We start from the raw sequence: 70,577 nt of genomic DNA, 5'->3' as shown, positions 1-70,577 counted from the left end.
GTTGTTTCAAAAATCTAGGCTCTGTGGGGAAACTGACTTTTGTTCACTTTTAGAATGAGGGAGGAGCAGTAGAAATTATCACCCATGAACTCTATCAAATATCCTGCATCACAGGAATGGATCTGGTCTTCCCTGGAGACGTGGACTGACCCTAATTTCAGGACACCTCAGGAACTCAATAAAACTTGGAACAGTATGTTACAATTTATAGAGGCATAGCTAACTCAACAACTGAAAAGAATAACAATGATTGCCCCTTGCTTACAAAAGATTTCTTCTGTTCAAGCATTCTTTGGACTCTTATCACATGTAAAAGCAACCCCATGATCGAAAAGACCGTGAGATTCGTGCCAGATGCTGGATGAGGATGCGAGATTATCAACTCCTTCCACCGTCCTCTTGTTTACCTGGCTGCTCAGTGAGATTGAATCTCCCTACTGAGTCAGAACTGGTGCTGATGAGGATTATCAGAGCCAGGGTGGGAAGCCAGGCAGAAAACAAATCTAAGAATCACAGGTAGGGGCTTGGGATGGGAAAAGCCAATAGGACTCAAGCCAAATGAACAGTCAGGAATCAGGTGCATATCAGGAGTCAGGATTAAGTATGTAGGTAAAAAACCAAGCCAGCAGTTAGGAATCTGGAAACCCACAGGCATAGGGTCAGGCAATACAAGTCAAAGGACCAGAAACCAAGTAAAAAGTTGTGACAGCAGATTAAGGGGCATCATCACAATGGCCCTTAATCTGGAGCTGTGGCACCTGCTATTTCAGGGAAGAAGGCTCTTACCCCAGTTCTGTGAGAGCAATCCAAGACGTGACCATTCTGGGTTGTATAGGTGGAAGCAGAGGACCCATGTGAAAAGGAACGGAGTCAAATGACAGAAGTATAGTGTTTGGAATCATACTGAAAGACACATCGTGACACCTCTGTGCACTGCCTGATGAAGGTCTGAACTTGAAGGCAGTAATTAGCCACCTATGTTGTATCAGGATTTGGCAGCATACTGGCCAGGAATAGCCATTAGGGGTCAGGGAAGAAGTGGAAATTGAGAAATTTCACATTGACACTTTCCCAACTCCCGGTCAGTTCTGTTTTCCCATTTCCTGGCGACCTCCCCTGCTGGTTTTCAAGTACCAAGCAATTCCACACTGCCCATCTGTGGTCCAAATCCTTCCTTGGAGGTATGGCACTCAGATTTCTCCATTTCCTCAAAGTGTTCCAAGTTTTTAAAAAAATGCTTTTTTAAAACAAAATTTGGAAGGCATATCACAGATGCTAAAAGGAAAGCAGGTGTAAAGTAACTCTAACTGAGGTACAAATGATGAATATGCTTAGCACTCCTAAAGGTATGATAATTTGAGGGAAGAACTAATTAATACAAAAGAACCTCTACAGCTCTGTCCCTAGCACTCTAGATGAATAGGGGTTTTAAAAGACCCTGCCTCTCTTCTTTTTTTCTTTTTCTTTTTTTTTTTTTTTGCGGTATGCGGGTCTCTCAGTGTTGTGGCCTCTCCCGTTGCGGAGCACAGGCTCCAGACGCGCAGGCCCCAGACGCGCAGGTTCAGCGGCCATGGCTCACGGGCCCAGCCGCGGCATGTGGGATCTTCCCGGACCGGGGCACAAACCCGTGTCCCCTGCATCGGCAGGCGGACTCTCAACCACTGTGCCACCAGGGAAGCCCCCTGCCTCTCTTCTTAAAAAATTACTTAAGCATATGACTTGAATTACAGCTTTTTTAAAATGTTGGTTTTCCTTCACAATAAAAAAAAAAACCTTATTAATCAAGACTTCTAAGAACTCTGTTTAAAAGTGATAACTGATTCATCTCCCTTATCTCACTTTTTAATCAGATATCGTTGTAGGAATAAACACAATTTGAATTTTAATGATTTTCCAAAAACAATACTTGACCATATTAAAAAGTTCAGACATTTCTGTTTTTTATGACAAGAGAGAAACTCTTACTCTGTGCGCTGCACGGTGGGAAGAACGTCAACTCAGTATTGTCTTGGCAATCCATCCTCAACCCTGGTCTCCGTCTCCTCACAGAGATAATAATATATGCTTTGCAGCGTTCTTGTGAAGATTCAAAATAATGTATGTGAAAGATCTAATACAGAACCTGGCACATCGCTGGTGTTGGATGAATAGTAGCAATGGTTAATATTAGCTCAGTTATTTAAGGAGTGCCCAATCATCTTTCACTGTAAACACATTTCTACCTAGTGAAAAGGAGAGAGCATGTAGGAGGAAAAGCATTCAGTTGTAGCAGGAGAAATTCCTGTAAGATCCAGAAAACTGGGTACCAATCCCAGCTTTGTCACCAGTTATCTGTGTAAGTCTTTGCAAGACACTGAACTTCTCTGGGCAAGGGATTTGAACTACATCATAACTTTGGTCACTTCCAGATCTAGGGGGTCTCTAACACTAACTGATTACCTTCCCAGGCAGAGAGAAGGCTGGCAAAATTTTTCCCTGTCTGGGGACAGCATATCCCTAGATGATCAGATGTTGGCCCAAGGGACCTCTGCGTCCACTCTTCCAACTACAGTTCCCAACCTTGTCTCTCATCCTCGGACCTTTATCCTCAAACGCACAAATAGTTTTAGATTCCTAAGACCAGATGTAAACCTTTCCACTGATACATGTTCACCCTGAGATTTAGGATAATTTGCTTAAGTTACCTGGGCCTCAGTTTTCTCTTCTGCAAAAGTAGAAGAGTGATATACACCTCATCGAGTTTTGGGGAGGATTAGATGAGATACCGTATATGAAAATGATTTATAGGCTGTACAGTTTTGTGCAAAGTCAATACGGCAACTATGATTATTGGTGGTTTAACACCTTTGGAAGCATTTTATGGAAAGCACCCCAAGAACCTGGAATCTGAGTCAGAACACTTGTGAGTCATCCACCTGGGCTGCTGTCCTTCTGGGGTTTTATAGACCCCAAAGAATCCAGCAGAATGGCATTGAATTTTGCCGTAATCAGATATTGACTTTGGTTTTCCTAATCAAGAAAAGAGGTTTGGGGCTTCCCTGGTGGCACAGTGGTTAAGAATCTGCCTGCCAATGCAGGGCACACGGGTTCGAGCCCTGGCCCGGGAAGATCCTACATGCTGCAGAGCAGCTAGGCCCGTGAGCCACAACTACTGAGCCTGTGCTCTAGAGCCCACGAGCCAAACTGCTGACCCCGCATGCCACAACTACTGGATCCCGTGCACCTAGGGCCCGTGCTCCACAACAAGAGAAGCCACTGAAACAACAAAGAGCTGCAACTAGAGGAAGCCCGTACACAGCAACAAAGACCCAGCGCAGCCAAAAATAAATAAATAAATTCAAAAAAAAAAAAGAAAAGAGGTTTGTTTAAACTTTCACTTACAGGCAAGTGGCAGGATCTTGTTTTAATGGTCTGGAAAAGTTTTCGCCCCATTAGCAATTTCCTACCCATGTCACCTGGGATTTTCCTATTTCAAGAGGCAATTGCGGAATTTCAGGAGAGCCGCCTGTTACTAATTGTAACAAATCAATCAAACTCTGGAAAGAACTGCAGCTCTGTCCCTACAGAGATCCACTCTGTAGCTTTGCTGGGCTTACTGTCAACAGAATACCAGGCTCCTATGATCATACGAGGCTGCAAGAAATGTAAGGCAGTCTAAGAAGAAGCTGAGCATGTTTCTGGGTTCCTCCCAAGTGTCCTGAAATGCCCCTGTTTGCAGGGCTGAGCAATGCTGTAGAATCTCTTCCAGTATTTTCTCTTCCATACTGAAGTCTAAAAGCAATTTGTTGTTAAAAGGTTTTAAGCAGTTACCTCAGAACATAGTCCCAAGTGTTGAGTTTTCTAAGCAGTCAGCTACATGGAAACTTATATCAGCATTAGTCTCTCTTCCTGAGTTGATACCATCCACATGTACAGGTCACATGTCCCTGGACAGGGCTGGTACCACAAACAGAAGAGTAAGCAGGTACTCACATAGTATAATTTGAGATGTGTCACAGCCCCCTTCCAAAAATATCTTCCCCACCAAATGCCACATAGACTAGAATTCCCAGCATTGAACTCACTGCTGCTAGACTGCTCCATCTTCCACCCCATCCTCGCTCCAATGTCTGCACATATGAATCACATCCGTCTCTCCAGGCCTAGCTTAGTATCACTCTTTCGTGACACCTTCTATGAACCTCCACTTGGAAGTGATGTCTCATTCCTCTGAACATTTACAAAGTTTAATTTGTACCTCTTTTATGATGTACAGCTGACCCTTGAACAACATGGGTTTGAACTGCATGGGTCCACTTGTATGTGAATTTTTTTCAATAGTAAATACTACAGTACTACACGATCCACAGTTGGTTGAATACATGAATGTGGAACTGTGGATATAAGGAATTGTGTATGTGGAGGGCTGACTATAAATTATAAGTGGATTTTTTTGCTGTGCAGAGAGCCTACAACCCTAATCCCCAGTTGTTCAAGGGTCAAATGGTTTTTTTCTACTTTATTTTATTTATTTATTTATTTTGGCTGCACCACCATGGCTTGCAGGATCTTAATTCCCCAATCAGAGATCAAACCTGGGTCACCTGCAGTGGAAGTGCAGAGTCCTAACCACTGGACCACCAGGGAAGTCCCCAAATGTATATCACTTTATGTTTAAACACATGTACTATCCCCACCAGGCATATCTTGAGAGTCAACCCCTGAGCAAGGTCTTACTTATCTTTGTACCACTATCCCATCCCCAGAGTAAAGAACCAACATCTGACCAGCGGGTGCCATGTGGGAGAATGGACAGTAAGATGCACCTTCACCTGGGCTGAAATTTTGCTACTCACTAGCTCTGTATCCCTCAGAGCTAGAAGTTACTTTACTTCTCAGGGCCTTATTTCCTTCCTGAAAATAAGGCCATTTGAGAGTCACACAATTCCAGCACTCTTCCGGCCATCATTATCAATCTACTGGATGATCTTGTAGCTCACATTGATTCAGCAAAGGCCCAACATTACTAACACTCACTTTTTTGAAGTGGTTTGATAATATATAGACTGCATTGGGGTTTTAAAAAGAAAAAAAGGTAAGGGAATAGTAGGATGAGGCCAAAGCAAAAGTACAGTCCTATTTAGGTACAAAGGTGGGGAATGAATTCAGCTTTGAGTTTCTAGCAACCAAAGCAAGAAGGTATTAAAGTAAAAGATTTTAGTTGTTCAGGAAGGTGCAGCTCTTCCTGATATTAAGATCCACGAGAAAAAAAAAATCCACGAGTAATTGATGTTGTAGACTTTGTCCTCAAAACAACCCAACAATGAGTTGTGTAAGGAGTTTAATAGAACTGTTTTCTGTTGCACTGTTTCCTACCAAGACTGTTCCAGTTATCTCTTGCCGCACAACAACCTCAAAATAGTGACTTAAAACGATAGTGATCATTTATTACTATCTCACTGGGGACTGACTGGAGTCGGCTAAGCAGTTCTCTAAGCTGGGGGCTGGAATAGCTGGTCCTCTTCAGATAGCTGTAGGTGGTCTCTCCACGTGACTTCAGGATGGTAGCATGAGAGCAGCCAGAATCCTTACGTGGGAGCTCAGGCTGAGAAGGAGAGAGCCAGGCAGGGTGTATCGCCTATCATAAACCAGCCTCAAAAGTCATGTAGTATCAGTTCTTCCACATTCTATTTGCCAGAAGCAAGTCACCAAAGCTGGCCCACATTCAAGGGAAGGGTAATTCGTATCCATGTTCTTGGAGGAATGTCCAAGAATATGAAAACATGTTTTAAAACCACCATAAATGACAAAATAGAAATTTGTAATTCGATAAATGCTATTCTTTTGAAAGCCAAAGAATAGTCAGACTTGACCCAGGGATAAAGTCTAGAATATGTAGAGTGGTGCTGCCCAAGATGGTAGCCCCTGGCCTAAATGGCTATTTAAATAAATAAATAAATTGATTGAATTATTTAGTTATTTTAGTGAGTCATTAAGTTTATTTTGAATTTTTTGATTTTCTCAAAAAATACATCTGGAAGTTGAAATAGAAAGAAAGCAAAAACTGAGCAGCAAAGCGTTTAAGAAGTGCTAAAATCATTTCTGAAATCAGATACTCAAAACATTTGGTGTAATTTTACTCTTGTCAATTTTAGCCATGATTAGTGAAAAACAAATTATTTGTAAATGCTGATTGTAGTACTTCTTTAAGAGGATTATTATAAGGATTAATTGAGATAGAGCAGAGCCTGGCACATTGTAAATTCTTTTTTTTTTTGTCAGTTTTAATTTTATGTTGCTCCCCTTAGGGTACTTTTTTAAATCGAAGTATAGTTGATTTTCTTTTATTTATTTATTTATTTTGACCACACCGCGCGGTTTGCAGGAACTTAGTTCCCCAACCAGGGATTGAACCCACACCCTCAGCAGTGAAAGCACGCAGAGTCCTAACCAGTGGACTGCCAGGGAATTCCCAAAGTATAGTTGATTTTAAATTTAAATTAATTGAAATTAAATTAAAAATTTTAAATGCCATTCTTCAGTCTTGACAGCCGTATTTTAAATTTTAATAGCCACACGTGGCTAGTGACTATTACATTGTACAGCACAATGATAGAACATTTCCATCATTGCAGAAAGTTCTATTGGACAGTGTTGATCTAGAATAATGAAAGAACTGTATATTCTTTAGCTGTGGATCAGAACTGCTCACCCATCTAATTAAGCTCTTGGTAGGCACTGGGCAACAGAAATGTCCAAATTTTAACATTTGACAAGAGTATGAGCTGCATGAAATCTGTAATGCTAATGAAGGAGAGTCCCATACACCTTAACAATCAACAGGGCAGGAGATATTTCACTTCCTTTAAAGTAAATAAAGACTCCTAACCAAGACCCAAATAGCTGGCTACCCCAACCTCCATGTGGGGATTTTCAGTGAAGGATCTACCAGCAAGACTAAAATTTTCCTCAAGATGGTTTCTAAAAACTGTTTCCTAAAAATAGTTGAGGGAAAGAAAGTAAAAATCAAAGTTACAAAGTTAATTACCTCACTGTTTCATTCAACCAGAATTTACTGAACAGGCATGGATGCTACACCTTGTATCTGAAAACATTTTCAAAATAGATTTCGCCAATCGCCTGGGCCCCAGAAACAAATATCAGTAATGCAGCCAAGAAATATCTACTTTTAAGTAGCATAATTTTCTAGTGAAACCACCGGAGAAAAATGGTTGCAAAATGACCCTTAAGTAGCTGAGAAAGTTAGCTGGCAATATACAAACATTAGATATAAGGCATTTAGATTGAATATACTCTCTGCCAAAAGTGATAATTTGGGATTTAGAAAAGTTGAATTCAAGCCACTCTGTTTTCCAGTAAGATAGAGAGGCCATTTCTGGTTAGTGACAATAAAATTATATCACCAGCATAGAGAATAGTTATTTTTATACTTTTCATAATAGGGGTATAGGCAGCTAGGACATGCACAAATTGTTTCAAATCATTAAGAAACAAATTAAAAAGAAAGGTTGGAGGAAGCAGAAGCAGAACACAGTCTCATTTTCTAAAGACTGAAATTATTATCTGATCTGTTAGGAGACTGTTCTCATGACTATTTGCTGTGGTCAAAAGTTCAGGTTGAACATGAACATTAGTTATCAGATCTTGCATCCCAGCTGTGTTGAATGTCTTCTGTTTCGCCTTCTCCATCCCCTCTCCACACTTCTCCCCACTGCTCTGTGCTGCCAGAAGGCTGAACTGTATGGGCTGCATCAACAAGCTCCCTTTCCCTCTCACTTCTAGAGGAGTTCAGCCAATGGGAGGCACTGGCAGGAGATGAGAGGATGAGAAGATAGAAAGGTTAGCCTTATCTGTCCCCCTAGCTTCTTCCCTGCCTGGCCACCATGGGTTGGTTTCATTCCTGAAACAAAGGCTATATCTAATGTCAGGCACCCCTCTCCATATAGCTGTACTCTTCGAATTCCAGTAAGCCCTCACTTCCTTTGATCATTCAGGCTTGTGAGTTGCAATGTTTCCAAGGTACTATATCAATCTTTGTAGGTTTTCCTCAACCTTGCCCATACCTTTGTATATAGGTCCTTTCTTAACTTCTCTTTAGTTATTCAGTTTGTATGGACATCTCTTTCCTTACAAGCCCTGACTGATACACCAGTCCATTACTAGTTTTTATGGACAAAGACCAAAACAAGATCAATTACATTTATAAGCCATCTTTTCTTTTTTTTTTTCTTTTTTTTTTTTTATTTAGCGGTACACGGGCCTCTCACTGTTGTGGCCTCTCCCATTGCGGAGCACAGGCTCCGGACGCGCAGGCTCAGCGGCCATGGGTCACTGGCCCAGCTGCTCTGCGGCATGTGGGATCCTCCCGGACCGGGGCACAAACCCGTGTCCCCTACATCGGCAGGTGGACTCTCAAGCACTGCACCACCAGGGAAGCCCTATAAGCCATCTTAAATCTATTCTTGACAGATTTTTCCAACACATGATAGCATGGTTAATAATGGAATATTTTACCTAAGCCCAACCTGTTCTTCATAGAAAATATTAGAAAAAATCCAGAACTATAATTTATGAAAGACAAAACGAGCACAACATTTATACGAAAAGCCCACCAAAATAATTGCTCTATGATTTGATAGAGAAATACTGTCTTTTTTAAAAAAAGCCGGGGAAGGAAGACTTCAACCAGATAAAATTAATGAGAGTAAACAAATTAGCTCCCAATCAAAGCAGAATTTGAGCAGTTCTGGTAGTGAAAAGTCTTCAGAAAACACTTTGTAATTAAAGTACTACATGAGGAAGTATAACCAGAATCTAATTGGAAGAGACTTGCTCTCCCAAAGATTAGTGCAATCATTCTTGAGTTAAAGGCCTTGCAGCTGCCCTACCCAGCACCACCATGGTGCAGTGAATGAACAAAATCCTCACAATCAGGCAGAACTGCTTTCAAACCTTTCCAAGTCAAATCATTTATAAAGTAGGGAAAACAGTATCTCCATTGTAGGGTAGTTGGGACGATCATATAGAAAAATACATATTAAATACCTAGCACAGCGTCTGATGCATTAAAGTTGCTCAACAAATGGAAATTCAAAAACAAAACCAACAAAAGGAAACCAAAGACTTATAACCCAAGATCACCCTGAAAATCAGCAAGTGGATCAGGAAAAAAAAAATTAAAAATGGGAAGAAATAGGTTGTTGATAATGTATCCACCCACCCACCCCCAGTCTCCCGTGTACCATGAATATTTTGAGGACCTTTGTAATGGATGAACTCCCTTCTCAAAGGGACTGTAGGGAATAGTCACCTAAGGACTATTCTCATTCCCTGTCCTGAAAGAGCTTCTACCTTTTTTCTTCTTCCACCATTTTATGTTTTGAGGTTAACTAACTTGTTTTTTCCCAGTGTACCACAGTGATCATTTCTTGCTATCACAAACTATCCTGGAGGCCAGCAGAGTTCAAATGGGTACTAGACTGAAGTAGGCAACTCACTAGTAGTTGTGGTGCCCTTCCAATTGCCCAGGAGTTCCTCTGGTACCTTGTTTTAGAAATGTCCTAAATGTAGCACCCAACTGGGTTCTCTTCTTCAGTTTTTGAGACCATACCATCTGAGTGATGAAACATTGCCTTTGCCTGGGTTGACAACATCCTTGACCCAAAAGAAAGATCATCATTTTCTCACAAAAAGCATATCTTCCTTTGTATGCCTTGGGTTATGTCAGAGACAGGTTACTGACTCTACTTCTGGATGGAATTCATATTTTAAGAGCAATTTGTAAGACAAAGAGGTACTTCAGCAGGACCCTAGGAAATGGGAGTAAGAACAGATTATTTTGACAAGTGAGAGAGGAAGAGTATTCCAAAGACTGAGCCAGTGCACAATGTGTTACAAAAATCAATGAAAGCACATATGAAAGAACCCTGAAGACAGATCAATTCAGAAATTCTGTCCTATCACTGGAGTTGGCTTACAGATCCCTAACCCTGCAATCATAGACCCAATTTTCCCAGTTTTCCTAACCCTGGAGTTGCTGTTCCATGATCCCAAGGCCAAGGTCCCAGTGAATTCCTCAGTGAAATGCTGCATGGTGAACAAAGTGAACTCAAGTAGAAAGGAATCAACATATAATGAACACCTACCATGTGCCAGGCATTGCATAGCATATTTTTAAACATATTATCTCAGTTAATCCTGATAGTAATAGCATAAAATAGACAATATAATCCTATTTCACAGGTACAGAAACAAAGACTCTGAGAAGTTAGGTAACTTGCCCGAAGTTCAGTTTTAGAACCGCAATTGCACCAACTCTCCCTGTTTCAGAACCCATTCTCATTTCTCTATTCTACCACATGTTCATCAAGGACTTCATCCATTATTCAGCATCTTTACATACAGGTGAGAACATAATGTGTTACATACCTATAACACATTATCTTCATTCCATCATCAGTTCTTCAACTTGTACACAAAGCTATCGAGAGAGCATCAACGACTTTCAGAAATCCATGTAACACAATGTCACCCTCCTTTTCTACAATTTACTAGATATAACTGGACGCTTAGTAACAGACACCTGTACTGGCCATCTATTGCTGCATAATAAACCATCCCTTGGGGCTTCCCTGGTGGCGCAGTGGTTGAGAGTCCGCCTGCCGATGCAGGGGACACGGGTTCGTGCCCCAGTCCGGCAAGATCCCACATGCCGCGGAGCGGCTGGGCCCGTGAGCCATGGCCACTGAGCCTGCGCGTCCAGAGCCTGTGCTCCGCAACAGGAGAGGCCACAAGAGTGAGAGGCCCGTGTACCACAAAAAAAAAAAAAAAAAAAAAAAAAACCACACATCCCAAAATTAGTGGCTTAAAACAACAATTTATTATATCACAAGATTCTGTGAATATTGGGACCATTCTTTATTGGTCTTGCCTGGACCCACTGATGAAGCCACATTTAGCTGATGGATTGGTTGGGTACAGGGTTAAATTGGGACAATTTGAGGCAACAGGGCCACTCTCTCCATGTGGTCTTTCATCAGACTTCTTCACAGCATGGTGATCTCAGGGCAGCTTCCAACAGGACAAGGCCCAGTGCAAAAGCACTTTTCAAGCCTCTACTTGCATCACATGTGCTGATGTCCCATTGACCAAAGCAAGTCTTATGGCCAAGCATAGAGTCATTGTATACCCAGGGGCATGGATACCATAGGACATAATATATTGAGGGTTATTACTATAACGAGGTACCACAGTCTTCTCCCTGGCCCTAGTGATTCACATTCCTCTTCTTTGAAACTATCAAGAGCCCATCCAATCATGGCATCAAACTACAAGTCCAGGATCTCCTGATCTGGCTCAGGTCCAGATGTGGTTGAGGCTCCTCAAGGGCAATTCCTCATGCAGCTTCTCAGGTGTGGTTTCTCACCATTCAGGGACTCATGGACAGAAAAAACAACTTATCTGCTCTACACATACCCAGCATACAACTGTGAGAATGGAATACCCAATAGGCACTCCCATTTATAAGGAGGAGGAACAGGGAGCCACATAGCAGCCACTGGTCCATAGCAATTCTGAAATCCAGCCACACAAATGTTGCAGAGCCTCCTACTCTGAGTATGGGAAATGGTTCTTTGCTAGAGTCTAGTTCTATCCACTGGAAGTGGTTAGCTCTGCCCTCTGAAATGGTCTTCTTTTTCAATAAGAAATAGCCTTTGTTTGCAGCTGAGTAAATTTCTCAGCTTACTTCCTGCATGCTTTGGTCTAAACTGGCCCAGTTCCCTTATAAACTTTGTGGACTTCCCACACACCAGGTTATAGTTCATTTCATTAGACAAAAGCTACACTAACAATTATTTTTAAGATGGGCCTCTACTTTGGTCAGCATGTCAAGGTGCTATGGGAAAAATGCCCTTAAGATTCCTAGAAGCCCTTTTATCTAGCTAAGAGAGTCTGGTAGACACCATTTAAAATCTTACTGTGGTCTTCACAGAGTCTTATAGCCACACTCCTGATTTGATCTGTATCCTGAGGTCATTTCTTACTTTGAGAATTTTTTGCAGGTTGAAGAGACTGGAAATGTGAAATGGTTTCATTTCCCAGCTCAGCATATCCTGGACCCTCCATATGTACTTTAAATTCTTCTTACAAATGGAGCAGTTCTTTCTTTAGTTCCTCTCTCCTCATATTCTATTATATATAACTTTTAAAGAGTTAATTGACCCCCTCAGCATTCTAAGTGGAAATCTTAAGCCACATCCGCAACTTGATTAAGTACATTTTCTGTCTTCCAATTACTGGAGGTGACAGTGTTGCCAGTTGTGTCACTATTATATATTATGCAGTACCCTTTATCAGCCTCCAGGAACAGTTTCCTCTCAGGTCTTCCAGTCTCCACCAGCACTCTACTTGCTGTCCTTATAACCTCTGCCAGACCCTCAGTCCCAAAGCCAATGCTACATAGTTTAGGTTTTTAATACAGCAACGTGCCACTTCTGCGTATCAATTTTTATATCAGTTTTCCATCTCTGTAGCCAACTCTTCCAAACTTACTGACCTCATGATTATCACTATTCCATGTTAGCTGGATCATTCTTCTGCTGGTCATGTCTTGGGTCACTGATGCAACTGCATTCAGCTGGGAGGGTTGCCCTTGGTTACTGGACTTAACTGGCCTCTCCTACCACATAGTATTTAATTCTGGGCTTCTTCATTGCATGGTGGTCTCAGGGTTCTAGGAGGACAAGCCTCAATGTGCAAGTGCTTATCAAATCTCTGCCTCCATCACATTTGTTTATGTCCATTGGCCAAAGCAAGTCACGTGGCTGAGCCCAATGTCAATGCGATAGAAGAATGTATAAGGGTGTGGACACTGGTAAGTATGATTCATTGGGGTCATGGTTATAACAATCTTCTACAGCACTAAAATGTAAGTTTTTGGTTTTTCTCTGTATCTTCATTCAAGTGTATAGCCCAATATATTTTGTTTACCTAGGCATATCTGGTATATATTAGTTTAACTGAATTGAAGAGGCACAGAGTTTTGGAAACAAAAGGACCAGAAAGGCTAAGACTGCTACATCCTTGGAGATCAAAATACTATAAAACAAAGCTAACCACTAAAAGAAATCTCTTCCCACCATCTTTCCATATTCTTGTGAATCAAATATATTTCTGCCCAAAGATAGTCTTTAGAGTGTCATGAATTTCAAATAAATAACGTTCACTCATTAATCTTGTCTCTATTATGGTCATAAGCAATCCCAGAAATAAATTATATATGTATTTGAAAATTTTCTGATCCCAAACAACTGTGTGAACATCAGAATAATCACATAGTGTATATTCCTCAGTGTTTGCACAAGAGAAAAGGAATTGAATAGAAGTATTGGCATTTCAAACCCAGTATTTGAATTTTGCTTAGATCAGACATGAAACTTGATTTGTCTTTCTCATCTGTCTTTCTCATCCCTGGGGGGATACAGGTATATTGAGTTTTTTACTAAAATAAAGAGAATCAGGAACGTGTTTTAATGGCCTCAAAAGTTCTCTTCCCATCAATCATTTTCTCCAGAAGAGGCTGGGGTTTTTCATCAATAGTAGTGGGTTGGGCTTCCCTGGTGGTGCAGTGGTTGAGAGTCCACCTGCCGATGCAGGGAACACGGGTTTGTGCCCCAGTCCGGGAAGATCCCACATGCCGCGGAGCGGCTGGGTCCGTGAGCCATGGCCGGTGAGCCTGTGCGTCCGGAGCCTGTGCTCCGCAACGGGAGAGGCCACAACAGTGAGAGGCCTGAGTACCGCAAAAAATAATAATAATAAAATATTACTGGGTAATGACAAACACATTTTGAAACTATCTCTTGATTAATGATTCCTTGCCTTCAAGAATTGATAGGCCATAAAACTCTGTGCTAAAAGACACATTCTTCCCTTGTTACCATTTGTGATTCTAAGAATCCAGATACGTTTGCTCTATTTTTCCCCCATGAAGCAGAATATCCCATCAAAGTATGACAAGAGGGGCTTCCCTGGTGGCGCAGTGGTTGAGAGTCCGCCTGCCGATGCAGGGGACGTGGATTTGTGCCCCGGCCCGGGAGGATCCCGCGTGCCGTGGAGCAGCTGGGCCCGTGAGCCATGGCCGCTGGGCCTGCGCGTCCGGAGCCTGTGCTCCGCAGCGGGAGAGGCCACAACGGTGTGAGGATGCACTGAGACTTTTATTTGCATGTGGTGGTTTTCTGTTCTGTTTCATTTGTTTGCTTGCTGGCTTGTTACACTATTTAACCCTCTGCCTAAGTTTCCAGTCCTAGCACTGCAAATGATGTTCCTACCCCAATCTAGGGCACGGCGGGAGGAATTCTTGAGCCTATTCTTTGGGACCAGATGGCGTCACTAAAGCATTCCAAGCTGAGGGCAGAGAGGAATGGATATCCTTTTTAGTCGCCAGTTGAAACACCTACTACCAATTAGTCCTGATAAGCACATAGAGCCTACTGTGATGATGATGACAAGAGCCAGCGTTTATTGATCTCTCACTGTGCCAAGCGCTGTTCAAAGCACTTTACATGGATTAACTCATTTAATCCTCACAACCCTATGAGGTAGGTGTTATGACTATCTCTTTATAGAGGAGGGCACTGAGTTGTAAAGCAATTTATTTGGGGTTATATAGCTTTAAATGGCTGAGTCGGGATTTGAACCCACCATCAATTCTATTGCTTCAAAGAATCTGGTCTCATGCAGAGCTCAAAATTCCTTCCTGTATCTAGGACCTTGGGACTGTACCTTCAGCACCAAGTCACTGACATTTATGCATGTATGATGTTAGTTGATCTATCTTTCTGATGATTCGCACAAGCTGTTAACAGAAAGGCAATTATAGAAGCCTCTGGCCAGTCACATAAGGCCAGTGAATCTCAGCCTAGGTTCTTTTATCCTTGACTGTCTGGGCATCTACATTCTCCTGGAACTTGAATGGGATTGGTACCCATACCACTATCTCTGAAGATACCTCACGGCCTCCAATCCCACAGAGCTGGAACTCTCATGAGACGTGTACCCTCCTCAGCCTCCAACACTATGTCCTGAGGACACACAGTCAATCAAAATCTGTTTCCTGAGGATCTACCACATGCCAGGTTCCATGGTAGGCACAGAATATAGACCTGCATACGAGGAGCTTTTGGCCCCCTTAGCCCTGACTTCCAATTTGAGAAACACGATTAATTTGGGGGAAATACCAACCTGGAAGTAATTAGAGGGGATGTTTTAGAAACAGTCTAACTAAACCACCTTTCTGGTCCCTTCCAACCCCACCGCCATCTTCTTGATGTCTCTCTAAGGCAAGCATTTATTAGTTTGATTTCAACACACACACTTGTACCTGTAATTACTATATAATGTCTGTTTACTTTTTTAAATGAAAATTAATTTAAATTAATCTTGTTTTGTGAATTTCAAGGCACCCCCTGAGATAAATGAAGACACTCCAGGGTGTCATCAAACCAGTGCTGGGAATCCTTGCTCTAAAAAGTAGAGAAACAAGGAGCTTCAAGGAGCCAGAGGAGAGAAATGTATATAGATATAAAGATAGAGAGCGCATAGTAAAGAGAGAGTTTTATATGTATATTATTCACTTACACACACACACATACACACACACACACAAATATGCATGAAAGGTGGTGCACCAAAATGTAGTTATCTTTAGGTGAATTGTCTGTTGTAAACTTAGCATCAATGTCCCTCATTATTAAGACCTCTGTACCACAGAGGAGATGCTGGGAACAATATTTCCAAAACAGAGAAGCTATTCTTTTCCAGAGATAACAAATGCATAAGCAGATGAGAGGTTCAAAACAGCCTTGGGATTCCCCACATTAGTGCTGCAGACTGAGATAATTGGTGGGAATTTTCCAGAAGTTCTTGAACTTTACAGTGGAGTGGCTTCCAGGCAAGGTCTTTGAGAGTCTGTCACTTAGATATCACAGGCTAAAATCCCCTGGGACCCTTGCTACAACAGTCCATCTAACAGGTGTGTAAGCCTCTAATTTCTTATATCACTTCCCTTCATACTTGAAAAACACAGAGTGTCTTCTTTGAACACTAATATAAATAGGTAATAGGTAATCATTTTTTTCTTTTTGTGTGTATATATGTTAACGATTTTAAAATAAAAATATGATATTTGTATAACAAATCAATAACTGCTTTCAAATATTTTCAATATATGATATAATAAATGTTTTCATAGAGATGCTACAGAAGCGCGATACAAAACATAAATTGTAAGGGCACAGGAAAGGCTTCCTAGAGAGAGTGCTGTGTTCCAAACTGAATCTTGAGGGAGGTGAGGAGTTGCTGCAGGGTAAAGGTAAGAACGGGACAGGTAACGGGAATAGCACGTGCAAAGGCGTGAGAGAGGGCTCTGCTCCTTGCTTTGTGTGATGGAGACACACATTGTTGCAGAGGAATGAGGTAAGATGAGGCTGAAGAGAGAAGCAAGAGGCCTCATCCTGAAGGGCTTTTTATGCCAGTCTACAAATGTTGGTTTTTTTTTTTTTTTCTTGAAGGCAATAAGGAAGAGCTGGGAAAGTAAGGTCTGTGTTCTATGAAAGGCATCGTAGCTGCATAGAAGGGAAATGTGTAAAGGCAGGAATAATGGGGGCCAGTCCGCAGAGCCACGGAGGTGATGGGTCCTAAGGAGATTGCAGAAGGATGGGATCTGGGTGGGAGGAATTTCTGTTGGGGGGTTGAGGGGATGTGACGGGAGGCGGTCCAATGGTTCCTTCTCCTCTTCCCAAAACTGGAGGGAGGCTGGCACACTTAAATTGAAGGATGATAAATCAGGTAATTTCAGTTATGGTTGGAACGTACTTAAAGGTGGAGAGAGTGGAAAGTGATGTTTCAAGAGTTCCTCCAGAAAGGAAATCTGGGAGCCAAGCCCTTCCTTGGAACAAAAACAGGAAATTCACAACGTACATGTAAGCATATTTTTCTTGGATAGCTTCCTGACCAGCAGGTAAAGCAGTAGATTGTTCCAACCAGGGACAGTAGGGTGTTTGTAATTGACCTCAGGCATTTACCCAGGCCAGTTAGGTCTCTTTGAGGCTTCTCACTGTGCTCCTCTGCCTACAGCCCTGCTCAGCCAAAGACACCTGGAGATATCAGGCACCACCTCCTGTGACCAGGCTGTGTTTTAGGTGCTACCAATGACTGTCCAGCAAAGGGAAAACAGAGCTGCAAGACAAAGTTTTTACAGCAGGACTTCTCAGGCATAGGTGTGCATGTGAATCACCTGGGATCCCAAAGGTCTGGGATGGGGTCTGAGATTCTGCATTTCTCACAAGCTCCCAGGTGATGCGATGCTGCTCAACTGTGGACCACACTTTGAGAAGCACTGGTCTAAAGGTGGTTGGAGGATAAGCCAGGAGGTTGGGGAGGTGCCTAGAGGGAATGAGATAGTGACAATTCCTGCGCTCCATTGATTCACTGTATTTGTTGCATCTGCCCTGGAAAACAGGACCTGTGTGGTCTAGAGTTTTGAAGACTGGAAGACTTAAAGGGGAAAAGAGACAAGAAATAAGACCGCCTTTTAGAAAGCTCAAAGCTCTAGTATTGCAACCAGCATATTAAAAATAAGAAAATAAAGCAAGTAAATAAGGCATCTGTATTAGTTTTTTATTACTGTGTATTACTGTGTAACCAATTGCCACGAACTTAGTGGCTACAAAAATACCCATTTATTATCTCACAGTTCTGTAGGTCAGAAGTCCGGTTACAGGTTAGCCGGATCCTCTGCTCAGGGTCTCATCAGGCTGAAATGAAGATGCCACCTAGGCTGCAACTCTCATCGGAGGCCCCAGGTCCTCCTCCAAGCTCATTCATTTGGCAGAATTCACTTCTTTGCAGTTGTAGGACTGAAGCTTCTACTTTCTTAGTAGCTGTCAACTGGGAATCACTCTCCGCTCCCAGGGCCACCTTACTGAGTGGCCCCCTTTTGCCGTGAAACATGACATAATCATGGGAGTGATAGCCCCTCATCAAAGGGTATATAGCCCCTCATCAAAGGGTATAGGTCATTTGGGCCCATCTTAGAATTCCACTAAGAGTGAAGTAAGTCAGAAAGAGAAAAACAAATACCGTATACTAATGCACATATGTGGAATCTAAGAAAACGGTACTGATGAACCTAGTGGCAGGGCAGGAATAAAGACGCAGATGTAGAGAATGGACTTGAGGACACAGGAGGGGAAGGGGAAGCTGGGATGAAGTGAGAGAGTAGAACTGACATATACACACTACCAAATGTAAAATGGATAGCTAGTGGGAAGCGGCTGCATAGCACAGGGAGATCAGCTTGTTACTTTGTGACGACCTACAGGGGTGGGATAGGGAGGGTGGGAGGGAGCCTCAAGAGGGAGGGGATATGGGGATATATGTATACATATAGCTGGTTCACTTTGTTGTACAGCAGAAACTAACACAACACTGTGAAGCAATTATACTCCAATAAAGATGTGAAAAAGAAAATTCAAAGGGAGAACTCCTAAAAAAAAAAAAAAAATTCCACTAACCACAGCATCCTATGATAATACTTCACATTAGAGATATATCAACATAAGTGTAATTTCTTCATTTGTTCCCATCTGGCTCTAAATCATCCTATGATGATGGTGATAGCAGAAGTAGCTTCCATTTGTGAGCACCAATTACGTGCCAGCACTTTGCTACGCACTTTACATATTCCTAGCTTATTTAACCCTATCAATAATCCTTAATAATCTATATCATTATAGACATCTGCAACAGAGACTTAGAAATTTAAAGTAACTTGGTCCAGGTCACACAGTGCAGTGACCCAGTGATATCTGATAGTGTGGATTGAGTCTTAGTCTGGACCAACTGAGTAACTCAATGAGGTGAGTTTCCTCACCCAGAAATGGAGAGGTTAAACCCGAAGATCTCTGAGGTCCTTTCCAATTTTTACAATTATGCAGTGAAAATTGCAATGCCAAGATTTTCAGTAATTTTTTTCCTTTCGGATCCAAGGCAAAGCAAAGTTTGTAGCAGCATGAATGTCAGAAGCGAGATAGTTCACCAAAACTGTTCTCATCGCAAAGGTGTCTCTTACCTAACTGAAACCAAAGCCCCCAAGTCCATCTCCAGCTCCAGCTCCCCTAATCATAGCTTCCAGTATAAGGTACCACCCCCTAACATCCTAACGGGAAGTCTCAATGTGCCCCTGGAATGGTCTAAAGAAAAAACGTAATATTAAGTGCCAAGAAGGTGATAGAATTGTCAGAAGTACAAGAAATCAACTAGTAAATTGTGGGCAATCAGTCATGGTATGTTCTGTAACAGTATACAAATCATAAATACAAAAAAAAAAAAGAGAGAGAGAGAGAGAGAGCGAGTGAAACAAGGAAAAGCTATCAGGCTGTCAGTGCCATCTTGTGGAAAGACCTATATTGAAATGTCCAAGGTAACCTGACCACACCCCAGATCATGTCAAAGCCTCTACACTTGACACCAATGTGCATCCATTAACAGCAGGATAGCATCACCATTTGTTTGTAGGCAATGGTGCTGATGGGTAGAGGGTCCATTCTGGTTGCTTGCCTCCTGTGCCATGGCCAGTTATTAAATCATTTGTATATCGTCCCTAACTACACAAATACCACATCAAACCCCGTACCTCCCACACCATTAACACCCAAAACCCACACCCAAACTATTCTGCTTGGTTCCTCTACACAGCATGGTTCTCCAGATGTGGAAACTTTGCACTGACCTATCTCAACACCCTATCCCCCAAAAACACACACGCACACTTAGACTACAACTGCTTATAGTATAACTTTTTCTTTGAAAAATAAACTTGATATTATTTCGCTTCTTAAGTTTATTAGAAATTATTTCTCTTCTTTCCTTTTATCTGAATATTCCCATCTGTATTGTTTTCCTATTTGCTGCATGAGAAATTCCCCCTAAATTTGATGGCTTAAAATAATCAATATTTATTATCTCATAGTTTCCGTGGGTAAGAAATTCAAGGGAGGACTAGCTGGGTGATTCTGGCTCAGGGAACCTGTGAGGTTATTGTCAAGATGTTGGGCAGGTCATCTAAGGTCTTGATGGGGCCAGAGGATCCACTTCCAAAACAGCAAGTTCTCGTACGTGATGCTGGTATGAAGCCTCCCCCCATGGATCTCTCATTAGACTCCTTGAGTGTCCTCCTAATATGGCAGCTGGCTTCTCCCACAAAAGGGCAAGTCAAAACCATACTGTCTTTTGTGATTTAACCTAAGAAGTCACACACCATCATGTCCACAATATTCTACTTGTTACACAAGCCAGGCCTATCAATGTGGAAAAGACATGAGGTGGTCTTTGAGGTTGGCTACCACACCATCCCTTCTGTAACCCAATTTCCACATCATTGGGTCCCAGGTGTGAGATGTGTTTAGACAAAAGATCCTAACATTTAAGACACTGAGAGCTCTGACTACAGTCCAAGGGCCACAGGAACCCAAACCCAAGCAATCCTCTGCCTTGGTGGGACACAGGGACCTACTTGGAGAAAGGAATCTCTGTCTCTGGTTTCACCTCCAACTGCCACTAGCATCAAGCCCTCAAGGAACTGGGGGCCTCAACATCAAAGAGAATTAGGTCAAAACAGTCTTATCAGCTGGGGAAGGGGGAGCTAGGATGCTCTAAAACTGTTCTGTTGAGCTTCCAAATAATGTTATTTCCAGTATTTCACAATATGGGCCGAGAACAAAAGGGAACGAAGACCGCTGTCCTCATAAGACTTTTCCGGTGGTTCCAACCCAAGTTTATCTTTCCCCCACTGACTTCTCTTGTGCTTATTATTTTTACTGCACAATTAACTTTTCAATATATATGATCTGATTGTCTTTGATGAGTAATTTAGTACTTTACTATATATTATGAGAACAATTACTTTTGAGTCTAAATCCGCCCCCAGCATGTTGTAAATTCCTTGAAGTCAGGGAAATTAAGCTTATCACTCAGCCCACTGTCAGTGTCAACAGATTGTTCTCCAGGAAAATATCTCCCTCAACACACTTACATGCACACAAGATCAAACACACGCACACAACAGGAGCAGGGCTCTGCAAAGAGCAAGGCTTATTTTTCCCTTTTTACAAAACAGTAATTAGACTTAGCCAGGATCATACTGACACAGTCATTCTCTCCTTAAAAGCACACACATGTTAAAAAGTACATCTCAAGAAGGTACTACACCGCACTCAAATAGTCCTCAAACTCATGCAATTAAAAAGACACACAGGGCTTCCCTGGTGGCGCAGTGGTTGAGAGTCCACCTGCCGATGCAGGGGACACGGGTTCGTGCCCTGGTCTGGGAGGGTCCCACATGCCGTGGAGCGGCTGGGCCCCTGAGCCATGGCCGCTGAGCCTGCGCGTCCGGAGCCTGTGCTCCGCAGCGGGAGAGGCCACAATAGTGACAGGCCCGCGTACCGCAAAAAAAAAAAAAAAAAAAAGACACACAAACACCCCAGAAGGAAGAAAGATTTCCTTCTGGCCCATCAACAACAAGCTGCCACCGGCTGCAGCCAATGAAGAACTGTCACAGCCCTCCTCAATTCTTCCTTTCCTCTATAAAAGCAAGCCCCTCTCCTCTGTTCCCAGAACCTGTTTATGGTTTGCCATAGTTTGCTTGTCCCGAATTGCAATTCTCTACTATTCCTGAGTAAACTCACCTTGCTGGTGGAAAAAAAAAAAAAAGACACATAAACACACATTGTCACATAGTCCTGGAGACTCTCCTACACTCCCAGAAATGTATCTTCACAGTCTGGCCTATGCATTCTACTTATTTTTTCATTCATTTAACAATTTTGAGCACTGGGTATCAGGCTCTGTATTAGATGTGTGAAATCTGAAGATGGAATGATGCCTTCTTGGCTCTGACACAGATAACCCCAATCCAATAAACTAACTGCTATACTAGGAGTACATATTTATATAAAATGAGATGGGAGTATGAAGATTAAATCTTACTGAAGGTCAGGTAACACAGAAGAGAAAGGAAAAGAAGCTCAGTATTGCATGAGGTTGGGGGCTACGTGCAGGGAGCTGACATTGTTTAGTTGCCGGGATCCTAGCCAGGAAACCATCAGAAAGGAGTTTTTCTTTCAACGTGAGGCCCCCTGGGCCCAAGACAGAAAATTAAATAATATTCTTGACAATGGGACACAGACCAAGGCAGGGACCTGTTGGAAGCCAGAGGCAGAGCAGTAAAGAGGGAGGAATTCCTACAAAGGAAGCCCAGGTGGGTTGATGGATGCACTTCAACCCCTGCAGAGACCCACATGGGAATCTCTGTCTCCCCCCGCGAAATGTCTTCTTTCTGAAAAAGATGGGCTTTGAGCTGGATCTCAAGGAGGCAAGGAAGGGGCATAGGGTAGTGGAGAGAGATGTGGGAAGTTTTCCCCTTATGAGTGAGGGAGCAAAGAAAGGACAGCAAGGAAAAGGGACTGAGAAAAGTTCAACCTGAAAGGAGCAAGTGCTGGAGTCTTGTCTCCAGAGGCAGTGCAGTCAGAAATCCTGAGCAAGGGATTGAGAGGAGTTGCTGGGAGGGGAGAAGGGGTGACTGGTGGCTGAAGGGCACAATAGGAATAAATTGGGATGGGCTAGAAAGAGTCATAGGGAGTTGTGTGGGAAATGGGAGTGCAGACAGGAAGGGCTTAATCAGGGCTGTGATTGTACAGAAGAAAGGGAAAGGGTAGATCTGGCAGCTCCTGGAACCTGGGGAGAGTAGGCAGAGGCGATGCTTCAGAGCTGCCTGGGTAAACGGTAAGTGCATTTTCCACAGGGTCAGAGCAGGCTTTGATCTTTGGAGGAAGAAAAATTCCTTTTCATTTTGCTGGAACCAAATGTGTGTGTCAGGGGTAGATGGGAACAGAAGGAGGGAAGTACATCTTCATGACTAGGTACGCTGGGCTTGGAATGAGAGAGACCTTGGCTCAACCAGCCCAGCTACTTACTAGCTATGTGTGCTTGGCTAAGTTAACCAACTTCTTTAAGCCTCAGATTACGCATGTGCAAAAGAGATATAAAAATACCTTCCCAATGTGGCTCTTCCAGAAAGCACCTGGCACAGGGCCTGGTACATAAGCAAATTCAATAAGGGTTAACTATTTTCATAATTATAATTAGTCTGATCACTAGAAGCACATTGTTCAAATGAGGATATGAACCAGTCAGATCACAGTTAAGACACTGTATTCAGATCTAGTTCCCCACCTGCTATGAATGACACAGAGAAACTCTAGCCTCCCCAGGGAAGGGTGACTCACAGAACCTGAGAATCAGGAAATATGAAGAAAAATTAACAAATCCTGCAACTGTTTAACCCAGCTAAGGGACATGAGGATGGCTAGGTAAAAAGGCAGTAACCTTCTATTTAACTTTAGAATACAATACCGTTTTGTTAAAGATTCTGGAGCCAGGCTGCTTGGTTTCAAACCCCCCACCAACAGTCATCTCTTGGTCAAGTTCCTGAACCTCTCCAGAGCTTCAGTTTTCTCATCTATAAGATAGTTAAATAGATTACCCACCTCGTAAGATTACTGTGGCAATTAAATCAGTTTGAAAAATACCTGGCACATAGTAAATGCTCAATTTGTTAATTCTTATATTGTTGTTGGTGGTGGTGCTTTTGTTGTTGTTATTATTATTACATTATTACTCTCCCGGGTACGACTTCAGGGCACCCGATGGCAGAAACACTGGGGTTTCTTTTAATAATTTCAGCAGTGGAAAAACAAGAATAGTCCCCTGTACAGTGGCGATTCCCACTTACTGGATGAGTTCAAAAAGTCACTGATAATGACTTAGAGTTATTGTAGAGAAGATTCCTCCCCCAAGCCGTATGTAGATTTGCCATCTCTTAAACCCTTGGGCATCCATTGTGAAGAAAGTTAAGACAAGGCCAGGCCCTTGGGCAGCAGGGGCAGTTGGCCAGTGATGCAATAACTCCCACCGACCGCCAGGGAGCAGCAGAGCTCGACCCGGGGTTGCTTCAGCCACAGAAAAGAATTTTTAATTCCTTCTAGGTGTTCTGTCTTGGCTGTTTGCGTGGTCCACCAATCCCCGTGCACACGGCTGCAGTAATCCCGCCCATTATTGACTATCCAACCAATCAACGAGTGTTCTGCTTGGGGCCGGACCAGAACGCTCCGACGGTCACTAGGAGCCGGGAGTTGGGTGTTCTAGCCCCGCCCCCAGGCGGCTCGGCCAATCCCCTGAGGCGGAGCAGGACTACACCCAGGATGTGTCCCGAAGACCACGTGGCTCCAGGAGGCGCCAGTGCTAGGTAGGTGGACGGTTACCCGGCCCGGGGGCGGAGCGGGACGGGCCGGCCTCGCCCCCGGTGACCCGCTGTTCTGTGCCCTCCGTCAGCCATGGGCGTGCAGCCCCCCAACTTCTCGTGGGTGCTCCCCGGCCGGCTGGCGGGGTTGGCCCTGCCCCGGCTCCCCGCCCACTACCAGTTCCTGCTGGACCAGGGTGTGCGGCACCTGGTGTCACTGACGGAGCGCGGGCCCCCGCACAGCGACAGCTGCCCCGGCCTCACCCTGCACCGACTGCGCATCCCAGACTTCTGCTCGCCAGGCCCAGAGCAGATCGACCGCTTCGTGAAGATTGTCGACGAGGCCAACGCCAGGGGAGAGGTCAGTGGGCGGAGTTAGCCCCGGGGGGGTGGGACTTGGGAGGGGTCAGCGGGGACACGCGGAGCTGGGGAGGGCGGGGCCAGGAATAACTTAGCTGGGTTCCGGGAGAAAGACTGGAGGAAGAGGGTGGGGCCAGGAGACCATCTCAACCAGAACTGAAAGCCAAAGCGGGGCGGAGGCGGGGGGGCGGCGGAGGCGGGGGGGGCGGGGGGCAAGGGGGAGGAGTATGAAGAGGGCCCAGCAGTGTGTATTGGGCTCGAGGAAAGGCAACGAAGAACCAGCTGATGTTGAGTTGAGAAGGAGAAAGGGTGAACGTACTTGGGAGAGATGGGGGTTGAAGTCAGGGGGTACTGAGCAGTCTCCAGAGCAAGGTTCTGTCCAAATGTAATGGAGCCACATTTTAAAAAGGTAAACAAGAAGCAGGAGAAATTCATCTTGATAATATAATTTAACCCAATAACTCCAAAATATCATTTCAACATATAAGCAATATAAAATAAATTCTTAACCAGATATTTATATTTTTCATTGTCCTACATCTTTAAAACCTGGTTGTATTTTACAAGTGAGGGTCAGGAGAGTGTTGGGAGGGCGTTGAGCTCCTCCCCACCCAGCTCCCCCTTCGCAGGCGGTGGGAGTGCACTGTGCCCTGGGCTTTGGCCGCACGGGTACCATGCTGGCTTGTTACCTGGTGAAGGAGCGGGGCCTGGCTGCAGGGGACGCCATCGCTGAGATCCGGCGCCTTCGACCCGGCTCCATCGAGACGTATGAGCAAGAGAAGGCGGTCTTCCAGTTCTACCAGCGAAGGAAATAAGGGACCTCAGCACTCTTCTGCCAGGCCCCCCATGGCCCTGACCTGTCTATTAGATGGGGCCAGAGATGCGGAAGTGAACTCAAAGTGCTAAGCCCTCCAGTGGTCAAAAGACAGAAGTAGCCCTTCCCTGCAGGCAGGTCCTGGTAGGAGGATGGCTGGAGCAGCACCAATGTGGGGTGTCCCTCTGCCACTGCCTTGAATAAATAAAGAACCAGCTCACATTGCATAGCACTTTGAGTTTACAAAGTGCTCCCACACTTTGTGACTTTTTTTGCGCCTCACAATAGCCCCATAATAAAGGGAAGGCAGAAGGGCCATCCCTTCTTTGGATGAGGCAGCCAAGACTCAGAAAGGCGCAAGGTTACACTTCCGGAAAGTGGAAGTATGGGCTAGGACTACAGCACACATTTTCAGCCTTTTAAAGATGCTGAAACTCTTATGTATCTGATCTCTAATAATATTTGATGTGTCTTCTGGGGAGCTGGTCAATGAAAAGGAAACAAATCCCTGGCAGCCCAAGGTCTCTGATGCTCGCAGGCCAGGAGGGCCCCTGTGGACACAGCCCCTCAGTCCAGGCCCGCATGCCCCACGTGTGTCATCCCTTTAGCCCTCTTACGGCAGAGAAGGCCTGGATGCTGTGCTCACAGATAATCACTGTCTCCATCTCCCAGGGGCTGGGTGCCTTTCCCCAGCCTCAGGCTGCTCCGCTCACCTGTGACCTCCAGCCCATTATGCTGCCCCACAGCGTGAGGCTGAGGAATGCCAGAACCCAGCCTCTCTGGGCAGGTATGCAGAGGGTATTTGATGATTAAATGAAGACATTCAGGGCTTCGAACCTTGGCCATGTTTCTCAGATGTTACCTTCACTTCCCCATTGGATGCCATGCTACCAGCACCACCACCACACCTGCAGCTTCGAGAGATAGGATGAATGGGATAGACTAGCCAGGTGGACTCTTTTTGCTATAACTCCTGCCTGAATTCCTGTCCGCTCTTCTGTAATGGCAGACCAGGATGGATAAGGTAGGAATTCATCATGAAATGTGTACTGAGTGCCGGTATACCAGGCTTTGTTAGACGCAGAGGCCCTCCAGCTGAAGGGGACGTGATTCACAGCCTTCTGGAGGCGGGGAGCCCGACAGAGTCCAACCACATAGAATAGGTACCATGGCAGACATGCATTCCACATCCAATGGAGACATGGAGGGAGGAGGCAAGGGTCCCCCTGCAGACCCCAGCCTTTGTAGCCCAGGCCACCACCAGCTCCAGGCCACCCACTCCTCACTGCAACTTCCTTCCTCTGCCGCCCACCCAACTCAACCCCCCTCCGACCCTCTTAGACAAAAGGAGTATGAGCCAGAGTCTTGCCAATCTAGCAGCGAGAGAAAGACTGTAAAGTGCCCTCGCCGCCCCCGCCTCCTTTCCTCTGTGTGTCGAATCTGGATAATCAGTTCCTTCATTCTGTTCCCTTGGTCCCCACCCAGTTTACCCAGGTGAGGGCATCTCTCAAAGAGAAGAACCTACAGTTCCAAGCATTCAGGCTAAAACAGAGGAGTGAGAAGTAGCAGAAGAGGGGAAGCACTGAAGCCCTTACCCTCTGCTCATCAAAGTCCCCTCTGCCCTGCCCACCCACCCACTCCTCCCACAACAGCATGACCCATTCTGTTTCCTGATGCAAACCAGAGCATCTTCCAAAGGAGTATTTTGATTGTGTGTGTGTGTGTGTGTGCGTGTTTGTGTGTACACGCGAAGGTGGTGGGGCAGGAAGGGTATGAACAGCCCACTTCCTGGATCCCTTCCCTCCAATTACCAGGATGCGGGGAGAGAAGAGGCAGGCTTGAAGCTGCACCTCGGAGTTCTGTCTCTGATCCCAACCCGCTGGGGTCACACAACCGTTCCTCACGTTGTCTGACCCTCCATTCCTATCTTAACTCCATCCCCCCACATCCTCTGCCCTGCAAGAGAGGAACCTGCCCTTCTCTTCCTCCCAACCCTCTTTCAAGGGAAAGGAAAAATTTTTCTAACTCCATTAAAACCCTGTGTGCAGCCTCCATCCCCATAATTTCAGCAGGTCTCCTCTGCCTCAAGAGTTCCTCAGGGAAATAAACATACAATTATGTGCTTAAGGAAATTGGTTTGTTTGGGGTTTTTTTTGCGGTACGCGGGCCTCTCACTGTTGTGGCCTCTCCCGTTGCGGAGCACAGGCTCTGGACGCGCAGGCTCAGTGGCCATGGCTCAGGGGCCCAGCCGCTCCACGGCATGTGGGACCCTCCCGGACCGGGGCACGACCCCGCGTCCCCTGCATCGGTAGGCGGACTCTCAACCACTGTGCCACCAGCGAAGCCCAGGAAATTGGTTTTTAAATAAGTAAGAGTTGACTTGAAATGAAAAACTCTGCGCTTGGCCTTCCATCTACCTTGAGAGGTTAGCCTGAGTCTCTCTTTGGGCTCATTCCCACCCCACCCCCAATTTTTTGCCTTCGCACCACACCCTCTTCTGTATATGGCCACCAAAGAGGGATTGCAGACTAGCTGTGACCCTTCCCCATTCTACCCCACACTGAGATGACAGGTGAGAGGAACACGCCGCTTCCATTGACAGAGAACCTCCGCATCGCATCAGACCAGGCTTGCTCAACGCCAGCACTACTGACACTAGGGTCTGGGTAGCTCTGCTGTGGGGGCCATTCTGTGCTCTGTAAGGTAGTTAGCAGGATCCCTGACATCTACCCATTAGATGCCAGTAGCATACCCCCCAAAAAATGTGACAACCAAAAGTGTCCCCGGACATTGCCAGATGTCCCCTGGGAGGACAAAATTGGCCCCAGTTGAAAACCGCTTCATCAGACCAACAAGCGCCACATGCGACCATAGGCTTTCATTTCCTATGGGAGTAGAGGTGGGAGCATACGTGGGGATTTCTCCTGTGGACGCACACATCCTCATAGGGGAGAAAGGGCCAATCGAACCCCATCACACACCGTTACCTTTTCAAGCAGTGTCTGATACCTGTCCCCAGTCCCTCTCCTCTCCCCAGGCTGGGTTTCCAAGAGGGTGATAGACACCATTAACTTTCTACACGCAGGAGGGCTTTATTCTCAGTGAGTTGCTGGTGGGCATAGCTGTAATGTCAGCTTCCACCCCCGTGTTTTTAAAGTTTCATTCATGTTTATTCTCTGACATGTGACCTGAGTTCCCTGCTGAATAGAGGCTTTTCTGTGTTTAAAACATCCCCCTTATCACTTGGGTTCTGCCCTCGTCGCCTCTTGGGTCCCTCTCCCAGAAAACTCTTCTGATGCAGAAGCAACTGGAGTCAGGATAGGAGGAGCCCTTCTTTGAGACCATGCCTCCCTGGCCTGGTTCCCCACCTCCACTTCAGCGGCAGCACGCCTGGACTGGGGTCCGCTTGCTCTCTGGGCTGCAAGTTCCGTGACTGCCTCCCGGGCCACGTGTCCCAGCACACAGCTTCCCGCCGCAGAGATAGGGCTACATCCTGCGCACTCCCTGCGGCTCCTCGCACCTCTCTTGGAGCTGTGCTTTGTCATCACACTTATAGGGCGGCTCGTCACTGGCTAAGAGGTCTGGTCCTCATACAGACCCTCTCCATCTGTCCCCCATGATCCCCCAGATCAGGTCTTCCCAGGGCAGTGATGAACATGTCACCCGGGGCAGGGATTTGATCCAAACCATAAGCCATTTCCCAGAATGAACTGCCCTCAGCTGCCAAGTTTCACATCAAACCTGCTGTCTGTATCTTGCCGTTCTTTCTAAGAAACTAATTTGGTCTCACAGGATCGCTTTGTCACAAAACAATATCAGTTACCACTAATGCATTTCATGCTTTGCTGTGACTGTACTTTGCTTGCTTATATCATCATTTATGAAGTGCCTACCATATAGCAGGTGTTTTACATACATTGCACTGTATCAGTTTATCCTTAGAGTCACTCTGCAAGTTAAGTATTTTCCCCTTTGTGCAGATGAAGGGACTGAGGCTTAGAGACCAGTAACTTGCCCAACACCTCACACTTGCAGTGTAGGCGCTTCATACGCTTGTAGTAAAGGAGCTGGGATCAAACCCAAGTGGTGACTCCGGACTCATTCTCCTTCCACCAGACGTCGCACCTGCCAAGACCTCCCCCTAGTTCCAGTTACACGGGGGTCTGTCTTCACGATCAGAGCTTTACCTCGAGGGCCATTTTATCAGCACAGCCTCCGCCATCCATTCTCTTCATCATCTTAGGAAGCCAAAGAACAGCGCTGCATCTGACCCTGAAGCCGGCAGCACCTGAGTTACGGGCTGCCGTTTAAAATGCCGCCCAAGCATTGAAGGCCAACGTAGTAAAGCTGATTCCTTAGGGCACGTCTGTCACATCCACTAGTATCTAATTCAGAGCACGTGGATGTCCTCACCCAGCCTGACAATCTTGAGGCACATGTGACTGGCATTGAGCCCTCGAAAATGTCTCTTTATGTCTGAGGACTTACTAAACACCTTAATGTCCTTTCTGGTTGGTGTTGTTGTTTGAGCCCTTAATGCATGCCAGGCACTGTGCCAAGCGCTTTATAGGCATTACCTCATCGAGTCTTCAACCCTATGAACAAGGTCTTATAATGGCCAGTGCACAGATGAGTAAACTGAGGCCCAGAGAGTTTAAATAACACCCAAAGTTACATAGCTAGAACAGGGTTCAAACTTAGGTTTGTGTTTGAGTATAAACTGCCTTCCCTCTTGGGAACAGAAAGAAGAGAGTTCGTTGTAATTAGAAATTGCATAACAGCATCTTGTGTTCTCCAGAATCGAGGCACTTGGCTTACGGGGCCATCAATGTGGCTCTGAGATCACACGGCTACCCCACCCCCTGCTGCTGCCCCAGGCCTCGGGAGCGCCGCTCTGACTTGGGAGTGTTGGGCCGCAGGTACAGCCATCATCCCTAACAGGCTTCTGCCGCAAGCCTCCTGCACCATCAAAAATATAGGCCCCTGTGGATTTAGAAATGAGTTACATAAGTACTTCTTCCATTACTTTAAAAGTTTTCTCCGGCTATTAAGGATTCAAGGCACACTCCTGAGAAGGCAGCATGCTTGTCCAAGCAAGCAGAAATTTGAGAAACACTTTGGTGCCCGTCCATGCCTGAAGTTGATGACTTATCTGCAACCTTGATAACTGAGTCCTTTGTGCCAACAAATGGCTTAACTCGCTTCAACCACTCTCTCACCCTATTTTTCCCTTGACTTATTCTGTCACCATGGATATGTGATCATGAAACAGATGGGTGATGTCACCTCTGAGTTTTCATTATGTGGGATTCAGTATGGAAAACAGTTCTGGTTTTTTTTTCCCCCCAAGCTGTTATAATAAACACACCGCTGTCTCTTCTTTACCAATATGTATTGAGTGGTAACTGCTCCAAACCCAAGGTGGGTCATACAGGAGATAATGGGTGCAGCCATCCGGACAGGTGACACTGCTCATCTCCTCCAGTAGGTTTAGTGTGCCCTTGGGCTCACCCCAACCCCACACCAAGCAAATTCACTGATTGGCATGTTTTCTGTAGGTGCCTTTTGTGAGATCTAGCCAGGGCTGGATGCAGCCTAGGGCCATGGAATAGAATGAAATAAAGTAACCACGTTGGAATCAAGCCCACAGGCAGAACCATGTCATTCTCGATCATGACCTGTAGGCTCTGAGGAATCCAGTCTCTTTCTCCATCTCTTTCATCACCTCAGTTGTTCCCCTCCCCCCACAGCCTTTGTTCTCTCTGCTCTACCTGTGTTGGGAGTCCCCAGGACCACCCTTGGTTGTGATGATTTGCTAGAGGGACTCACAGAAAAGCTGGTATCCTCTCCATTATGGTTTAATGCAGTGAAAGGATACAAATTACAGTCCGCAAAGGAGAAAGGCACATGGGGCAGGGTCCAGGAGAAACCAGGTGGGAGCTTCCAGTTACGCACTCTGAGTGGAGTTGCATGGACAGTGCTTAATTCTCCCAGCAGCAATGTGTGACAACACGTAAGAAATATTGCCAACCAGGGTAGTTCACCTGGGCTGTGGTGTCCAGGGTGTTTGTTGAGGGTCATCATGTATCATGTAGTCAACACCTGTATAACTGACCTTATCTCCTCAGTCTCCAGCCCCAACAGAGGTCAAATTGATATGGAAGGCCCCAAACAGCCTCAGCATATAAAAACAAGGATTCACTATGTCCCTTTGTTAGCACAGACTATCTGACCTGGCCCAAGGTCTCAGATATACAAAGGCATTCTTATCAGGCAGGATATTCCAAGAGCTCAGAGGTCATCTTGCAGGAGCTGGTCCAGGGGCAGACCTGAAGACCTTTGGAATGTATAAGTTTGGGGCAACCCACGCCAGCTGAATTAACCCTTTCCTGCATGTTACCATATGCTTTGTGCTCTCTCTGCATAACAGTCTGGACCCATACTATTCCCTTTGCCTGAAATGATTTGTTCCCCAGCTCTGCCTAGCTCCCAACTTCTACCCCTACTATTGGTCTCAGTTTAACATCATTTCCTGGGGAATGGCGTCCAACCATCTCCACATATACTCATACATATTACCAAAGCATCTGTCCTTCTACTTTCCTGCCCTCTGCTCACTTATAATAATTCACGCAGTTGTTTAATTTTTCTCTTTCCTACTAGAGTCTAAGGACTGTGCCCATACCCACAGCGTCCAGCACAATGCTTGGCACCTGGGTGCTCAATAAGCATGTGGCAACTAACTAATTGACATGCCGTCACCTGCCTGGGTATCTGCACATAGATGAAGAAATGGGAAGAAAAGAATAAACTTTGGAGTTGTATAATATACTGGGGAATACATTACACGTGTACACCCCTAAGTGTGCATGCAAAGATGGACACATACAATTAGAAAAGGTGCAATGTATAAATACTTAATGATGGAGTGATTAAAGAGATAAGAGGAGTGCATCTGGTAGAATTCACAAAGTCAAACCTTCAGTGAGATGTGGAGGGTGTGGTCAGATAGCCTAAAGGGATATACAAATTTGGATGTTATTAAAAATACGAATGTTATTTTTTAGAGAGAGAGACGGGCAAAATGAATGGGTGGCAGTGAGGGAGAGGGAAATACGTAGGGAGTCAGCTGGCATGGAGGAGGGCAAAACCTCATCCAGTGGTAGCAGAAAACACATGGTCAGATTAAGGCAGTGAAAGGGCAGCAGAACCTCACACCAATGGGATCGTATCTGGTTCAAAGTGTGGAGTCACCACTGGCTTCTGAGCAGAAGACATGTCACTAGATTCCATTTTTCTTAAGTTACACAGTGACAGATTGGCCCCATTACTGAGCAGCAGTACAGTGCTTTATGGTTTAACATTGCCAGTGAGAGACAAGGTCTTACCGTGGCTGATTTTTAAGACTTCTCAGAAGAGAAGGGTTAAGTGAGAACCTGTCCCTGCTTGCTGGAAGTTAATGACTTTAATGCTTTGCAAAAGAAAGTAAAAGGGTTGTTAAGTCAGAGTGCTCATTCTCTGGGCCTGCAGGTTATGATTTTTTAATGCTTTTCAAATGGGAAAGGATCTCAAGTGCGTGTCATCCCTACATGCTAGAAATACGGGCCTTTCCAACGGCAGCTGGCAGTGGCTCCTGCACACCCACTGTTCTGGCTGATCCACTGGTGTCACATGTTACATCTTGGGCTGTTGATCCAATTCAAAGGCCTACAGGGGTGGTGACTCCCGGTGCTACATTCAGCCCAGCGGCCCAGTATTTTTCCCTATTGTCCCAAGGCCAAGGGGTACCCTGTGAGTTCAAACTTTCCTCCTCAGTTGCATCCCTGCTCCCCAGCCCTCTCTCCCATTACATTGATCCCCTTACCTCTGAACTTGTCTTCTTTTCTCCAAATAGTGGTCAATTGGTCAAATACAGAGGAGCCAAACAGACCAAAAGGCATATTCTCCTGTAAGTGGAGGGCATGGTATGTGCGCAGGAGGGGTAGTGCCAGGGACACCAAAGACAGCTCCCACCACGGGAACATGCAGGGTCCTCAGAGGCGTCAAGGCTGCTACAAATGCCAGAACACCCTGGGTCCCAGGCTCTCCTGGCTGGCACCCTCCAGCTGGAGACCTGGAGAATAACAGACCCACGTGGGCGCCCAGAGAGCCCTCTCCCACCCCTCACAGGAGGCTTCAGAGCTCAAGGTGGGACTGGGTGGGGAGGGTGCCCTGGGTCTCCAACGTTGCTCTTCAGTCCCGAGGTCCTGGATCTGGCACGTGTATTCAAAACCTTCCAGGACAGGAAGGAGGCTGGAAATACGTGGAGAGGTCCAGACCCATTCAGGAGTCAGGCTGCCCCCTTGAGAGCTTAAGAGTGACCCTCAACCCACCCCAACCTACTTCTGCTAATCTGATAACCTGGAAGCCACAAAGGAAGTCAATTGATGGCGGAAGGTGGGGGGATAGTCAGAAAGGAATTAGGGCAATGCAAATTAGCACAAGAAGATATGATTTGATATACATCAGGTGGGACGCGCATATACACCAAATCTCAAGACACCAAGGTTGGCGAAGCTAAGGGGAAATGAAAACTCTCAAATTTGCTGAGGGATGTATAAAATGGAACAATAGCCTTAGAGAGTAATATGCCGAGCTCACCTGAAAATTCAGCCACTTCACTTTTATATGTATATTCTGGGCAAAGTCTGCACGTGAGCAACCTAGAAACGTGTATGAGGCTGTTCATTTATTCATTAACTCAACACAAGTTTACTGAGCAACTTCTTTGTGCCAGGCATACTTCTAGGGACTCAAAAGTAAGCATGAACAAAACAAAAATCTCTTGTAAAGTGTGTATGCAGCATTGCTTAAATAGCCAAAAGCTGAAAACAACCTAAAAATATATTGTTAGGAGAACAGATAAACACTGAACCAGATAGACAGGCATCAAGGTAGATTTATCTTGGAAACAATGTTGTGTGCATAGGAAAGAAACCTGCAGGAGTATTAGGTACAGAATAGCATTTGTGTAAATGAAAACAAACAATACTATACATTGTTTATGGATACACACGTTATACAAATAAATGGTTTGGATATCAACCAAACTCAGGATCTTAACTGCCACCTGGAAGGCAGGGAGGTGAAAGAATAGGAGAATTTCAAGTGTAACTGGAATGTTTTGTTTCTTAAAAAGAAAACATCTGAAGCAAACATATAGGTTAAAATGTTAGCATTCTATATTTTGCATGTTAAGTATACAGATGTTTCTTTTAGCAACCTAGGTCCTTTTTTGGTTTTAATTCAAGATGGAGAAGTTTTTGTTTTGTACTGCTTTCAAATTTTGGAAAAGATTTGGAGGAGAGGAGGATTAAGGCCACATCTCCCAGCGACCCAGGGGCTGGAGCCTGCCCTAAATGCACCTCTGGGATCTCATCCTCAACAATGACTACCTGCGGAGCCAAGGGACCACGAACTAGCGAAAAGAAGAACTGCGTCCAGCAGCTCTCGGCACGGCCGCCCAGAATCACAGCGAGCTGCGCGGCGTCCCCTGGAGGCCCGTCCGAGCTCGGCACCTCTGTAGGTGAGAATAAGGAGCTCCGGAAATGCCCCCGCTGCGGTGGGAGTGGAAACTCTTCAACCGCTTTGAAGAGCAATCTGGCACTATCTAGTACAGTTGGAGAGGCAAGCACGCTATTATTCAGAAATTCCGATTTTAAGGTTTCCCCTTAGAGAAACTCTCAAATATGTGTCCAAGGAGACGTGTACAGATGTTCTTTGCAGCAGTGTTTATGATGGTCAAAAATTGAAAACGGCACCGTTATCGATCTTGAGGAGAATAAATCAAGTTAGATGTACGTGTCCAGTGAAATACTATGCCGCCGTGGACATGACAGCCAGAGCCACCTGTGTGAGTGTGGATCCATCCATCTCACAAAGCATGCTGAGGAACTGGGTGAGTTACAGAATCCTCCCACAATAAAACTACTGGCATAAAACGTAACTATGCAAACAATGCTACGTATTGTTGATGGATACACACACATGTAAGGAAAGTATAAAAACAACATGGGAATGACAAATACCAAATTCAGGAGTTACTTCTGGGAAAGTATAAAAACAACATGGGAATGACAAATACCAAATTCAGGAGTTACTTCTGGGAAAGTATAAAAACAACATGGGAATGACAAATACCAAATTCAGGAGTTACTTCTGGGAAAGTATAAAAACAACATGGGAATGACAAATACCAAATTCAGGAGTTACTTCTGGGAAAGAAGGGAGGAAAATAGAATTGGGAAGGAATCCAGAGGTGGGGTGTCTTCATTGTGTACTACTTTATTCCTTTAAGAAAGACAATATCTGAAGCAAATATGACATTTTAGAATTAAATAGAGCTGAGTGGTGGGTACCCAGGTGTTTCTTATGTTATCGGTTATGCATTCGTTTCTTTCTTTCTTTCTTTCTTTCTCTTGATAATCAGGTGTACTGAGGTATAATTTACATACAATAAAATTTTACTTTTCTGAATGTTTAATATTACACACACACACACACACACACACACACACACACACCACAGAGAGTGAAGGCAGAGGTGGGGTGGGGTCAGAGCCTCTGAGGCAAAGGAAACAGCAGAGGAAGGCTGCATGGAGGGAGGAGCTGTGGTCGTTTGCAGAACTGAAGGATCATCCACAGCAAGGTGAGAGAAGTGGGTGGTTTCAAAGGAAGCCGGAAAGAGAGGTAGGGCTCCCCCTGCTGGGCATTATAAAAAGGGCTATGTTTTATTCTCAGCGCAATGGAGAGAGACATTGGAAGTTTTAAGCCAAGGAGTGTTTACGCTGGGTCTGTTTATCTTCTGTGTAGGTCATATCTCTGTGTCAAATGCATGGGAGGGCAAGAGCAGAGGTGGGGAAAAGAATTAAGAGGCTTCCACAGTAATGGAGGCAAAAGCTATCAGAAGATCCACTATAATGGTGGCAGTAAAGATGGGGAGAATCAGGTGGATTCGAGCTATATTTTGGAAAGGAACCAATAGAACTGGGTAATAGATTAGCTGTGAGGACTGACTCTGAAGTTTCTATCTGAGTAGCTAGTGGTGATGCTTATTGAGATGAGAAAACATGGGGAGGAGGGGAGGGACAGTGGAAGGGTAGTTTGTTCCCACCAAGGAGAAGGATGAAGGATTTTATTTGGGTAAGTTAAGTCTGAGATATTTGTGAATTACCTCAGTGGAAGAGGACAGCCAACGGTTGTATATTCCGGGTCAAAGTCTACCAGAGAGGTCGGGTCAGGTCAGGATTTCGTGTTGCTCTCCACTATTTAAAGCCGTGGGACTAGGGAGACAGTGTAACCAGTGAAGAGAAGTGATGGGAAGGGGAAGGGAGGGGACCCCAGGACTGAACTCTGAGGACCCCTATGTTCAGTGTCAGGTTGAAGAGAAGGACCCAGCAAACAGACTAAGAAGGAGAGGCCAGAGAGGTGGGAGGATGATCCAGGAGAGGGGGATGAGATGGATGCCAAGAAAGAAAAGTTGCTTCAAGAGGGAAGCAGCTCGACTGTTGGAAATGCTGCTGAGTAGCCAGATGACCAGAGGGCAAGGAACGGTCTTTGGGGCTGGCCACACAGGAGTCATTGTGACTGTGACAGAAGTAGGTCAGTGGTACAGCGGGGGCCGAAGCCAGATCATCGGAGACTGAGGAGTGGGTAGGGATTGCAGAAGAGGAGACGGGGAGTGTGGGCGACTCTTTTGAGAAGCTTGGCAGTAAAGGGAGGAGAAGCCTGGGTGGAAGCTGAAGGAGATGAAGAAGACAGAGGGCAAGGTTTGTTTGTTTTGAGATGATATTTGCTCATGTCCATATGCAGTTGAAAAGAACCCAGTGGAGAGAGAAATTGGTGGTGGGAGGACCGCACGGAGTGAATGCAGGGAAGACAGGAACGAGAGTGAAATCCAAGCTGCACAGTGAATACAACTGAGCCAGGATCCTAACTCAGATCTGTCCGACTCCAAAACCATGCTCTTTCCCAGATACCTCATTGCCTCTTTTTAGTTTTATTTGCTCACGGGCATCCAATTCCCGGGGTCCAGTGCACTGAATCCTTTACCACCACCTTCTCTAAGTACACAAGTCAACCGTCTTCCCATTTCCATCTGGGCTCTGTGTCTACGCAGGGAACTGGAGGAGAAAATAAGCAAACTGAAGAAAATGAAATCTGACCTATCTTATGCATTCTGGTTAAATCCATGAAATAGATTATATTTGACAGTGGTAAACAGACAACCTCAAAAACCCAATTTATTGCTTTAATTATATATGCTTTTCTTCCTCAATCTCCAGGGAAGAAGGTGCCTCCTTCCATTTTCAGCCACTTCTATGGAGCCATTGCTTAATTCTAAGACTGCTTTTGGTGACCACAGGCTTCTAGGCTGTCCTATCTGAACCACAGCTGAAAAAAACTTTAACATGTTACTTAGGAAAACATATGCAAGGAGGAATGTAATGGGTGTGTATACAATCAAAAGGAAGGAAATACAGATGGGATGCAGCAGTGATTCAAAGAAACACAGATTAAATGGAAGCCCCCCCACCAAAGAAATTGATGATCTCCCATTGCCAGGAAGGAAGGAATAGAGGTACTGAATTATTTGGATACTAGGCTAACTCAGAGACAGCCAAGCACCTTAGGTAGGGCAATCCCACCCTAAGACCCACTTATTTATGAATAAGAGAATGGAAGCGGGAGTGAGAGGACCTGAAGAAGGGCAGATCAGGTGACAATTCAGCAGCCCTCCAGCTGGGCTATTACTGGGCATAAGCAGGACCAGTAAGAGGGGAGCCTCTGCTGTATCTCAGTCTCCATCCCACACATGTCTGTTGAACCAGGCACTGAATGCACAGCAAAGAACAAGACAAACTTGCCCCATGCCCTCTGAGAGCTTGCAGTCCTGTGGAGGGAGTGCACACAAGAGGCGATTACAATGCCGGATGGGCGTGCTAAATGCTGAGACAGATGTATGTGCCCCTCAGCCAGCCTGGGCTGGGGGATGGGGGGTGGTCAGGAAAAAGCGTCCATAGGAATGGTTATGTAAACTGAAATCTAAGACACGACTGGGATTCAGGCAGACTGGCAGTGGGGAAATGATAAACAACAGAAATACAAAGCATGCACACATGCATGATACCAGTTATCCAAAAGGGTCATAGTATGGGAAAGTTTGGGGCAAATCAGAGTCGTGACACCCAGGTTTTTGACTTGCACAGCGGGGTGGTGAGTGGCGCTGCCAGCTAACACAGGAAACACCAGAAGAGGACCAGGTTCGAAGGCAGGGGCTGGGTTCAGTCTCGACAGTTGAGCTTATGAAGCCTCTGAGACCTTACCAGAGCTCTCTGGTAAGCAGTTTCATATCTTTTTAAAAAAAATTTTATTGGAGTATAGTTGACCTACAATGTTGTGTTAGTTTCAGGCATACAGCAAAGTGAATCAATTATACTTATACATATATCCCCTCTTTTGAGCTTCTTTTCCCACATAGGCCATTACAGAGTATTGAGTACAGTTCCCTGTGCTATACAGTAGGTCCTTATTGGTTATCTATTTTATATATAGTAGTGTTTATATGTCCATCCCAATCTCCCAATGTATCCCTCCCCCAGCAGTTTCATATCTTAAGTGCAAGGTTATGACCTGCATTAGAATGACAAATATGGGAGTCTGCGTTAGAAGTGATCATTTAAACCATGGGCACAGGTGAGACTATTGAGTGAGAGACTGTAAAGTGAACAGAAAACAGGGCTCGGGACTGGGGTCAGAAGGACTTCTTCAAAGACCCTGGGGGAGGGAGCAGAGCCTGCTGAGAGTGGGGAGGAAAAACAGGAGAGGTTTCCTGGTGTCCCAGTGTTTAGGGAAGGAGGGAGTAATCAGCAGTAACAATGTGAGCATGAAATCAAACAGTGTGAACAAAACCCCACCCACTGGATATGCTGGAGACATGAAGGAGGCAGAAGCCAAATTGGAGTGGGTTAAGGGGAGCAAATGGAGACTGGGGATGGCAGAATGCACGTCGGTGCTTCCCAAACCCTTTCACTTTGTGGACATATAAAAAATTATACTTTTTTAAAATTTATTTTATTTATTTATTTTTGGCCGTGTTGGGTCTTCGTTGCTGCGCGAGGGCTTTCTCTAGTTGCAGCGAGCGGGGGCTACTCTTCATTGTGGTGCGTGGGCTTCTCATTGCGGTGGCTTCTCTTGTTGCGGAGCACGAGCTCTAGGCACGGGGGCTTCAGTCGCAGGCTCTAGAGCACAGGCTCAGTAGTTGTGGTGCACGGGCTTAGTTGCTCCGCAGCATGTGGGACCTTCCTGGACCAGAGCTTGAACCCATGTCCCCTGCATTGGCAGGTGGATTCTTAACCACTGCACCACCAGGAAAGCCCTAGAAAATTATATTTAAATGGAACTTTGGATAATTGAGCAAGGCTGCTCCCCGCTGGAAGTGTGGCCCCACCCAGCTGCCCTGAGGGCTGAGAAGATCAATATAACACCTGTAACCATTTGAGATACACCAGTGAGTCTTAGAACACCAACTGGGAAGCGCCGCCATATTCTACTCTTTGAAGTAGAGTGACTGTAAATGGGGCTTATGGTGAGTGTGGAGTCAAGAGAAGCGTTGCTGGCATGGTTTGGTTTGGTTTGGTTTGAAGACAAAAGAGACTTGAGCATCTTTCAGAAAGATCCAGTTGAGATGGTGTGACCGTACTCATGGGAGAGAAAAGTTCACGTAGCATTGGTGGTACAAGGCTCCTGAGAAGATGTAAGTGTAGACCCCAATTTCAGGTGGAAGGATGAGTGTACAAGATATTGTGTGCGCAGAAGTGTAATCCTCTCCACAATACTAGAAATCAAGGTCATTATTACCTTGTTAGAGATTTAAAATCTGAGATTAAGCGACCCCTCCCACCCCCCATCCTCCACTTAGTAGGCAGCAGAGCCAGAATTAGAACCCAAATCTTTGACTCCAGAACTCCTAACAATTATACTTTGCTGTATCTTGAAGCTCTTACTATGCTAGGCCTGGAGACACAACGATAAATTAGACTTGGCTCTTGGCTTTGGGGAGATCACAAACTGGAATTAGAGAAAGACAATAAAACAAATACAATATAGTGTGATGAAATAGGATAATGGAGGCATGAAAAAAAAATGGTTTAAAAGGCACAAAGATGGGCTTCCCTGGTGGCGCAGTGGTTGAGAGTCCGCCTGCCGATGCAGGAGACACGGGTTCGTGCCCCGGTCCGGGAAGATCCCACATGCCGCGGAGCGGCTGGGCCCGTGAGCCATGGCTGCTGAGCCTGCGTGTCCTGAGCCTGTGCTCCGCAAAGGGAGAGGCCACAACAGTGAGAGGCCCGCGTACCAAAAAAAAAAAAAAAAAAAAAAAAAAACCACAAAGACCATACTGAGTGTATGCCTGTCTCCTCCTAAGCTCCCAGGGGCACAGATGGACTGGGCATTGAGCAAGAGCTAAAAAATAAAGCTTGATGGATAAGTGGGTAGGTGGACAGAGAATGACCTTTCGGTATTAATAAAGATGCTCTCGTTAGGGCAATTGTCCATGTAGCCACAGGGGATTGCTGCAGACCTGACACAAACTTCCCCATTGGCCCTTCCAAGTTCTCTCCAGGTCTCTAGGAGGGAGAGGAGAAGAGGTTGATCAGATGCCTCATAGTACAGCCAGGCCCAGAGCTTCATTCCCAGTCTGGCTCCACCTTCACTGGACTCCTGGTCTTTACAGCACCTGTCCTAAATTCTAGGCTTTTGATAAATCTCCTCAGTTCTCTCTTTCGAACCTAATTCAGAGAAATAATGTCAAGTCTTTCCCTAGGCCTCCAGTCCCAGCTAGGGATGTGGCTCCAATCCCAGCAGGCTTCACGGCTGAGAACCTTTACACAATTTACTTCACCTCTTTGGGCCTTTCCAGTACGAACTAAGGTTGAGAGGAAGGCTCTGGTAGCTCAAGCCTTCCGCACTCTTTTCCTTACAACAGTAGCTAATCATCAAGCACTTCCCACTTGCCAGTCATTACGCTAAGCTTGCAATATTCAAGGCATCCACTAGCCACATGTAGCTATTTACATTTATTTTTACTTTTTAATTTAATTTTTATTTTATATTGGAGTATAGTTGATTTACTAGCTATTTAAATTAAGTAAAATTAAAAACAAAATTTCAGTCTCACTAGGCAACCACAAGTAGCTACGTGTGGCTAGTAACTACTGAACTGGACAGCCCAGAGAACGTCACCACCATCGCAGAAAGTTCTAGACAGCATTGTCTAAGTGTTTCTCAAGGTTTTATCTCCTTTAAACTTTCTAACACCCCTATGACGCAGGAGTAATTGTTTGTCCACTTTAGAACTAAGGATTCTGCGGTACAGAGAGGTTAAAAACTTCACCAAGCTCTCAGCCTATTAGTACCCAGAGCAAGGATTTAAGCTCAGGTGGGTGGTTCTGGGGCCCACCATGCTGTCTCCACACCCAGAGCTGCCCCTAACCCCTGCTATCTACCCTGCCCTTCCTTCTTACCTCCTAGGGGTGGGGCTGAATCTTCCCATTCCCCAGAAGCCATTGTCCCTTACCACTGCTCTCCTGCCAGCTCACCCTGAGGAATGAGGGGCCCTGGGCTTCAAGCCCCTTCTGGCTGAGAACCCCCCCTCTGTTACCCTCCCCACCCCCTTTTAGCCCCTTATCTCCCTTAAAGTATTAGTATTATGGGTTTTAATCCCGCCAGCCCATCCCCGCCTTGATTCAAGGTGAGCCTGGGTCTGGGAAGAACCCTAACCTGGGAGCAGCCCTACTTCCCTCGGGTGACCTTCGTCCCCAAGAAATGATGTGCAGCCATTTCAGCTCAGAGAACCAACTTCACTAACGCCTCCGAAGGTGCAAACAAATCTTACTCTGCAGGGGTACAGCAAGAAGTGGGGGGGGCTTCATGCACTCAAGTTGCCGGAACCCAGTGAAAGCGGAAGCAGGCAGGGGCCGAGGCTTCAAGGGTTCTGCCTGCAAAGCACCTCGAGTGCTTGCAAGCTAGACTGTTTGTGGTTGCCCCATCTCCTACCTTAGCTGTAGCCCACGTTACCCTCTAGACCTGCAGCTGAACAAAGTTAAAGACAACTAGAGTCAGGAGATCTGTTGGAAAGAGAACAAGAGAGGAAAATGTATAAGTGTTAACATTGAGCTGAGCCAACAAGATATTCGATTCCTACTTTACTTCCTCACTCCTTTTACCTCACTCCCAATCAACGGAGTCTCAAAAGAATTGCCTGGCAGTGCCAGATTGGTTTCCCATTTCCACTGAATCAGAGAATCTCGGGCAAGAAAACTTAGAAAATTCACCCTGTCTGTTCCTGCTTTCAGCAGTAAGCACAGCAAATTCCAGACTACAGTATATGAAACTTCTCACCCAAAGACTTCCAGGAACAACCTTACTGTCAGAAAGTGCTTCCTGGTATGTTACCCACCTCTCCATGCTTCACCTTAAACTCACATGTTCAGTCCTCAGAGGATGTGCGGGTTGGGGAGATGACCTCCTTCTCTGTTGAGAGACCAGTAGTTTCCAGTTTTTAATCTGATGCTGCTATGAACATTCTTGCACCTGTCTTTTGGTGCCCACACGTGTGCATATACGTAGGAGTGAAAACGCTCAGTCATCAGGCATCTATATGTTCAGTTTTAGTAGATTCCGCCACACAGTTCTCCAAAGTGGTTGTACCAATTTATGTTCCCTGTGGAAGTGTACGTAAGTTCTAGTTGCTTCACATCCTCACCAGCACTTGGTTGTCTATAGTTTTGGCCATTCTTATGGGGGTTGTGGTGGTATCTCACTGCAGTTTAAGTTTGCGTTTCCACAGTGATTTATGAAGTCAAGTTCCTTATCCTGTGTTTATTGGGCGCTTGGATATCTGCTTTTGTAAAGTACCTATCCAAAATATTGCCCATTTTTCTAGTGGGTGGTCCGTCTTTTTCTAACTGACTTGTAGAAATTCTTATATTCTGGGTACGAGTCCTTTGTCAGCCATATGACTGAAAATACCTTGCCACCCTGTGGCTTGCCTGTTCACTCTCCTAATGGTGTCTTTTAATGAATGGTTCTTCTCAAAATAATAACCTGACAGTCTTAAAGCCTCAGATTCAGAACCTCCAGCCCCATTCTACCCCAACCTCATCAATCCCTGATTCTCTCCTGAGCACACAGTCCTGTGAACTCTTTTCACGATTCCACCTCTCTGCCTCATTGCAGTGTCCAGACACATTTCTCCTTGCACAAGGAGGGCCACACCCTGCAGGACAGGGGCCTCCACCCAGAACTCTGCATCCCAGCAGCCGAGGGGGGAGACTCCGGGCTTTACTGGTGCGAGGCGGCCCTTGAGGGTGGCTGGGTCCAGAAACAGAGTCCCCAGCTGGAGGTCAGGGTGAGGGGAGGACGGGGAGACCCTCCCCAGGGGCCTGGGCAGTGGGGCCCCCTGGGAATGTGGGGAGGGGTCCCTAAGGGAGGAGGCTGGGGGGTCCCGCTGACCCTTCCAACTGTGTGCTGCCCCGGTTCCTGTGTCCCGTCCTCTGCTCACCTTGAGACCCACCAGCCGAGTTGTGGAGCTCCTCCCCTCCGATCCTCATTCTACCTCAATGGGGACACCCTGTGGAACCACGTGGCTCCATGGTGGAGCCGTCTCCTTCCTCTTCCCGGTGATGTCAGAGCAGGATGCTGGGAACTACACCTGCGAGGCTGAGAACAGTGTCTCCAAAGAGACAAGCAAGGCTGAGACATTCTCCGTGGATGGTAGGTCTTGTCCCCCAACTGGGCTGTGAGCCCCAGCAAGCTGGCCAGGGTCAGATCTCACTCCTCTGTGTTCCTCCCGCCAGGCTGGGTACAGAGCAGGCACTGCATGACTGCCTGAGCATGGACCCCGCTTGGAACATCTGTCCACTGAACCTGGCAGGGAAACAATGAAGTCCACAGAGAGCGAGGGGCACCGTGGAGGGAGGGCCACATGGTCTTCCATGGAATTGCCCATCCATGTGGACATCCTTTGATCCGCCCCTCATTCCCACTGGCAAGGCTCCTTCAGGCCAGGGGGTTCCCACTAATGCCAACCACTCTGCCTCTCCTGTGCCAGTCTGGGGTGCGTTTGTTAATTTCATCCTCAATGCTCACAGTCACCCCTACTCACCCCCCAGGTCCTCGGGTCTTATCTGTCCCCACTAGCAACAACTGGCTGGTTCCCTGGTTGCCTGCAAGCCTGCCTGGCATGATGGTCGTTGCTGCTGCTCTTCTAGGGTATTTCAGACCCCGGAGAAAAACCGGTCAGTAACTCTTTCTGGCTTTCTTGAATGCCGAATCCCTATGCCAGGTACAGCCCAGCCATTGGAAAGCCAGAGACTGACAGGACCAACCGCTTACTTCTGGGTATTGGGAGGAGGAGGGACTTTTCTTCACACGTCATACAAAGGGGCCCCAGGAGGGACACTTACACTTACACACTCCTGCCCACTGGGGCATGAAGAAAGGCACAAACAGGATTTCTTACAAGCCAAACGAGGTGTAGATCAACGTCCTTCACATTTGGAAGACAGTCTGTGGCTGTGAATATACTGAACAAACCCAAGACCTCCAGTTCTCTTGTTAAAGTCAGCAGAGCTCCGGTCTGCTTAGCGGAGGAGAAAGAAGACGTGAGAACTCCAGTGCACGTGCATGCTCACGCATACACACTTCTGTGCCGTGGTGTGCCCTGGGTGAGAGTCCATGGCTGTCAACTCATCAGGAAGGAAGTGTGGTGGAGAGCACTGGGGAATAGCCCGGTCCCAGCACTGCTATTTGCTAATTCAGTAACCTTGGGCCAGCTCCTTTCAAGTTTCACTAAATGTCTCCCTCTTGGGATGTTGTAAGGTCTGAGTTAGTGAGGTGACATCTGTCTCATACCTGATGTATTAGCCTGGCACTGAGTGGGTGCTCAGTACATTCTCATTCTGTTCTGAGCGCATCACCCCGGCAGGTTCCCAAACTGCCTTTGCTCCTGTTATCCATTCTGTAATTCCTCTGATCAGAGTCATAAAAAGTTTAGCTAAGGGCTTCCCTGGTGGCACAGTGGTTCAGAGTCCGCCTGCCTATGCAGGGGACACGGGTTCGTGCCCCGGTCCGGGAAGACCCCACATGCCGCGGAGCAGCTGGGCCCGTGAGCCATGCCTGCTGAGCCTGCGCGTCCGGAGCCTGTGCTCCGCAACGGGAGAGGCCACAGCAGTGAGAGGCCAAACGTTTAGCTAAAATTCAGATGAGAGAAATTCTATAGGGAGAGAATTCTATAGGGAGAAATAAGTGAAAATAATCAGATAAATGGCATTTCTAGGTCACCTATTGGTTTTGAAATCCCAGACTCTCCTCTTCTTCCTGTCATGGTCATGATAATTAAGCACGAATGTTGGCTTTCAAAGCAATCACCTTTGGTGGCTACAAGTTTATTCTAACCCTTGTTTGCCTGGGGCTATGTTGAAGGGAATGGCTCCCAGTGCCAAAGCTATCTGGTGCCAGTTTATTCCTAGGGCTTCAAATCCACCTACTTCTTCCTCCCTGGGGGCAATATTTTTATTTTCCACTTGCCAAGGGCAAAAGTAATTGTTCTCATAGACCTCCAGCTAGATTTGCTTTTTCAAGTTGGCAGCTCCCTCAGTTAAGGAATTTGTGATGAGTTCTGAGAGCTAAGCCAGACTGTTCTTTGAGGAAGACCACCCAGTCCTGCAATCCAAGTAGTCTTCCCTGACCAGCAGCCAGGATACCTGAAAGCATCTCTCCCCAGCCCTAGACCCACTACCTCACCAGGCACCCCAGTTAGGGCTTGAGCCAGGCTCCGACTTCCTCTCCCCTTTTTAATTTAGCAGCCTTTGTCCATCTAACTTCTCATCTCTCCTTTCCTTTAGTCTTGAGTCTAGATTTCATGAAGGCAGGCCAGAGTTGCTTTAAGGTATACCTGTGCGGTGGGAGAAAGATGGAGCCAGGCCCAGAGTTAGATGAGGAAGCAGCTGGAGTAGGGGACCATGAACTGAAGATCTGTGAATTCTACCATCTCTGCACCTGTCATAAAGCCAGCCTGGTCTCAATAGCATGGGTGTTTCTGCCCACTCACCTCTGGGTCAGAGAGTTAAAGGCAAAGCAACACAGTACAGCCATCTCCCTCCCAGGCCCAAACAAGATGGTGGAGGAACAGTCACTGGTGAAAGATCTTCAAGAGGAAGATGCCTTTCACAGGGAACAAAGGAGCGTCCCTCTTCATGTGGCGATTTTGCCTCCCCACCCATTCCCACTCCCCTACCCCACCCCTACTGCCAGTCTGGGAGCACCTGGGCTCCATTTTGTTAAGGAACCTGTCTCTCATGAAAATAAATTTCCTGGTGGTGGGCCTATCATCTCAGAAGCTCAGGGGCACACAACCTTCCTTAGAATGTCACTCAGAAAACCACCTTCAGGCCCAATTCCATAGCCACACAAGAAACACAGTCCAACAGCTTTTTTCTTCATGCCCAGCTTTAGAAGACCCTTAACCATTTCCAGACAGCATATCCATTCCTCAGCAAACACAAATGTGCCACCACTGAAGATATTCCACAGACTGTATCTCTGAAGGCAAGGTTCAAGACATTTTGACCAATTATGGAATTACTAGGACAAGGATGTGGTCATACAGGAGGTCTACTTGGAAGTAGCAGTTACCTAAGTGTGCAAGTTCTGGTTGTTTGCTTAAAAGTGTTCATCTCATTTCCCACTGTCACACCTCCCATAAAACACAGCTCCATCAAAGTCACAGAGCTCTTCGCGAATGGAGACTCAGAAACACAGCCTTGACAAACGAGCATCAGAGGCCTCTCTGAGTCCCCACAAACGCCCTCTTGGTTTCACAGGAGGAGCCATGTCCAAAGGTGCTACCTGGCAACTCTGATACTTTCTTGCTGTTAGAGCTAATGAATATTTCTTGGACACCAGGCATGAGCCAGGTGACCCAACATCCACCTGTGACCCAATTCCTATCCCAAGAGCTAATTTTTAAAGTTCTGGAAATGCCTGCTTTCACAGAGGCAGCATGCTCGTGGAGAAGAAGTGTACACACTGGATTAAGATTCCGTCTCCACCACTTTCTGCGTGACCTCGAAGAAGTCACCTCTCCCGACCTCAGTCACCTCATCTAAAAAATGGAAATCACAGTATCAACCTTTGCAAGGTGGTTGTGAAGAACATCAGACCCCAAAGATTTAGGTAGGGGGGCTTTTGTGACATCCAGCTCTGTGCTTGTCCCCGGGTAAGGAGGTTTGCTATTAAGTAGACGCTGTATTTGAATTCCCTGGCCCTGTTTCTGGCACATGGTATGTTGTCAAAGTTATTAGCTTTTCCTCCTTCTGAAAAGCAGCCTGACTGGTGGGTTTGAGCCTTTTCGATGCAAGGATGTGACCCATCCTTTCTGACCCTGCTTCCTCCCAGTTTGTGATTCCCATGGAGCCATCCTCCCCTCTGGGGTATTTTTCAAAGGAAACATCCCATAAAAGTTAACCGTGTCCAGGGCTTCCCTGGTGGCGCAGTGGTTGAGAGTCCACCTGCCGATGCAGGGGACGCGGGTTCGTGCCCTGGTCCGGGAAGATCCCACATGCCGCGGAGCGGCTGGGCCCGTGAGCCATGGTCGCTGAGCCTGCGCGTCCGGAGCCTGTGCTCCGCAACGGGAGAGGCCACAACAGTGAGAGGCCCGCGTACCGCAAAAAAAAAAAAAAAAAAGTTAACCATGTCCAGACCTGTGAATTAACCCTCATTAACAAACCAGCCTCAGACCTCCAGCAACCTCTGCTGGCATTCTTTTTTTTTTTTAGTTTAATTTTTTATACAATTTTTAAAGGTAATTTTATACAATTTTTTAAAGGTAACTGACATGCTTTCTCTCAGCCTCTCTGTCCCCACTGTCCACTCTGCTCTCTGAGGGCGTTCAGTGAATTGTGCCTTTGCATCTCCTAGGGCCCCTTCCACCCCAGAATCTGCCCCCAGCCACAGGTGGAGAGGAACACCTACTGTATGTCAATGGTAAGGACTTGCAGTAGCACCAGTGTCTGTCCATAAAGGCAGAGAAAGGCCTCTTAAGGGGAGTCATGAGAAAGAAGTCCTCATGAGCCCGAGTCTCAGGAATCAGAGTCATCTGGGGAAGGAAACAGATGGCTTCTGGGGAGAGCTTAAGGGGCCAGTGCATGGAGCTGGTGGTGGGAGAGGGAAGCAGGAAGGGATCCCAGCCCCCAAGAGGGAGGTGTAGACCCAGGGTTAGCAAATTTGACCATGGGTCAAGTCTGGTCCACCAAGTATTTTTATAAAGAGCATTGTGTATGTGTCATGTGTGGCTGCTATCACACTACAGAGCCAGGTATTTGCAAAACCTAAAATATTCACTACCTTTTTTACAGAAAAAGATTGCCAACCTCTAGTTTAAACAATGTCAGGGCTGGGGAAGCTGCTAGAATCTGCTGCAGGGGTCAGGCACCTCCTACCAAGATGGATATCCCACAGTAATAACTGCTTCCCACTGCCAGTTATCTATCACCATAACAGCCCCTAATTAGCTTCCCTCCATAAGTGTTTCTAGGTCTTGAGGTGGGAGAGCAGGTGGGTCCTATTCAAGCTGCAGCTGCGCTCCTTCTTTCAGTTCATTGCCAGAATGAGAACGATGAAGGGGTTATCTGCTCTGTGGTACGTACGATCCCAAAGGAGAGTGAAAGGTGAGTGATCTCGGGTCAAACTTGACATATTTGCTAATGTAAAAGGGAAGTTTGGGGCCTAGGGTGAGGTATCACTACCACCATCATCACCATGACAACTGTCATCACCCTGACCACCATCATCCCCCTGACCACCAACATCACCCTGACCACCAACATCACCATGACCACCAACAACACCCTGACCACGGCCACCTTCACCACCACCACCATCATTTCCTCCTTCACTACCACCATCACCACAAACAGCGCTCTGTCCACCATAATCACCATCATCTACATCATCTCCACCACACCTCCACTGTTACCATCCCAACCAGGGAGGAATTTTTTTTTTTTTTTTTTGCCCTTTTCTGAGCATTGTGGAGCAACAAGGGAAAAACAGAAAAAGAATGATACAGTTTGTCTTTGACCCTGAGGGTAAGTCTAAACAGGACAGCCTCAGCTCTAAGAGGAAGCCATAAAGACCATGAACCCCGGCCACAGATACCAGAGTCAAGACGGCAGGCACGGGGAAGGCTGGTCCACTCTCTAACAGACAAATAGGCAACGTGGAATCATGAGAGGAATGTGGGAGTCAGTCAGAATTGAGTTCTGTGGAATGTGGAGTCAGTCAGAATTGAGTTCAAAACTTGATTCTCTGTACTCACTGTGTGCCTGTGGGCAAGTTATTTAAGCTCTCCGAGCCTAATCTGTAAAGTGTAGATAATACCTACTTTGTAAGATTATTATGAATGGCTAGGAATAGAACCTGGGTTCTAGAATCCATAAAGATTGTCTGGTATGCAATAGGTGTTCAAAAATAGGGAGCTTGTTTTATGTCTCACCTGTGCTGAGATTTCAATTCCTGGTCTGTCAAATGGATCTGAGTCAGTCTAGGGACTCTGCTCCCACCCATAAAGGGCACTAGGGAAAGTGGACAGCCAGGAAGTCTCTTGGACTCAGGGCGCTTCTCCCAGGACCTGACCGGTTGCTGGCCAGAGCATTGCCAAGCAGATGGGAAAGCACACGTGGGTCCAGTTCCTTCCTGAGAAGAGTCACAATGAGGACTTAAACATAAGAAAGGAAAAATGAAGCCAACCTCAGACTCTATGGTTTTCATTAGCAAAATAAGGAAAATAAGAAAATGTGATCCTTTTAATCCTAGCAGGCAACAAGGGTGAAGGCATGATGCGGGGCAGGGGTGGGGTCTGGGACAGTCTGCTTGCAGATCAAGCTCTGAGCAGGCTTTCCCTGTTAGGTGGGTGCAGGGATCTGAAACCCAGAGTAAGGAGAGCCGTTATGTTCCAAGATGCATAGAAGAGGGGATACTGGATCTTTTATCAGTGGGAGAATGCTTCACGTTCACAAAGATTCAATATTTGCCTACGGTTCCACTTCTTATGGAAGTGACTGTGGAGAGTTATTCACCTTGCTGAGCCTCAGTTTTCTCTTCCCACTGTGAGAAGGCATCAGTACCCCCTACTTCGCAAGACTGATGTGAGATTGGATATACAGAATTATAGTTCTGTTAGCAGTATACTAGATAGATCAGCTATATAATTTTCACAGCTAAATGGGTGCCTGGTGCAGAGTGGCTGTCTAATGGAGGAGTTATTCTAGAAGTATCTTGGGCATCTTCTTATCTTTTGCTTCACATTGTAATCCTGCAAGGCAGTCACTGTCAACACCACCACCCTTTCCTGATTGAAGCAGCTGAGACTCAGAGGCCAAGTGACTGGCCTCTGGTCACACAGCTGGGGTCTCCTGATTCCCAGGCCCACCTGCTTTCAGCTTGAGGGTGAGAAGCCCTGAGAAGTAAAAGGGGGAGCAGCCCCCCACCCTGGCCGGCCCATGCTCTCTGGAGGAAGGTGCCACGAGGAGGCGGGAAGGGGACACCCCGTGAACCCAGTGCCCTAACCTTACTGCTGCTCTTCCCCACAGCCAGGCCTGCCCAGTCAGCCCGGCGGGAAACAGTGAGATGGGACCCCTGCTCTTTGCTCATTCTCTGTGTGACGTCTGCTTCCTCACCCTGACCTGACTCTCCCACAGGACATTTCTGTCATCTACGCTGAGGTGAGACGCCCTCAGCTCAGTGAGGTTCCAACCAAGGGGCTGAACAGAAGAAGCAGGACCCAGCAAGATCCCGTTGGTGACTGTGAGGGGGTCCTCTGCTAGTGATGGCATCTCCTTCCCCCAAGACACACAGCCATCCGCAGCCCCCAGCGCTCCCCAGGAGACCAGGGGACCCCAGCCTCTTCTGTGGTCCTCCAGTTCCCCAGCCCAGGAGCCAGAAGCCCCGTTTGTGGAGCACATCAGAAAACTCTGTTACCCCTTACATGTTTAAAAAGATACATGGTTGTAGAATCTATTTGTTAATAAAGGTGTATCAATTTGCTTCATATTGTTCATCAGTAGCGATCATTTGGGCTGCCTGATAATTTGGTCTGGTTTATTCAAGGAGAATGGACTCCCTGTGGACCTGACTGGTGATGAGGGAGATGAGAGGGCGAGGAAGGGGTAGAGTTGCCGGGGCAGGGGGTGGGAAGGGAGGGGAGGCCAGTCCACAGCCAGAGTGCTCAGTGAAGGATTTATATGTTTGCTCCTGTGAGGCCCTGGCCCCAGCTTGCAGGCCTCTGCACTGGAATCATGGGGAGTGAGGTCCGAGTTAGCAACTCTGGTACCCTCCTCCCCTAGCAAGAAGTCTGCTTGTTCAGAGCACTCTTGGCCCCTCAGAGCTGCAAACATCTTGCATTTCGCCTTGAGCTTATTAGAAATACAGATGCCCAGATCTGCTGAATCAGAATCTGCATTTCAATAAGATCTCCAGGAGATTTGCAAGTACATGAAAGTTTTTTTTTTAATCATCTTTATTGGAGTATAATTGCTTTACAGTGTTGTTAGTTTCTGCTGTATAACAAAGTGAATCAGCTATATGTATACATATATCCCCATATCCCCTCCCTCTTGCATCTCCCTCCCCCCCTCCCTATCCCACCCCTCTAGGTGGTCACAAACCACCTAGCTGATCTCCATGTGCTATGCGGCTGCTTCCCACTAGCTATCTATTACATGAAAGTTCTAAAAGCCTGGTCTACCTCCAAAATACAAACGTCATGGAAGTTAATCAGTCCACTTGCCTTCGGGAGCTTAATTGCCTGTGGTTCTGCTCTGGGTAAAGACAGTGGATAAGGCAACCCATGCTAGCCTTTTTTCTCACTTGTCTTCTACTCCATTTTCTCCCTTCCCTCCTCCCAACCCAACCCTTCGTCTTCCTCATCCTCCTGTCTCTGTCATCACCAGTCAAAATCCACAGTCAGAATACACCAGGGTCCCCTCCCCTTTGCCTCCTTGGTTCTGCCAGGATGACTGAGAGGCACACACCATCTAGAAGCACAGGGTCTTCACTGGTCAATCAGGAAGCACCCCCGACCCTAAGCCCCCGCCACGCCCTCTGTAAATGAGTCGCCCCCTTCTAAAAAGTGAAAACATCTCCAGTCGTCCCCACAGGCCACCTGCTTCCTGAGCTTTCATACCTCCCTCCTCCCTGCCCTACAACCGAGACACTCAACGCCTGGTCCATGGGCTGGGGGCTGTCTGTGAATTGGATTTACCAGTCCAGGCAAGTTAATAGAACAATCGCAAGCAAAAATTTAGGAAATTTTATAGCAATCTGACAGAGTAATTTTATGTTTGTTTAATATAATCATAAAAATTAGGGCTCATATTTGGTACCTCTCTTTTAATTTTTAATTTTTATTTTTGGTAATGTGTTTTTATTATAATTTACAAAGTATAGCTCCACAGTGGATTGGAAATAAAAAAGAAAAACAGGTCCTTCAACGCAGGAAGGTGAGAAGCCCTATCTTACACACACACACACATACACACACACTCTCACACACCACTGGCCTGGTCTCTCAGACACTTCGCTCTCTCCTCAGACCCTTAATTTATAAAAGAATGAGCTGGGATTTTCCAAAATGAACAATTACTAGGAAAATTAAAGGAAAAGAGAATCCCCAAAAGAACATAGAGAAAACAGAGTTTTCAGAGGAAACCCACACTCGTCAGCCCAGACTCTCTCTGGTTTGCCTGATATCAGCACACCCAGCCCCAAATCCCATCTCCAGTCCTCAGAGCAGCCAGCTACTTCTGTTCCTAGAGGATGCTGGCGGGCAGGAGAGGAAGGGCCACTGCCAAGGGAGGATGGGACCCTCACAGTTCTCCAGGGCCAGACCCTGCAGACACAGAAAAAGGATGCCACATTGCCCAGCCTGCCACTGTGCTGCTCCCCACAGGAATGCACACAAGCTGCCTCCACACTTGATCAAGGCTCTGAGCTATGAAACCTTATTTTTCTCTCCAAGTCAGAGCTAAATGCAGACACATATCCAGCAGAGGCGAGTTGGCTGTGCCTCATCTAGGGACCTGTGCTCTGTGGGGTTGTATCACTTACAGAGTAAGAAGAAAAGAAAGAACTTCTTAGCTGGGATGAGGATGGCGAGGCAGCCTGGAGCTGCCCCCTTAAGGTAGAGAGTAAGAGGACAGCCAGCAGCCTCAAGGCTGCCCTCTGGTGGCCCTCTTGGGTAGTCAGGGACCTGAGCACCGGCCCGCACTGTGGTCTGATCCGTTCATCGGACAGCTTCTTTGTAAGATATCATTAGACACCCCATCTTTGTCTTGTTTGTGGCTACACCATTTAGATACAAACAAAAATGGAGCATGGCCTTTTCCTGAACCAGGCAGGGTGCACATACTGGAATTTCTTTCAGTTCCAGGTTATTTTTAATTTGGCTAGGAAATAGACCTCCTACCTTTTTATTTAAATAAGCATCCACTAAACAGCTCTGTGCCCTTCATCTTTGTATCACCTGTGATGATGGTAAGTACAGACAAGGTGCACAGCACGGGAAAGACCCAGGCTTTCCCATATCATATCTCCGTCTACACGGCCGGAAGGAGCTGCACCCAGCAGACCTGGAGCATCGCTAAGGCGGCTCACTCAGCATGCACCACTCTCTGTGAGTGAAGAGCCTATGTTGTACTCGTTTCCAGAATTCTCTCCCATGTGACGTACAGATGAATAGTGACTGTTCCTTTCATGGTCAGGAGCGTGATCACTGTCCTCATCTGCATGTGCTCCTGATCTCATGGGGCTTACACAGGCTAGGTGTTCAATAAACGTTTGCTCGGTGCACAAGATGGGAATCCAACAAATGCTGGGTAAGTGAGTGAATGAAGAAATGAGTTTCCAGCCTCCGCTCTCTACCTCAACACAACACAGTTGTGGCTTTGTTTCTTTTTTGTGCAGCCTTCCTTTGACTCTCTGGGAAGGTATGTCTTTGCCTCAAAAGCAGACCCTACCAAAGCCTCAGATACCTCCCACCCAGTCTCCCACGAGCCATCTCATAGGCTCCTTCTTTTTCCCCTCTCCTCAGTTTCCCCCCTTGCAACTGTGAGCACCATGCCCCTGGTCCATCGAAGGTTCCATTCCCTCTAACTACTCCCAGCAGGGCCAAGATGAGGGTGAGGCAAGAGAAGTGCCCCGGGCACAAATACTGAAGAGGGAGTTATCTTCGGGGCTGTGCATACATGAGAGTGCCCTCTGGGGCAGGTAAAGTACTTCCATTTCACACATGCATGCACTGCCTCAAACCCAGTCTTCATCCACATGGCAGCGCCACTGCCCAAGCTGGCTGCCAAGGGAGGGGTGCACATGGGCTCCCCTGCCCAGGGCAGCCTTTGGGGCTGGCATGGTGTCGGCTGGCAGATGGTGCAGGCAGCTGGTCCACTCTATGGGAACTGTGCCGGTGAAGGTAGACACAAAGACAGGGCTCAGGTGAGGGCCTACCTGCTCCCTCAGCCCCATCCTGCACAGCCCCCTGGAAGTGGCACCCAGAGGCCCACCCACCCTCCAGCAACACTCTGCCCTCTTCCCTCACCCCTGCCTTCCAAAAGCCTGCTGAAGGCCCCTCCTTCCTGCCCGGCGCCGTTCCTCTGCCTCCTTCTCTGCCAGCTCCCTTCTCTCTCCAAACATCTCACCTTTTCTTTTCCCTTCTCCACTTCCCCCCATCCCAGGAGAAGCAAGGCCCCATTCTGCCCTCAGGCCAGTCCAAGGAACAAGGACGAGTGTGAGTGGACAGGGACAGGGCATCACTTGGACCACCCTTCACACCCCATCAAATTCCACCCAGCCCTGAATCTCTGCACCACGCTGCTCTCAGGGCTAAGGGTTGAGCTCAGATGCTGGTTTGGCCACATTTTACACCTGCTCCCCCACTACCCCCACCCCAGCCCACAGCGCAGGTGGGCTAATGGCAGGTGCAGCCCACGCTGCCTGGCAGATGGCGCTACCACTGCACCTGCCTGGGCTGCGGCAGAGGCTCCCGGCTTCCCAGAAAGGCCCCAGGGAGGCTGAGCGCAGCCCCGGCTGCCAGCTTCTCTCTTAATTAAAGAAGGTGGGGAGTGGCCCCTTTGAACTTACTAGCTAATTTACTCCATGCACTCCCCCTGTGGCTGGGTTATTAATGTGGTCTGAACCAGTAATTAGCACTGGAAGGGGGGGAACCTGCCACCGCAGACTTAACCCTTCCTATGCCTCCATCAGTCCATTCTTCTCCAGCTGTCGCAGGGCTGCTGGAAGTTTTTCTTTTGGGGGAGGTGGGTGGGATACTTTCATGTCCTCACCCAACCTCCCCCTTCCCACTTTCTCAGCCTCCCTGAAATTCCCCTAAAGGAAAAGGGCTGGGGTGGTGCATAGAAGATTGCAACTCATTTGCTGCTTGGATGGACCACTATGGACCACCCCTTCTGCTGAGAGGGAGTGTGACTGCCCACTGTCTCCTCCAAAGGAACTCAGCATCCGTATTGCCAGCATTCACACACCAGCCAGACTCCTGCATTCCACGGCCACCCCAGACCTGGCCTTGACATTTCAGAATCATTCAATCCACTTCAACACATGCTTGAAGGGTACCACCTCATGGAAATCCTGTCCTTGGCGATATACAGGGTGCGGAAATGAATGGGGTCTGATCCCCGCCCTCAGGAACTGGGAGAAGAGAGTTGAAGCAGGGCAGCTAGCACCTCAACACTCCTTTACCTGCATTTGCCCGGCTTTCCCTTCTTCCCTCTCTCTGGCCACTTAGTAACAATGGTTAATTTTTTTAAAGCTGATTGTCAACTGAAATTAAAATGCACAACGTGAGTTTCCTTTTTATTTGGGGACTTACAGAGGACTAGAGCCCGGGAGACAGCCTCTCAGATAGCTCTGAGGAACTGCTCTGAAGAGGTAGAGGGGGAGGTCAGCATATACGTGATTTTGGAGAAAGAGTACGTGCAATTAAGCACACATTTTGGTAGAAGGTTACTGCTTGTCACGAGGCACAACTATCTTAGTTAATGATTTTAGTGCTTTTATAAGTATGGGAAGATGCAAGAAATTGGCTTCATAAAATATCTGAGGGTCTGTTCTGCCTGTTTTCCCAGAGCACAGAATGGCTCATCTTGACTGTCCCCCTGAATTCCTTTCAAGGTGTGTTGTAGGTCAGCAACTGCAGTAGCCAGTAACTTGTAGAACTGGATGGTGGGCCACATTCTTTATTTGACCTGACTATGCACCAGACCCTATTTTAAGTGGCTTCACCCTTACGGCACCACGAAGAGGTAGATACTGTTATTAATCCCCGTTTTGTGAATGAAGATGCCGAACACAGAGCAGCCACTTTGCTCGAGGTTTCACAGCCAAGACCTGAACCCAAGAAGCTTGACCCCAGAGCTTGAGTTCTTAAGTCCTACCCTCACCCTCATCTGTTTATATCCTAAGGCTCACCTCAAACACTACCCACTCCATGAGGCCCACCTGGCCTCCTAGCCCCCCAGCTGGCTCCCACCCATCCACCCTCAGGCTCCCATAGCATCTCATGCACGCAGCTGGCATTGCTCTGACCACACTGATTGTAATTACTGGGTTACACGTCTGTCTTCTCATCTAAACTGCAGACTCCTTGAGGGCAGAGGCTGTGCCTTTCATCTTTGTGTCCCCAGCACCTGACATGTAAGTAGATGCTCAATAAATAGCTGACACATGGATGATGGAATTGACAGTGGAGTCACAGATCAGTCCTCTCCCTTGGCCTCTGTGTCCCATAGGCGGGTGGTGTCCGAGTTCTGTCACAACTCCAGCTCTGCCCCTTTCTCTCTAGAGAGTTCTTTTCTACTCCAGTCAGGACAATCACAATAGTTGCTACCCAGACCTCCCTGCCTCTTTTTTCTCCCCCAATCAGCCCTGCACGCTGTCCTCCCACTAGTAAGTTAGCCCCAAATGGACAGCAGCCCCCACCCTCCAAGCAGTGCTTCTCAGAGCCCTCCCTCCATTCACTAGCTCAGAATCACCTGGAGTGCAGTGTTTGTTAAAACTACAGGTTCCTGAGCCCCAGCCCAGCCCTACTGAACCAGAATCCCTGAGAATCCAAGTTTTCAGCACGGGTGAGAGTTGCTGGCCTCCAGAGTAAAAGCCTAAACTTAACCCAGTACTCAAGGACCCCATAATGTGACCCCCAGCCTCCCTTTCCATTTTACCCAAGACAGCCCTAAAGGATCCCTCCCTCTGCTCCTTCACTGTCTCTGGAGCCCACACGGGACCTCCCCACTGCCAAGCTTTCCCCTCATGCTCAGAGCCCATCCCCAACCTCTGGCCCTCCCTGTTTTCTAAGCCTATCCAAATCACGTCTATCTTCAAGATGCAGCTCAAATTCCACCTTTTAAGGAAGTGTCCCCTGCCCACATCCACAGAGACCTCTTCCCATGCCCTCTTGCAGCGTGGACTGTCTGTGCTGCTTTTTTTTTTTTTTTTATAAATTTATTTATTTATTTTTGGCTGTGTTGGGTCTTTGTTTCTGTGCGAGGGCTTTCTCTAGTTGTGGCAAGTGGGGGCCACTCTTCATTGCGGTGCGCAGGCCTCTCACTGTCGCGGCCTCTCTTGCTGCGGAGCACAGGCTCTGGATGCGCAGGCTCAGCAGCCATGGCTCACAGGCCCAGCCGCTCCGCAGCATGTGGGATCTTCCCAGACCAGGGCACAAACCCGTGTCCCCTGCATCGGCAGGCGGACTCTCAACCACTGCACCACCAGGGAAGCCCTGTGCTGCTCTTTTGCACAGTGCTGTGGGCCTTCCCTTCCCAGGCATATCTTGTTCCTACAATTTGGTGGTAAGTAACTGGAGGGCAGGAACCCTGTTCTGGAATCCTCCTGCCCATGTGCCACCACGTCTGCCTCGTTCCCAGCTGGGTCCAGAGCAGAGCGTTCAGTTTGACCGACAGGTCAGAAGCTCTGCAGGACTAGATACCACAAGCCACACTCAGGAAGCTCGGAGATTTTCCTTATCTTCTCGCAAAGCCTTCCCTGACTAAAGAAACCAAGTTACCGCCGCAAGTGAGAAGAGAAACGGAGTTAGGATGGAGCGACTGGCAAAAGGGACCACACTTGGAAGGCTGAAGCTCAGCTCATAACTCTGCTCCTCTGTGACCTCCGAAAGGTGCTAACCTCACTCTGGTTTTCAACCTCCCCCATCTCTAACAGGGTGATAATCCGATCCTCTCAGAGGAGAGTTGTAGGGCTTCCAGGAAGCAAAATAGGCAGCAATCTCTAGAACTCACACCCCGGTTTAACAAATGTCCATTAAGCGTCCATGACACGCCCAGCACCGAGGGGTACACAGAAATGAACATGAGACCTCGGCAACAAACAGTCTGTGGAGATGAGAAAACTGTTGCGAAACAGCATGCTAAGAGTTATGACAGGAACGGGCAGGCCCTGGGCACCCAGAAAGGAAGGTTCCTCATGCTGCCTGTGGTCAGGAAGCCTGGAACGGGAGTCCAGCCAGCTGCATAGCCTGCATAGCCAGGCCACATCCAGAAGGATGAACGGAACAAGTACAACGAACGGAAGTGTGGAATTGGCAGTTCTGAGAAGAGGCAGTCCTGGCTTGGCGTGGCTGGAGAGCGGAATGGACGTGGGACAGCAGGCTGGAGTTGGACTTAGGAGAACCTTGTACGCTAGCCAAGAGTTTAGTCTTTATCCTGAGGGCGGTGGGAGGCTGCGGGAGAATTTTAAGCAGAGAGGTGATGATGGGAATCGCAGTTAAGAGGGTTCTCTGCGGTGACAACAGGAAAGGCAGGGGGCAGCCGGGCAGAGTGGGATGCGGGGATGCCTGGCGGGAGTCAGCGAGGAGGATGTGGGCTTGTGCGGGGGGGACTTGCCGTCTGCATTGGCCAACCATAGGCATTTGAAAGAGGCTGACTTACAAGAATCAGCTCCTGAAAGAGCCCAGCTGGACCCGAGGCCAACTTCCACTTTCCTCTGGATATTTTCACTTTCAGGGCGTCCTGTTCTGAGTCAACATTCCTCCTTCTAACCATGGGACTTTCCAGAAGGACCACAGCTCCTTCCATGCATCCACTTGACCTGGGATGTCCTGGATTTGGCTGTCGAGCGACTTTGCCTGCCTCTCCGGAGTATGGCCGTGTGGTCCCTGTGGAGTCTGCTTCTCTGGGAAGGTAAGTGGGGCAGGCGGGTGGCCTGGCCTCAGAGAGCTGAAGTCCCTTCCCCAGACATCTGGGCAGGATCCTCTCCCCAACCCGAGTGAGAACCCAGGAGCTGTGGAGGGGTAGGGAAGACTGAAGCAAGTTCTTGGGCGACCTTAAACGCTAGGCAGAGGCAAAGAGATGCAGGATCCTGGGTAGAAGGATGGCAGCACAAGGAGCCTCCACGTCCCTGAGACACAAGCTGTTTTGTGGCCCAGGGAGGTTAAAACTGAGGCTGGTGGTACCATTGTTGGTTTTTGTTTGTTTGTTTTTGCGGTACGCGGGCCTCTCACTGTTGTGGCCTCTCCCGTTGTGGAGCACAGGCTCCGGAACCGCAGGCTCAGCGGCCATGGCCCACGGGCCCAGTCGCTCCACGGCATGTGGGATCCTCCCGGACCAGGGCACGAACCCACGCCCCCTGGACTGGCAGGCGGACTCCCAACCACTGCGTCACCAGGGAAGCCCCCCATTGGTTTTGAAAGAGATGGTCGTGAGAATGTGAGGGTCTGGCAGTGTTAACACATGCAAATTCTAAATGTGGTCTGGGGAGAGCAGGGGAGGGCAGGGCGCTTACTATCTGAGGATGTCTTTCCAACAGCCTGTGGGAGAGCTGAGACTCCTCCCTGCAGGTCTGTGGAAGTGGACATTCAGGAGGGATGAGAGACAAAAGCAAGTTAATATATTGCCTGTGGACTTGGGGTGGTCGATAGTGGTGTGATGTCAGAAGAGACAAATCAGGTCTCTTCAACACTGGGCGACACCACCACCCCCCCCATCCTGTCCAATGCCTGACTTCCCTCCCTTGGTTAACAAGTGGTCAGTATGACAAGGGCCAGCGCTGCTAGGCCAGGGGATGGGAGCCATGGGGTGTGGCAAGTACTCAGACACTTTTGTTTGTGTCGGAAGCTCACAGGGACTTCAAGATGATTTTGTCTGATGTCCCCACCTGAGTTCCTGGCTCCAAAAGTCTGCAGATTTCAACATTTCTAAACATGTGAAGGAAATCCTGCCAAAAAGAGGGAATCTGTTTGGTTCACCAATCTTTCAAACCCGTGGACATGGGAAGCAAAAAGAATTTTTCTGAGTGGTAAAAGAGATGAGTACCACTGGTTGAAGGCACCCCCTGCTTTACGAATGGGACAACGGAAGCCTTTAGAGGGAAGAGGTATGCTGAAGATTGCACAGCTTGTTAGTGGCAGAGCCAGGGCAGGATAGAGCAGGAGTCTTGATTGACATCCAGTGCTATGCTCTCTTTATGTGACGTCTCCACTGTGCCTTAACCCTGAAGCCATCCCCAGTTAGGACTGAGATGACTGGGGCTGGCAGGGCAGTGAGACGGACAGGAGACTGCAGTTACCAGCGTCTGGCTGAGTGATCATCCAGAACACGGCTCCCTAACTAAACTCCCAGCACTTGGGTGTGTTCTCCATCTGCTTTTATTCTGCTCTGAACCCTCACGCCCACCACTGTGCTGGGTACGAGGGAAGTCCTCAGCCAATTTCGTCATGCATTCAGTATATCTTCCGAGCTTCTCCTACATCCCACTCCTAAACGGTGTTGGGCACAGGAAGTACAAACATGACAAGAGGAACTCACAGTCTCATGGGACTCATAAACACGTGGTCACAATAGAGGGATAGGAGCGTTAGTAGTGGTGATCCCGGCCCGCTGTGGGAGCACAGAGTTTGTAACCTGCAGTGACAGATGGCAGAGGCCAGGGGAGGCAGTAATGCTTCAAGGAGGAGCAGAAATCAGTCAGCAGAGGAGTCAGAGGGGCACTTCAAGCAGAAGTGTCACCCCCACAAGTCACACTGAATATGTTCCCAGCAAAACAGCCTCTGGACATCTCACCCCCATTCTGTTTCTCCTCCTGTTCTGGATCACAGAGAATGGCATCCAGTGGGTCCCAAGGACCTGGGAGCCATCCTTGACTCCTGGCTCCCTCACTCCCCAGATCTAATCTGTTACTAGACCCCACTGACTACACACAATAATCTCTCCATTCCTCCCACTTCTGCCTGTCTCATCTGCTCACTTCCTCAGTACAAGTTTCCATGGTACCTCCAGTACCAGTACAACCCCACTCTCCTTGGGATTAATAGACGCAGCCTAGGTCTTGCCCCACCTCCCGTGCAGCCTGCACACCTCTGCTGGAGTCGTCTTTCTAACCATGGATCTAATCACGTCACTCTCTTACTTAAAGACTATCCAAGGCCCCCCCATTGCTCTAAGGATAAAGGCCAAACTCCAAAGTTGCTTTTAGGGCCCTGCAGGATCTGGCTCCCACAGACTCTGCAGTGCTATTTCTTACTCCCTCTGCAGAGAACTACTTTCAGTTCCCCACAGTGCACCGAGCTCTCTCACCGTCCGGGCCTTTGTGTGTGCTGCCCACTTCGTCTCTAACACTTCCCCATCCCCACTCCAGGCCGCCCTCTGCTTGACCTGGATGATTCCCATTCCTCTTTCCGGTCTCAGCTTAACCTTTTCTTCTCTGAGTCCCTCAAGGCCTGGCAAGTTCACCCTATTAGCCTACCTGTGTTCTCCCGGGGCACCCATTTTTGCCACCATAGTAAATTGCTGTCTTAAGAGTCTGAGCTCCATGAGCACAGGGACTGGATTCCCTTCCTCACTGTTTTATTCCCAGTCCCTGGCGCACTGCGCTCTCAGCTTGGGTGGAGGGAGTGTGGAGAGAAGGGCCCTCACTTGCTCCGCAGCAGCTCAGCTGCACGCAGGAGAGAGATGAGGACGTTTGGGGCAGGCAGAGTGATGGGGTTCTGTCCTTTCAGCACTACTTCCCTTCATTGTCACCGGTGCCCAAGTTCAGGGCCAGGTGGGGGGCTCGGCGCTGCTGGTGGCAGAGTGCCCTCCCGGCTTCCAAATCCGAGAGGCCATCTGGAGATCCCTCTGGCCTTCAGAGGAGCTCCTGGCCACGTTCTTCCGGGGGTCTCTGGAGACGCTGTACCACTCCCGCTTCCTGGGCCGAGCCCAGCTGCACAGCAACCTCAGCTTGGAGCTGCGGCCACTGGAGTCTGGAGACAGCGGCAACTTCTCCGTGCTGCTGGTGGACAAGGAAGGTCGAGCCTGGACCCAGACCCTGCAGCTCAAGGTGTATGGTGAGTGCACCTGACTCAGGCTCTCTGCCCCACCTCCTCCCACAAAGCTCCGGAAAGGCATCCTGGGTCCTGGAAACTGGGGAGAACTGGGGTCTAGAAACCTCTGGCCTCTGACCTCATGGCTGATTCAGGGAACAGCTGCTTCCCCACAGGCACAGGTACGAAAACTCCTCGGGTTCTCACAGGTGAGCTTCTGGCTGGGGCAGCCAGGCTTTTCCGCCCTACTGTCCTGGTCTGAACTCTAGCTTGGTCTTTTCTTATCTCAGTGGCCTTGGACACAATACTTACTCCCTGACATTGACCTTTCTCACTTGTAAAACCAGTATAGTAATATTACCATGAAAATCCCAATAAAGGTAAAATCAGTGGCATTTGAGAAAGCATCTGGGATAGAGGCTGGCCTAGGCATCATCAATTCTAAGATAACAGGTTATAAGACGAGCCATTATTTTATGCACCACCAAAAAGAAAAATAAGTATTGCAATTAAACTATGACACAATGTTTTTAATTTAAAAATTCATTTTAACTAAAGTATAGATTTTTTTTTTTTTTTTTTTTTTGCGGTACGCGGGCCTCTCACTGTTGTGGCCTCTCCCGTTGCGGAGCACAGGCTCCGGACGCGCAGGCTCAGCGGCCATGGCCCACGGGCTCAGCCGCTCCGTGGCACGTGGGATCCTCCCGGACCGGGGCACGAACCTGCATCTCCCGCATCAGCAGGCGGACTCTCAACCACTGCGCCACCAGGGAAGCCCCCTAAAGTATAGAATTTTTATGTCATATTTCTTAAAAGAGGTCTTTTAGATGTATTGAGAGATTTTAAATTTACGTCATTCATGGGTATTCTCTGTTATTTGTTATTGCAAAATAAACCATCCCCAAACTTACTGGTTAAAAACAACAAATATTCTTGTTTCTCACAAGTCTGACTTGGCAGGGCTCAGCTGAGGTGATCCTCTGTTCTGCGTAGGTGTGTTAGGGTCATTCATAAAGCTGCTCTCAGCACCTCAGCTGCGGTGACTGAATTCACTGGAGGCTGGATGGGTCTTTCTTTCCAGCAACTTCACCTCCACCTCTGTCACAACCAGCACCTCCACAACCACCACCACCATGCCCTCCATCACCTGCACCACCATCACCACCTCCACCTCCACCACCCCCACCATCACCTGCACCACCATCACCACCTCCACCTCCACCACCCCCACCATCACCTGCACCACCATCACCACCTCCACCTCCACCACCTCCACCATCACCTGCACCACCATCACCACCTACACTTCTACCACTGCCACCGTATTTCTGCTGGTAAAGATAAAATGGCCTTTGAGCTCCTATTCATGTATCTAGTGGCTTGGAAAAGATACGTCAGTGACCCCTATTTCAGTAAAACCTCAGAAATTGAGATCGAATAAGGGGAGGAAAAGGTCCAAATTTAAGAATGGAGAATAGAGGTGATAGCTGGGCAGAGCGAAACACTGAGGGAGAGAAAGGCAGTAGCAAACTGGAAAGAGAGAGACCCTCCCACACCTAGAGGAAGATCACTGGCTCATCACTTAGGTGAGCCACACGGGCTGCCAGTGTACAATTAAATGTGTGTCCTTTTCGATGCACACGACCCTGATCCATGTTGCACCATGTTGGCAAGCAGAGTGCTGGCTGGAATTCAGCACCCCGCCCTCACCTGTTACCCCCTGAGCCTAGCGCCCTTGCACAGTGAACAGCCCTCACAGCCATGCAGGCAGCTAGGGAGGCTCTCCCCCGTTCTGAGTCTCAGCTGCCACATATGTGAAATGAGGACGTTGAATGTGATAATACAGGCAGCACCCACACCACTAAGCTCTACAATGCCTTGTTCTCAGCATCTGAATTACAGATTTTAAGGAAATTGCTGTTTTATTGCTTCCAAATACGTAGCGTGATTAGAACTAATTGCACAAAGCTGCCAGGCAGCCGTCCTTAGGAGCTCTGCTTTGACAATAGATAAGAATGATTTGAATTAGCAGATCAGTTACTAGAAATGTCAATGGGTGTTTCTACTGTGCCTGATCGTGTTTGGAAGCAGCTTGTCCTCTGAAGTAGTGTAAATATCTCCCTCCCCTGTAATCTTTGTTTATACTATTAGGGCGCCCAGCAAATCTTTTCTTTTTTCATATCACAAATCCCACCAGATCGAGCTGGCATTCATGAGGTTTGACTCAGCTTAACTTTGGAATGCTCTCAGAGACTGAGCCCTCCCACTGTTGCCAGAATGCTCTCCCGCTGGCCCCCTTCGCCATGAGACTCGTGATCTACTCATCAACCGATGTAGGAAGGGGCAGCCATGGCCTGGGATGCCAGGACACCAATTTGTCCAATGGCCCAGGTAGCTGAGCACCTTGAGAGCAAGGGTTATGGAGACAAAAAGGTAGAGCCCCTACCCCCTGGCCCGCTCCTTCACAGAATTTTGCATCCTTGTGATAATTTTCTTAGTTATTCATAATCACTTGTTAGTATGTCTTCTTCACCAAACTCCAAAATCTCCAAAAGTCCAGGAATGTGTTTGTTGTTTTTGTGCCTACCTTAACAAACGTTTATTGTCTCTCTGACTGATGTATCATGTATCGGGGAAATTTGATGACAAGGAATACAGAGAGTTCTCAGAGGGCTCAGAGCCATACCTGGAATATCAGAGAAGGCTTCATAATCAGAGCAGTAAGGAGTGTGTCCAAGCTGGGCCTTGGAGGATGAGTAGGAGTTTTCTAGGAGGGTGAGACGAGAAAAGCATATGTGTACAGCTGAGCCATATGAAAGATACGAAGCATGACACATTTGGGAGAACAGGAAATTAATTAAGATGGGTGGAGAGGGTCAGCAGGAGGTACAGCTGGAGAGGTTGACATCAACCATTTAATGAAGGATTTTGAATACCAGACTTAGAAATTCAGCTTGTGTCCTGTGGGTAATGGGAGACTGGTGAGGTTTTAGAGCCAGAGTGGCCTAGTCAGAGGTGGCACCTAGCCCTGCATGGATCCCAGAGCTGGAGCTATGGGCCCCGCTCAGCATCCCTAAAACCCACACTGGCTCTGCTGTCCTTGCTCAGGTGCAGTGCCCAGGCCCGTGGTGCAAGTGTTCACTGCTGTATCAGGGGATGCTCAGCCCCCCAAGACCTGCCAAGTGTTCCTGTCCTGTTGGGCTCCCAACATCAGCGACATAACCTATAGCTGGCGACGGGAGGGAACCATTGACCTTGATATCAAGCCAGGCGGCCTCTTCATGGACGGACAGGTGCTGAGTGTGTCACTGGGACCAGGTGACAAAGGTGTGGCCTATTCCTGCATTGTCTCAAACCCTGTCAGCTGGGACTTGGCCACAGTCACCCCCTGGGAGAGCTGCCATCACCAGGCAGGTATGCCAAGGGCTGGGGATCAGTGGTTGAGGGATTGTGAAGCCTCCAGTCCACCTGTGACCCTGCCCTCTCCGTGTCCAGCTCCAGGGATGGCCTCCTACAAAGATGTGCTACTGGTGGTGGTGCCTGTCTTGCTGCTTCTGATCCTGGCTGGTCTCTCTGCCTGGCACTGGGGCCCCTGCTCAGGTAGGAGTCCTGCAGGGGCTAGGGGTGGCTGGAGGAGGTAGGTCTTCTGGGAAGGAGGGCCAAGTTTGGACGGCCTCCTACTTAGGCTTACCTCTCCCGTGTCATCTCTTGGCCCTCTCCATCTAATATTCTGGTCTCCAGTCAGACTGAACTACCTGAAGTTCCTTTAGCAGTTTTCAAATGAGCTACTCTCTTGCATGCCTCTGCAGGCATTTGCACATTCTACTCTTTCTGTCTGGAACACACTTTCCATAACTTCCCACCCAACCCGCCTTCTTCATTTGGCTATCACCTCCACCATCTTCAAGGTGTGCCCCCTGCAGGAAGCCTTCCCGACCTTCTCTCCCACACCCAGGCTGGGTTTGTGTCCTGCCTTGACCCTCCAGTGCTCATCTCAGTCACAGCACTTACTGCCCTCACTCTCCCACAGAGTTCTCAGGTCTTGAAAGATAAAGGCTGAGTCCCCACCCCCTGACACCTAGCAAGAGTTCCTGGAACATAGCTGGTATCAATAAAGGTGTGTTGAGTGAAAATCTAGATGAATCCCAACTCCCTCTTGCCAATCATCCTAGGAAAGGCTTCCTGAGAGAAGCACCCCTCTGGCCAGGGACTGATAGGGCCTCCTTCCCCCAGGAGAAGAGGGAAGGGGACACTCAGAGGTTAAGCTGGGTTCTGTGCTCTCCATCCAGCTCCTGAAAGAACTACCCCAGCTGACCTGGGCTTCGTGGACATGTCCATCCTAGGCTGTCTGGCTGGTCCCAGGATGGAGAAAGTGGGTCAGCAAGGAGAAGGAGGCATAAGACTTCAGTGGATGTGTCCTAAAAGGCAAGAGTCTTGGCCCAGCCACTGAGCATGCAGCTGGGCTGGCTGGCTGGCTCCTGTATGTTCTTTCCACAGGCAAGGGAGGGAAGAGGGAGCAGCAGGGGTCACACTCCACCTAGGGCCCTGTCTGCTCCTGAGAGGGTCTGACCTGGCCCTTTGCCTCAGACAGCCCCCAGGATTTGTGGTAAGAAGGTAGAAGCCAGGAAGCAAGCAGCTTTTTGTTTTAACAGCTTTATTGGACTATACTTCACATACCGTGTAATTCATGCATTTCAAGTGTAAAACTCAATGGCTTTTATTACAGTCACAGAGTTGTTCATCCCTCACCACACTCAATTTGAGAACATCCTCTTTACCCCTAAAGGAAATTCCCAAGCCCCTTAGCCATCACTCCCTAGTGCCCCTTTCCCTTCCAGCCCCAGGCAACCACTAATCTCCTTTCTGTCCCTAGACTGTCTCTTCTGGACAGTCCGTCCTGTAAATGGAGTCATGCACTGTGTGATCCTTTGTGACTGACTTCTTTCACTTCGCCTAATGTTTTCAAGGCTCAGAAAAGAGCAGCTTTGGACACTGAGAAGGGTAGAGAGACTCCAACTACCGGGGATAGTGGAAAGGCTCTACCCAGGGCATCTGGAGGCTGACCCTTGGCTCTGACACGTGGCTTCTGCCTAGTCATTTAACTGGGTCCATCCCAGCTCTAAGTTTCTATACCTTCTACAGCTAAATGCGTGCCATAATTGCAGAGAAAGTCTAGATATTAGGAAGAACTTCCTGTCCTTGAAGCATCTCCTTTTCCAGGGTCTTGGAAAACCAGGAGAGCTATTCCTTGCCTGAGGTGATCTTGAACTAGGACCATCAGGATTCAGAGGCCTTAGGTACAAACTTTGGAGGGGTAACGTTCGTTCTGATCTCCTTGCCAGGGACAAAGAAGAAGGATGTCGGTGCCGGTGAAGTGGCTCCAGAGACAGAGAACCCCCTCGTTTAGGGTCTACCGTGAGCAATGCCTGGATCACGAGGAACCCCACTGCCTAGCCACATGATGCTCTGGGATGTAGCTGGTACCTGGAAACCACCATGGACCTCGTACCTCCTGTGAGACTCCTGTACCACCGCTCAGGAGCAGCCTGGGCAGCCATCACACTGGGAGGACAGGAAACACTGGCACAACCTTCCACACCTTCCCCCTTCCCTCTCCCCTGGTTGCATGTCCTGGCTGTGCTCTGGGAAACATGGGCCCAGCAGGACATCCCCTCAAGGACACTGGAAGTTCTCCAGGATCCATAGATTGATTGTCCAGGGCACTCACTCCTCCACCACTGTTCATGAAGTATTGTTATGGATTGAATTTGTCCCCTTTAAATTCACATGTTGAAATCCTAACCCCCAATATCTCAGGATATGACTGTGTTTGGAGATAGGGTCTTCAAAGAGATAATTAAGGTTAAATGAGGTCATTGAGATGGCCCTAATCCGATATGACTGGTATCCTTATAAGAAGAGGGAGAGACACCAGGAATGCACACACAGAGAGAAAAAGCCATGGAAGGACACAGAGAGAAGGAAGCCCTCTTCAAGCCAAGGAGAGGCCTTGGGAGAAACCAAACCTGCTAACATCTTGGTCTTGGACTTCCAGTCTCCAAGACTGAGAAAATAAATTTCTGTCGTTTAAGCCACCCATCCTGTGGTATCTTGTTATGGCAGCCCTAGCAGACTAACACAACTATTAACCAACCAGCATCAAAGGATTACTTCCAGCCTGGGTCCTGGCCTCTAAAAGACATTAGACAATCACCCACTTTCAGTCCTAACCCCAGCCCCTGTCATTTGAGACCCTGATGTTTCCCACAACCAAGGAATTATAAGAAAAGGTCTAGAACCTGATGAAGAAGAGACATGGGGGTCAAGGGTTTCTCTTTCCGGCTTGAAGGACTTGCAAGTTCATGGTCCTCAAAGGTAATTTACAGCTCTAGACAATCAAGGGATGGTTGATATCTCATGGTTGGGATGGGTGCCATTTTGCTGGTAACATCTTTTTAATTGACATCTTCACCCTCAGCACTGACCATCATGCCTCCCACAGGAGCTGGAGTTGGGTTTGAGATTCTCTCCTCACTGTCTAGCACAGTGACCAGAAAAAGAGAGATTAAATTCCTCAGCCAACAGGAAGTTCTTGCACAACTTCAAGAAGATCAGCTCAGCTCAGGATGAGAGTCTCTGCCTGAGACTGAGAGAGGGAGGAGCCAGGAAAAGCTAAACAGAAGGGAAATTATGGAGGGAAAGGAGCTGAGGCATCCTAATATCTGCCACACTCATTTTCAGATGCAAGTGCAGAAGATCCACCCAAGTTCAAGGGACCCACCACTCAATGGGAAGATGTTCAAGGTCACTTTGAAAGGAGCACATGTGGGATGGAAGGTATTATTATTGTGGCCATCTCTGCAAAACACAATCTGTCACTGAGCGATTTTGTCTTAAAAAGCTCTGGAATATTGCCACTGGAAAAAATAATTGATGAGCTAAACTTACACTTAAGAATTAGTAGATGATATGGTCCAGCATTACTCCCTCCCAAGTGTAACTGGATTTTTTTCTGGGACCTCACTCAAGTCTTGATGATAGAGGAAGGAGGCATTGAAGAAACAGGGGTAGGTTTTGAAGTATTTTCCTAGGGCGGCTTCAATCCCTCCACCCAAGATGTCAGCCCTGTGCAAGGGGCTTCCCTCTTCTCCCCAGTTCCTGGGCAGTCACTTCACCTTGGACAAATGGTCAGCTCAGCTGGCCTCCAGATTCATATGGCCACTCCTGCACACGACTAGTCCTGGAATTTCCCTGCCTGCTGGCTCTGCTCAGAGGTCCCCTGCTGGCCACCTGACTTCACCTAGTCCTTATGCCTCCCCTGCATCCACTTCTCTCCCATCACCTTCTTCCAAGTCCACCTGAACAGTGCACATGGCCACAGTAGCTAATGCTGCCGCCACCTGTCATCAGAGGCATTCCCCAGGCCTGGTCAATGAACCAGGCAAAACTGGCCTTAGTCTTTAAAACTGATGTGAAAGAGAAAGCCCAGGGTCTAGCAAATGAGCCATGGTGGTTGAATGAAGGAAACATACACACACACACCACTCCCCTTCTCTCTTCCCTTCATCTCCAGGGCCCCGCCTCAGATCAGAGCAGTTCTGGATGGGATGGGACCCACAGTTCTCCTT

At 47.6% G+C, this 70,577-nt stretch overlaps 3 protein-coding genes and 2 long non-coding RNA genes across 7 annotated transcripts; 4 read left to right on the top strand and 1 right to left on the bottom strand.

Annotated features, from left to right (window-relative positions):
* Positions 1–19,367: 19,367 nt before the first annotated feature.
* LOC125960505 (uncharacterized) lies at positions 19,368–24,699 on the bottom strand. Its single transcript, XR_007470235.1, has 2 exons — positions 24,564–24,699; positions 19,368–23,575 (listed from the first exon to the last, which is right to left on the bottom strand). It is a non-coding gene; the product is annotated as an uncharacterized LOC125960505 (long non-coding RNA).
* On the top strand, positions 24,222–25,754 carry DUSP23 (dual specificity phosphatase 23). The gene is made up of 3 exons (XM_004284463.4): positions 24,222–24,361; positions 24,448–24,716; positions 25,345–25,754. Exons 2-3 carry the CDS (start codon positions 24,450–24,452, stop codon positions 25,528–25,530), a joined length of 453 nt encoding a protein of 150 aa, XP_004284511.1. The 5' UTR covers positions 24,222–24,361; positions 24,448–24,449; the 3' UTR covers positions 25,531–25,754.
* An 18,070-nt stretch (positions 25,755–43,824) lies between these two features.
* FCRL6 (Fc receptor like 6) lies at positions 43,825–44,874 on the top strand. The gene is given in 3 exon segments (XM_049710415.1): positions 43,825–44,219; positions 44,221–44,342; positions 44,741–44,874. Coding segments are annotated over 3 exon segments (441 nt in total). The 5' UTR covers positions 43,825–44,034.
* A 3,102-nt stretch (positions 44,875–47,976) lies between these two features.
* LOC125960508 (uncharacterized) lies at positions 47,977–51,605 on the top strand. Its single transcript, XR_007470238.1, has 3 exons — positions 47,977–48,614; positions 49,225–49,297; positions 51,221–51,605. It is a non-coding gene; the product is annotated as an uncharacterized LOC125960508 (long non-coding RNA).
* A 7,573-nt stretch (positions 51,606–59,178) lies between these two features.
* Positions 59,179–69,048, top strand: SLAMF8 (SLAM family member 8). Of its 3 annotated transcripts, XM_033414311.2 has the most exons (7): positions 59,179–59,327; positions 59,657–59,833; positions 62,647–62,973; positions 66,058–66,363; positions 66,445–66,549; positions 67,239–67,374; positions 68,292–69,048. In XM_033414311.2, exons 2-7 carry the CDS (start codon positions 59,794–59,796, stop codon positions 68,320–68,322), a joined length of 945 nt encoding a protein of 314 aa, XP_033270202.1. In that variant the 5' UTR covers positions 59,179–59,327; positions 59,657–59,793; the 3' UTR covers positions 68,323–69,048. The 3 variants fall into 3 exon arrangements, with proteins under 3 accessions (XP_033270202.1, XP_004284510.1, XP_033270203.1); XM_004284462.4 differs by lacking the exon at positions 67,239–67,374 and having other exon boundaries at positions 59,181–59,327; XM_033414312.2 differs by lacking the exon at positions 59,179–59,327 and having other exon boundaries at positions 59,586–59,833.
* The last annotated feature ends 1,529 nt before the right edge of the window (positions 69,049–70,577 follow it).

The sequence above is a fragment of the Orcinus orca genome, chromosome 1, assembly GCF_937001465.1.
Source record: "Orcinus orca chromosome 1, mOrcOrc1.1, whole genome shotgun sequence".
Taxonomy (NCBI): domain Eukaryota; kingdom Metazoa; phylum Chordata; class Mammalia; order Artiodactyla; family Delphinidae; genus Orcinus; species Orcinus orca.
This window is presented reverse-complemented; position numbering and strand designations above follow the sequence as displayed.

What these genes read in the sequence shown, in the direction of transcription:
- SLAMF8 (XM_033414311.2), top strand. Translation starts at nt 59,794, where the DNA reads ATGGCCGTGTGGTCCCTGTGGAGTCTGCTTCTCTGGGAAG. An exon ending in CCTGCAGCTCAAGGTGTATG is followed by an intron (nt 62,974 to 66,057) that starts GTGAGTGCACCT and finishes GTCCTTGCTCAG; the next exon opens with GTGCAGTGCCCAGGCCCGTG. An exon ending in GAGCTGCCATCACCAGGCAG is followed by an intron (nt 66,364 to 66,444) that starts GTATGCCAAGGG and finishes CTCCGTGTCCAG; the next exon opens with CTCCAGGGATGGCCTCCTAC.
- DUSP23 (XM_004284463.4), top strand. Translation starts at nt 24,450, where the DNA reads ATGGGCGTGCAGCCCCCCAACTTCTCGTGGGTGCTCCCCGGCCGGCTG. An exon ending in AGGCCAACGCCAGGGGAGAG is followed by an intron (nt 24,717 to 25,344) that starts GTCAGTGGGCGG and finishes CCCCCTTCGCAG; the next exon opens with GCGGTGGGAGTGCACTGTGC.